Raw genomic sequence first — 72,089 nt, 5'->3', positions numbered from 1 at the left:
CTAATCTAGATGTGTGGTGAGCACTTTGAACCTCCAAGTGCTTCACAGAAGTTTATAATGTGGAGCCGTAAAAAAAATTAATATTAATTTTCACAAAAAATGATCTTTTTGCCCCAAATTTTTTATTTTCCCAAGGGTAGCAGGATCAATTGGACCCCAAAAGTTGTTGTGCAATTTGTCCTGAGTACGCTGATACTTCATATATGGGGATAAACCACTGTTTGGGCGCATGGCAGAGCTCGGAAGGGAAGGAGCGCCATTTGACTTTTCAATGCAAAATTGGCTGGAATTGAGATCGGAACCCATGTCGTGTTTGGAGAGCCCCTGACGTGCCTAAACAGTGGAAACCCCCAGAAGTGACACCATTTTGGAAAGTAGACCCTCTAAGGAACTAATCTAGATGTGTGGTGAGCACTTTGAACCTCCAAGTGCTTCACAGAAGTTTCTAATGTAGAGCCGTAAAAAAAAATTAATATTAATTTTCACAAAAAATGATATTTTTGCCCCAAATTTTTTATTTTCCCAAGGGTAGCAGGATAAATTGGACCCCAAAAGTTGTTGTGCAATTTGTCCTGAGTACGCTGATACTTCATATATGGGGATAAACCACTGTTTGGGCGCATGGCAGAGCTCGGAAGGGAAGGAGCGCCATTTGACTTTTCAATGCAAAATTGGCTGGAATTGAGATCGGAACCCATGTCGTGTTTGGAGAGCCCCTGACGTGCCTAAACAGTGGAAACCCCCAGAAGTGACACCATTTTGGAAAGTAGACCCTCTAAGGAACTAATCTAGATGTGTGGTGAGCACTTTGAACCTCCAAGTGCTTCACAGAAGTTTCTAATGTAGAGCCGTAAAAAAAAATTAATATTAATTTTCACAAAAAATGATATTTTTGCCCCAAATTTTTTATTTTCCCAAGGGTAGCAGGATAAATTGGACCCCAAAAGTTGTTGTGCAATTTGTCCTGAGTACGCTGATACTTCATATATGGGGATAAACCACTGTTTGGGCGCATGGCAGAGCTCGGAAGGGAAGGAGCGCCATTTGACTTTTCAATGCAAAATTGGCTGGAATTGAGATTGGAACCCATGTCGTGTTTGGAGAGCCCCTGACGTGCCTAAACAGTGGAAACCCCCACAAGTGACACCATTTTGGAAAGAAGACCCCCTAAGGAACTTATTTAGATGTGTGGTGAGCACTTTTAACCCCCATTTGTTTCACTAAAGTTTAGAATGTAGCGCTGTGAAAATCAAAAAATCATTTTTTCTTTCCACAAAATAATGTTTTAGCCCGCAATTTTTTTTCCCCCAAGGGTAACAGGAGAAATTGGACCACAAAAGTTATTGTCCAATTTGTCCTGAGTACGCTGATACCCCATACATTGGGGGGAACCACTGTTTGGGCGCACGGCAGAGCTCGGAAGGGAAGGAGCGCCGTTTGAAATGCAGACTTAGATGGATTGGTCTGCAGGTGTCATGTTGCATTTGCAGAGCCCCTGATGTACCTAAACAGTAGAAACCCCCCACAAGTGACCGCATATTGGAAACTAGACCCCCCACGGAACTTATCTAGATGTGTTGTGAGAACTTTGAACCCCCAAGTGCTTCACTACAGTTTATAACGCAGAGCCGCGAAAATAAAAAATATATTTTTTTCCACGAAAATTATATTTTAGCCCCCATGTTTTTATTTTCCCAAGGGTAAGGCTGGTTTCACACTTGCGTTTTTATCTGCATGCATTTTTTAAAAAAACGCATGTGTGAAAAAACGCATGTAATCGCGGTAAAACGCATGCGTTTTTTTAGACGCATGCGTTTTTATAGAAAAACACAAGAAAACAAGAAAAAACCAAAAAACCCTAACCCTACCCCTAACCCTACCCCTAACCCTAACCTGAAATACGTGGCACTGAAATACGTGGCACTGAAATACGTTTATATACGTATATACGTATATAAGTGCCACGATATTTCAGTGGCCACGTATATAAGTGCCACGTATATAAGTGCCACGTATATAAGTGCCACGTATATAACACGTATATAAGTGCCACGTATATAAGTGCCACGTATTTCATGTACATGCCACGATATTTAAGTGCCACGTATATAAGTGCCACGTATATAAGTGCCACGTATTTAAGTGCCACGTATTTAAGTGCCACGTATTTAAGTGCCACGTATTTAAGTGCCACGTATTTCACGTAAATGCCACGATATTTCAGTGCCACGTATTTCACTGAAATACCGTGGCACTTAAATACGTGGCACTGAAATATCGTGGCACTGAAATACGTGGCACTGAAATACGTGGCACTGAAATACGTGGCACTGAAATACGTGGCACTGAAATACGTGGCACTATGACTGTCAGAAAATGTTCATTAAACGGTTAGGGATGAGTTTAGGGGTAGGGTTAGGGTTAGGGTTTGGATCCCTTTATCACCTTGATGGTGGTGGGTGACTTTTCAGTGTGTGTTCTGTTTTTTTTCTATAAAAACGCATGCGTTTTTAACGCAAACAAACGCGTTGAGATCGGACGCCATGTCGCGTTTGGAGAGCCCCTGATGTGCCTAAACAGTGAAAACTCCCCAATTCTAACTGAAACCCTAACCCCAACCCTAACCCTAGTCCTAACCCTAGCGCTACTTTCACACTAGCGTTTTTTTGCATACGTCGCAATGCGTCGTTTTGGCGAAAAAACGCATCCTGCAAAGTCATCTGCAGGATGCGTTTTTTCCCCATAGACTAACATTAGCGACGTATTGACACACGTCGCAAGCGTCGTGCGACGGTTGCGTCGTGTTGTGGCGGACCGCCGGCAGCAAAAAACGTTACATGTAACTTTTTTTGTGCTGACGGTCCACCATTTCCGACCGCGCATGCGCGGCTGGAACTCCGCCCCCACCTCCCCGCACCTCACAATGGGGCAGCGGATGCGTGGAAAAACAGCATCCGCTGCCCCCGTTGTGCGGCGCTTGCACAGTATGCGTCGGTATGTCGGGCCGACGCAGCGCGACGGCCCCGTACCGACGCTAGTGTGAAAGTAGCGGGAAAATGGAAATAAATATATTTTTTAAAATTTTATTATTTTTCCCTAACTAAGGGGGTGATGAAGGGGGATTTGATTTACTTATATAGCGTTTTTTGGGCGGATTTTTATGGTTGGCAGCCATCACACACTAAAAGACGCTTTTTATTGCAAACAATAGTTTTTGCATCACCACATTTTGAGAGCTATAATTTTTCCATATTTTGGTCCACAGAGTCATGTGAGATCTTGTTTTTTGCGGGACGAGTTGACGTTTTTGCTGGTACCATTTTCGGGTACATGACATTTTTTGATCGCTTTTTATTCCGATTTTTGGGAGGCGGAATGAACAAAAACCAGCAATTCCTGAAATTCTTTTAGGGGGTGCGTTTATACCGTTCCGCGTTTGGTAAAAAGGATAAAGCAGTTTTATTCTTCGGGTCAGTACGATTACAGCGATAACTCATTTATATAATTTTTATTTTTCTGCTGATGATGCTGTATGGCGGCTTTTTTTTTGCGGGACAAGATGACGTTTTCAGCGGTACCATGGTTATTTATATCCGTCTTTTTGATCGCGTGTTATTCCACTTTTTGTTTGGCGGTATGAGAATAAAGCGTTGTTTTTTGCCTCGGTTTTTTTTTTTTTTTTTTACGGTGTTCACTGAAGGGGTTAACTAGTGATATAGTTTTATAGGTGGGGTTGTTACGGACGCGGCGATACTAAATATGTGTACTTTTATTGTGTGGTGTTTTTTTTATTTAGATAAAGAAATGTATTTATGGGAATATATATTTTTTTTTTTCTTTATTTAGGAATTTTTTTTTTTTTTTTTACACATGTGGAAAATTTTTTTTTTTACTTTTTTACTTTGTCCCAGGAGGGGACATCACAGATCGGTGATCAGACCGTGTGCATAGCACTCGGTCTGATCACCGATGTGACAGGCACGTTCCACAGGCTTGCCGGCGCCTGCTATGAGGATTCTCAGCAGACGCCGGCAAGCAGGGTCATCTTATGACCCGGAAGGAGTCCCGCGGCCATCTTGGATCCGGGGACTCCTTCCAGGTCACCGGAGCAGCGCGATCTCATCGCGCTGCTCCGGTGGGAGAGCGCAGGGAGCCCCCGTCCCTGCGCGATCCCCCTCTATGCCGCTGTCACTATTGACAGCGGCATCAGAGGGGTTAAATGCCCGCGATCGGCGACAGCGCCGATCGTGGGCATTGCTGCGGGGTGTCAGCTGTCATATACAGCTGACACCCGCACCCGATCACCGCGGCGCTCAGCGTGAGACCGCGGTGATCGGGGCGCCGTACTAGTACTGCGGCTGGCACTAATGCAGTGCCGGCAGCGCCGTACTAGTACGGCGCATGGCACGAAGGGGTTAAAGAAAAAATGCGAACACTTCTCATTCTTCTCCAAATTCTCTAATTTGGCCCTATACACAATACTCCTCCCTCTTTCTAACAAAAAATCATTCACTTCTTTTTTCACTTTCACTAAATCTTCACTCACATCCATCCCTCCCACCCCCAACTTATACAACACACTCAATCTTGCATTTAAAAAAACAAACCTTTCTCTCTTTGCAGCCGCACACTTGTACCCAAGTTTTTTAAAAAAAACTCTTGGTTTTCCATTTAACCCAATCCCACCATTCACACACATTTCTGAAATCACTCCTGCACCCACACCACTCTGCATAATGTCTTTCAGGCCATGTGCACACGTCAGGATTTCTTGCAGAAATTTCCTGAAGAAAACCGGACATTTTCTGCAAGAAATCCGCATTTTTTTTTTGCGTTTTTTTCACGTTTTTTTCACGTTTTTTTTAGCATTTTGCAAGCGTAATTAGCTTGCAGAATGCTAAAGTTTTCCAAGCGATCTGTAGCATCGCTTGGAAAACTGATTGACAGGTTGGTCACACTTGTCAAACATAGTGTTTGACAAGTGTGACCAACTTTTTACTATAGATGCTGCCTATGCAGCATCAATAGTAAAAGATAAAATGTTTAAAAATAATAAAAAAAAAAAAAAAAGATGGTTATACTCACCTGCAGGCGTCCGTTCCTATAGATGCTGTGTGTGTTCAGGACCTTCGATGACGTCGCGGCTTGTGATTGGTCGCTGAGCGGTCACATGAGCGGTCACGCGACCAATCACAAGGCCGTGACATCATCGCAGGTCCTTCACACAGACCATTTAAAGGAACAGAAGCGGCAGCATGCCTCCGGGGCCATCGAAGGTGAGTATATGACTATTTTTTATTTTAATTCTTTTTTTTTACCAATTATATGGTGCCCAGTCCGTGGAGGAGAGTCTCCTCTCCTCCACCCTGGGTACCAACCGCACATAATCTGCTTACTTCCCGCATGGTGTGCACAGCCCCGTGCGGGAAGTAAGCAGATCAATGCACTCCTAGGTGTGCGGAATCCCCGCAATTCCGCATTTTTAATGAACATGTTCCTTTTTTTTCCGCGATGCGATTTTTTAGCGGAAAAAAATGCAACATTTGCACAAGAAATGCGAAATACACTGTAAATAATAGGAGGCATATGTTAGCGTTTTGTTCGCGTACGAAAAACGTGTGCACATGGCCTCCTACTCCTCTCTCACCCCCCCTCCTTCCAGCAAACTCACATTCAACTTCCACACACCTTTCCCAGCCACCTCATTAACATGCAAATCCAATTCACACTTCATACACACATGATCCGAAAAAAACACCCTCTCCTGTGCATAACTAACAGGAATCAGATTTTTGGAAACAAAACAATAGTCCAATCTAGACTCCACCCTCCCACTGTCAGAAAAAAATGTATTTAACAACGGAGTTATCTTGCATGCCCGCTGCATATCTTTTAAACCAAAATCACTCACCATATCCATTAACACTTTCCCTGATGCATCGACATTCACACTTCCCACATCACAGTTCATATCACCCACTATCACAACAGGTACTCTTCCTGGAATAAAAAACTTAATTTTTTCAAATAAAACTCTACGCTCCTGTTTATCCACAGGCGCATATACATTAATAACGCAAAAACGAACATTTCTAAACTCAAAATTAGCCAACACACACCTTCCAACCTCAATCACCATATAGTCACACAAACTCACATCATTTCCCTTCACCAAAAAACCCACACCATCATTTTTATTACAGGCACTCCCTGACCACACAGACGCACCATGAGTAGTGTTGAGCATTCCGATGCTGCAAGTATCGGGTATCGGCCGATACTTGCTGTATCGGAATTCCGATACCGGGATTCCGATACTCTTGTGGTATCGGATATCGGGTATCGCAACAACATTAATGTTAAAATGTGTAAAAGAGAGAATTAAAATAAAAAATATCGCTATACTCACCTGTCCGACGCAGCCGGGACTTCAGCGAGGGAACCGGCAGCGTTGTTTGTTTAAAATTCGCGCTATTACTTGGTTACGTGAATTCCCGGCTTGTGATTGGTCAGGTCGGCCATGTTGCCGGGACGCGGACCAATCACAGCAAGCCGTGACGAAATTACGTCACGGCTTGCTGTGATTGGTCCGCGTCCCGGCAATATGGCCGCCCTGACCAATCACAAGCCGTGACGTCACGGGAGGCTGGACACGCGCCCATTTTAAAATGAGCGCGTCCAGCCTCCCGGCTTGTGATTGGTTGACCGCGGCGCAACCAATCACAAGCCGTGACGTCACGGGAGGCTGGACACGCGCCCATTTTAAAATGAGCGCGTGTCCAGCCTCCCGTGACGTCACGGCTTGTGATTGGTCAGGGCGGCCATATTGCCGGGACGCGGACCAATCACAGCAAGCCGTGACGTAATTTCGTCACGGCTTGCTGTGATTGGTCCGCGTCCCGGCAACATGGCCGACCTGACCAATCACAAGCCGGGAATTCACGTAACCAAGTAATAGCGCGAATTTTAAACAAACAACGCTGCCGGTTCCCTCGCTGAAGTCCCGGCTGCGTCGGACAGGTGAGTATAGCGATATTTTTTATTTTAATTCTTTCTTTTACACATTTATATGGATCCCAGGGCCTGAAGGAGAGTTTCCTCTCCTTCAGACCCTGGGAACCATCAGGAATACCATCCGATACTTGAGTCCCATTGACTTGTATTGGTATCGGGTATCGGTATCGGATTAGATCCGATACTTTGCCGGTATCGGCCGATACTTTCCGATACCGATACTTTCAAGTATCGGACGGTATCGCTCAACACTAACCATGAGGCCATTCACTCCCCTTCACACCATCCACAATCCCACACTCCTGCAGACAAAAAATTCCTGCATTCTGGGTTGCAAAAAAATCCAAAATGGCTGCCCGCCGCAACCTGCTTTTTAAAGACCCTCACATTTTGTGATATGATTACAAAACCCATCACATACACAAAAAAATACTAAAAAAAACCAACCTACAAACATGACATTACTCAACTTACATGAAAAACACAAAAAACAAAAAAACATTTTTAAAGGCAAATGCTATATACAAAACCACCTAGCTACTGAAATAATAGCACATAACTACACAGCACCGCCACTGTCCTCCTCCACCATCTGCGCTGAGCATCTTTCAGAGCCGCTGACCTCCATACACTCCTCCACACGCATCTTCTTCTGCCCAGCCTTCCTCTGGGGCCCTCCACCTTCACGAACCTCAGAGTCATAGATTTCCCCACCACCCTCCCTGGGACACCTTCGACCTCCAGGCTCCTCTTCTGAGGAAAAAACGCCAATGCTTTCTGGATCAGAATCAAGAATCAACGACGCAGCCATCTCCTCTGCCCCAGAAGTGTCAAATCCATCAAAACACCCAACTCCTCATCTTTGGTAACTGGGGCTTCCTTTTTTTTCTTTTTCTTTTTAACCATAGCACGCTCTTCTTGCTTTGCGGCTCTCCAGAATAACTTGTCCTCCAGCTCCTCCTTCCTCCTTTCAGCCTCCTTGTCCTCCTGCTGTCTATCTCACCGTCTCTCAACCATGGAGGGCGGAATTACCTCAGCGCTTTGCTGCACAGATGACTCGCTTTCCTCCCGCTTCCTCTCCTACTCCCGTTTCTTGACCTCCTCCTCTCTCTTTTCATCCTCCTGCCTCCGCTCCTCCTTACATTTCTTTTCTTCCTCCTCCCGCCTCTCCTCCTCTCTAGTTGGCCTCCTTGGCCCACCATATGGACAGTCCTTATACAGGTGCCCTGTATTCCCACACTGGTCACATTCACGTGGCATCGGACACTGAGCCGCCGCATGGCCTTCTTGCTTGCAGTTACGACAAACCATGCTCTTCTCACACGTGTTCTGTAAGTGCCCAAATTGGAAACACTTCCTGCAGTATAGAGGCTGCCCTGCATACGACAGAAAGCCCCTATTACCCACCACTGAAAAGTTCGCCGGGTTGATGGGTAAAACCTCCCAAACAGCTTGGGTCTTTCCTCAGTTTCACACGAAACACATATTTACAATTAAAAATGCCCAAACAATTTCTCTGTTTCTCTCCACTTTTCACATATTCGCAGTACCGAGCCAGGAACTGCTCCAGCAGCCTTACTTCTGTGTAAGGATTGTACACGGTTACAGTCACTACTTTCTCCATGAGCCCAAACAGAGGCTCCACCCGCACATCCCCCAGGCAGGGGTCACCATCATGGCTTCTTAACCACTCGAAGACAGTTAGACAGCAAGGCTCACTCACAAAGGTAACTTCATATATACCTTGGTTGTGAAATTCATTCACACTGAAAATGTCAGTCCGATGAGCTCCAGCCTTTCCCTCCAGCAGGTCACGAACCACATACACCACGTTATTTTTGGCACCATCCTCCACGACCACATGAATCGTAGTCTTAATGACTGTCTTCAGTCTTCACTGCCGATACGAATACCGCAGATGAAAATTAGCAGCACGCTGCCAAGAAATACTCGCACCCTCTGACTGCGATACAAGATCGCAGCCAAAAGGCCGAGAGGCACTCACACCCACAGACAGCTGATTCAGGGTATTTACCCCTCATCAGTGTGGAGTAGGAAACTGGCTATTAGGAGCAGTGCCTGGTAAAAAGACTATAAACATAAGGGTGAATGACCTCGGGGAGATCAAAACATCCAACACCGCGGAGACACCATCACGTGTTTCTCAACGCAGTGATCCAGAACACTTCCCCATCCCTAATGGGAAATATGTAAATGCATGTAGAAAAGCCGCAGAGACACCATCACGTGTCATTCACCCTTATGTTTATAGTCTTTTTACCAGGCACTGCTCCTAATAGCCAGTTTCCTACTCCACACTGATGAGGGGCAAACACCCCGAAACAGCTGTCTGTGGATGGATACCATGTTTTGGCATAGGTGGTTATCCTTTATTGGATGCTGCCCTTCCTGTGGTTGTTCCTTCCCGGTGAAAGACCTGGCTATTCATTGCTTGCGTTGAGAAACACGTGATGGTGTCTCCGTGGCTTTTCTACATAAATTATAGTGAAACATACCTTATAGACTAGAGTGTAAACCAAGCTGAAAGTGCCCCTCTCGGCTTATACTCGAGTCATTGTCCCAGGGGGTCGGCGGGGGGAGAGGGAGCGGCAGCTGTCCATCATACTCACCTGCTCCCGGCGCATCTCTGCATGTCCCTGCTTCTCTTGTGCCCGCAGCTCTTCCTGTGTTCAGCGGTCACGTGGTACCACTCATTAAAGTAATGAATATTGACGCGACTCCACTCCCATAGGAGCAGTACCAGTGACCGCTGAACACCGGAACAAGCTGCTGGCATCAGAGACCATAGCGGAGAAGCAGGGAGGGCGCCAGGAGGGTGAGTATAACTGGGGAGGTGAGCCATGTGATATTCACCTGTCCCCGTTCCACCGCTGTGTGCCGCTCCATCTTCCGCGTCCTCTGCCTGTGACGTTCAGGTCAGAGGGTGCGATGACGTGTTTAGTATGCGCACCACCCTCTGCCTGAACAGTCACTGCCAGAGGACCCGGAAGACACAGTGGCGGGAGGCGGTGGAACGGGGACAGGTGACTATTGCAAGTGCCTGTGTCCCCACCTGCTCAGGACAAGAAGCGAGCATGTCATTTTTTTTAATTGCAGCAACAGCATATTGGGCAAATGTTTCTGTGGAGCATCTTATGGGGCCATAATCAACCTTTATGCAGCATTATATGGGGCAAATGTTTCTGTGGAGCATCTTATGGGGCCATAATCAACCTTTATGCAGCATTATATAGGGCACATTTTCTATGGAGCATCTTATGGTGCCATAATCAACCTTTATGCAGCATTATATGGGGCACATTTTCTATGGAGCATCTTATGAGGCCATAATCAACCTTAATGCAGCATTATATGAGGCAAATGTTTCTATGGAACATCTTATGGGGCCATAATCAACCTTTGTTCAGCATTATATGGGGCAAATTTTTCTATGGAGCATCTTATGGGGTCATAATCAACCTTAATGCAGCATTATATGAGGCAAATGTTTCTATGGAACATCTTATGGGGCCATAATCAACCTTTGTTCAGCATTATATGGGGCAAATTTTCTATGGAGTATCTAACGGGGCCATAATCAACCTTTATGAAGCATTATATGGGGCATATTTTTGTATGAAGCATATTATGGGGCCCATCATAAACTTTATGGAGCATTATATTGGGCATATTTTATTATTGAGCATCTTATAGGGCCCATCATGAACTTTATGGAACTTTATAAGTGGCTCCTGATTCAATATGGATATTCAAAAACACTTAACCTACTGATGTCTCAATTAATTTTACTTTTATTGGTATCTATTTTTATTTTTGAAATTCACCAGTAGCTGCTGCATTTCCCACCCTAGGCTTATATTTGTGTCATTAAGTTTTCCCAGTTTTTTGTGGCAAAATTTGGGGTCTCGACTTATACTCGGGTCGGCTTATACTCGAGTATATATGGTAATTCCATCGTTACTAGAAGACTAAATACAAGACCAATGCAATTAACCTTTAGAAAATCAATACTCATTAAGTATAGTTATGAGATTGGACAAAAATATATACCATAGTAATAATTCATGTTCTTAAACCTCAAATTAATTTACCATATCTACTGTTTTGTAATCTAAAAGTAATTCTAAAAATATATATTTCCAATACTGAAAACAACATTTTTTTATTTTATTAGTGGCCAAGTGGAGTCATCACAGCTGGATACGTCAAGTACCAGTTAATGAAAGAAATGTCCAAGAATCTGATCCAGACCTGAAAAAGTATGACATAGTTACAAGAAAATATATAAATACAGAAGAGACAGACAACCAACCACAATATGTAGAAAAGTATACTATTACAATATCATGCAAAAATAAAACACTGTTCAAAGCAGAAAAAAAACAAGGACATAAAAATATAAATTCATACAAAAATAACCACTCTGATTTTTTAACTGTATTTGGAGATGAGGGACCTAGAGATGAAAAATTATCATTTACGCACGACGGATCTGGAGACACGAAAACAACTCCAATTAATGTGACTGAAATATCTACAATATTCAAAGGGTCTGGAGACACAGAAACATCAACCACAACTGAAGGATCAGGAGACACTGAAACAACAACAAACGACGTATCTCTAATATCCACAACACTCGAGGGGTCTGAAGAAATAGAAATACCAACCACAACTGAAGGATCTGCAGCCACTGAAACAACTCCAGCTAATGTTCCTGAAATATCGACAACACTGGAGGGGTCCGGAGACATAGAAACATCAACCACTCCCGAAGGAACTGGAGACATTGAAATAAATCCAACTAATTTGCCTGAAATATCCACAACACTCGAGGGGTCAGGAGACATGGAAACACCAACCACACCCAAAGAATCTGGAGACACTGAAGCAAATCCAACTGACATCCCTCTAATCTATACAACACTCGAAGGGTCTGGAGACATAGAAACCGCAAATACAATCGAAGAATCTGGAGAAATTGAATCAACTCCAACTGATGTTCCTGAACTATACACAACAATCGAAGGGTGTGTAGACATAGAAACCACAACCAAAGGATCTGGAAACACTGAAACAACTCCAAATGATTTGCCTGAATTATCCACAACACTAGAAGGCTCTGGAGACATAGAAACACCAACCACACCTAAAGAATCTGGAGACACAGAAAAAACGCCAGCTGACGTTCCTCTAATGTCCACAACGCAGGAAGGGTCTGGAGAGTTAGAAGTACCAACAACACCTGAAGGATCTGGAGACTTTGAAACAACTCCAACTGATTTGCCTCAAATACTAACAACACTGGATGGGTCAGGAGACATAGAAACACCAACCACTCCCAAAGGAAATGGAGACACTGAAACAAATCCAACTAATTTGCCTGAAATATCCACAACATTCGAGGGGTCAGGAGACATAGAAAAACCAACCACCCCCGAAGGATCTTCATACACTGAAACAGCTACAACTGATGTCCCTCTTATATCCACAACACTCGAAGGGTCTGGAGACATAGAAACACCAACCACACCTGAAGGATCTGGAGACACTGAAGCAACTCCAACTGACATCCCTCTAAAATATGCAACACTCGAGGAGACCGATAATATGGAAACAACAATCACACCTGAAGGATCTGGAAACACTGAAACAAATCCTACTGATTTGCCTGAAATATCCACAACACTCGAAGGGTCTGGAGACATAGAAACATCAACCACACCCGAAGGATCTGGAGACACTGAAGCAACCTCAACTGACTTCCCTATAATACACACAACACTCAAAGGGACCGAAGACATAGAAACACCAAATGCACCTGAAGGATCTGGAAACACTGAAACAAATCCTACTGATTTGCCTGAAATATCCACAACATTAGAAGGGTCTGGAGACATAGAAACACCAACCACAACTGAAGGATCTGGAAACACTGAAACAACTCCAAATGATTTGCCTGAATTATCCACAACACTAGAAGGCTCTGGAGACATAGAAACACCAACCACACCTAAAGAATCTGGAGACACAGAAAAAACGCCAGCTGACGTTCCTCTAATGTCCACAACGCAGGAAGGGTCTGGAGAGTTAGAAGTACCAACAACACCTGAAGGATCTGGAGACTTTGAAACAACTCCAACTGATTTGCCTCAAATACTAACAACACTGGATGGGTCAGGAGACATAGAAACACCAACCACTCCCAAAGGAAATGGAGACACTGAAACAAATCCAACTAATTTGCCTGAAATATCCACAACATTCGAGGGGTCAGGAGACATAGAAAAACCAACCACCCCCGAAGGATCTTCATACACTGAAACAGCTACAACTGATGTCCCTCTTATATCCACAACACTCGAAGGGTCTGGAGACATAGAAACACCAACCACACCTGAAGGATCTGGAGACACTGAAGCAACTCCAACTGACATCCCTCTAAAATATGCAACACTTGAGGAGACCGATAATATGGAAACAACAATCACACCTGAAGGATCTGGAAACACTGAAACAAATCCTACTGATTTGCCTGAAATATCCATAACACTCGAAGGGTCTGGAGACATAGAAACATCAACCACACCCGAAGGATCTGGAGACACTGAAGCAACCTCAACTGACTTCCCTCTAATACACACAACACTCAAAGGGACCGAAGACATAGAAACACCAAATGCACCTGAAGGATCTGGAAACACTGAAACAAATCCTACTGATTTGCCTGAAATATCCACAACATTAGAAGGGTCTGGAGACATAGAAACACCAACCACAACCGAAGGATCTGGAAACACTGAAACAACTCCAACTGATTTGCCTGAAATATCTACAACACTAGAAGGGTCTGGAGACATCGAAACACCAACCACACCTAAAGAATCTGGAGACACAGAAAAAACGCCAACTGAGGTACCTCTAATGTCCACAACACTGGAAGGGTCTGGAGAGATAGAAGTACCAACAACACCTGAAGGATCGGGAGACTTTCAAACAACTTCATCTGATTTACCTCAAATACTAACAACACTGGAAGGGTCAGGAGACATAGAAACACCAACCACACCCAAAGGAAATGGAGAAACTGAAACAAATCCAACTAATTTGCCTGAAATATCCACAACATTCGAGGGGTCAGGAGACATAGAAAAACCAACCACACCCGAAGGATCTGGAGACATTGAAACAGCTACAACTGACGTCCCTCTAATATCCACAACACTTGAAGGGTCTGGAGACATAGAAACACCATCCACAACAGAAGAATCTGGAGACACTGAATCAACTCCAACTGATGTTCCTGAAATATACACAACACTCGAAGGGTCTGGAGACATAGAAACATCAACCACACCCGAAGGATCTGGAGACACTGAAGCAACTTCTACTTACTTCCCCCTAATCTATACAACACTCGAAGGGTCTGGAGACATAGAAACCCCAAACGCAACCGAAGGATCTGGAAACACTGAAACAACTCCAACTGATTTGCCTAAAATATCCACAACATTCGAAGGGTCTGGAGACCTAGAAACACCAACTACAACTGATGGATCTGGAGACACAGAAACAAATCCAACTGATTTGCCTGAAATATCCACAACATTAGAAGGTTCTGGAGAAATGGAAACACCAACCACACCTAAAGGATCTGGAGACACTGAAGCAACTCCAACTGACATCCCTCTAATCTATACAACACTCGAAGGGTCTGGAGACATAGAAACCGTAACTACAACCGAAGGATCTGGAGAAACTGAATCAATGCAAACTGATGTTCCTGAAATATACACAACACTCGAAAGGTCTGGAAACATAGAAACATCAACCACAACCGAAGGATCTGGAAACACGGACACAACTCCAACTGATTTGCCTGAAATATCTACAACACTAGAAGGGTCTGGAGACATCGAAACACCAACCACACCTAAAGAATCTGGAGACACAGAAAAAATGCCAACTGAGGTACCTCTAATGTCCACAACACTGGAAGGGTCTGGAGAGATAGAAGTACCAACAACACCTGAAGGATCGGGAGACTTTCAAACAACTTCATCTGATTTACCTCAAATACTAACAACACTGGAAGGGTCAGGAGACATAGAAACACCAACCACACCCAAAGGAAATGGAGAAACTGAAACAAATCCAACTAATTTGCCTGAAATATCCACAACATTCGAGGGGTCAGGAGACATAGAAAAACCAACCACACCCGAAGGATCTGGAGACACTGAAACAGCTACAACTGACGTGCCTCTAATATCCACAACACTTGAAGAGTCTGGAGACATAGAAACACCATCCACAACAGAAGAATCTGGAGACACTGAATCAACTCCAACTGATGTTCCTGAAATATACACAACACTCGAAGTGTCTGGAGACATAGAAACATCAACCACACCCGAAGGATCTGGAGACACTGAAGCAACCTCAACTGACTTCCCTCTAATCTATACAACACTCGAAGGGTCTGGAGACATAGAAACCCCAACCGCAACCGAAGGATCTGGAAACACTGAAACAACTCCAACTGATTTGCCTGAAATATCCACAACATTCGAAGGGTCTGGAGACCTAGAAACACCAACTACAACTGATGGATCTGGAGACACAGAAACAAATCCAACTGATTTGCCTGAAATATCCACAACATTAGAAGGTTCTGGAGAAATGGAAACACCAACCACACCTAAAGGATCTGGAGACACTGAAGCAACTCCAACTGACATCCCTCTAATCTATACAACACTCAAAGGGTCTGGAGACATAGAAACCTCAACTACAACCGAAGGATCTGGAGAAACTGAATCAATGCCAACTGATGTTCCTGAAATAAACACAACACTCGAAGGGTCTGGAGACATAGAAACATCAACCACAACCGAAGGATCTGGAAACACGGACACAACTCCAACTGATTTGCCTGAAATATCTACAACACTAGAAGGGTCTGGAGACATCGAAACACCAACCACACCTAAAGAATCTGGAGACACAGAAAAAATGCCAACTGAGGTACCTCTAATGTCCACAACACTGGAAGGGTCTGGAGAGATAGAAGTACCAACAACACCTGAAGGATCGGGAGACTTTCAAACAACTTCATCTGATTTACCTCAAATACTAACAACACTGGAAGGGTCAGGAGACATAGAAACACCAACCACACCCAAAGGAAATGGAGAAACTGAAACAAATCCAACTAATTTGCCTGAAATATCCACAACATTCGAGGGGTCAGGAGACATAGAAAAACCAACCACACCCGAAGGATCTGGAGACACTGAAACAGCTACAACTGAAGTCCCTCTAATATCCACAACACTTGAAGGGTCTGGAGACATAGAAACATCATCCACAACCGAAGGATCTGGAAACATTGAAACAACTCCAACTGATTTGCCTGAAATATCCACAACACTAGATGGGTCTGGAGACATTGAAACAACAACCACACCTAAAGAATCTGGATACACAGAAGAAACGACAACTGACATCCTTCTAATGTCCACAACACTGGAAGGGTCTGGAGATATAGAAGTACCAACAGCATCTGAAGGATCGGGAGACTTTGAAACAACTCCAACTGATTTGCCTCAGATACTAACAACACTGGAAGGGTCAGGAGACATAGAAACACCAACCACTCCCAAAGGAAATGGAGACACTGAAACAAATCCAACTAATTTGCCTGAAATATCCACAACATTTGAGGGGTCAGGAGACATAGAAATACAAACCACACCCGAAGGATCTTCATACACTGAAACAGCTACAACTGACGTCCCTCTTATATCCACAACACTCGAAGGGTCTGGTGACATAGAAACACCAACCACACCTGAAGGATCTGGAGACACTGAAGCAACTCCAACTGACATCCCTCTAATATCCTCAACACTCGAAGGGTCTGGAGACATAGAAACACCAAACACACCTGAAGGATCTGGAGACACTGAAACAGCTACAACTGACGTGCCTCTAATATCCACAACACTTGAAGAGTCTGGAGACATAGAAACACCATCCACAACAGAAGAATCTGGAGACACTGAATCAACTCCAACTGATGTTCCTGAAATATACACAACACTCGAAGTGTCTGGAGACATAGAAACATCAACCACACGCGAAGGATCTGGAGACACTGAAGCAACCTCAACTGACTTCCCTCTAATCTATACAACACTCGAAGGGTCTGGAGACATAGAAACCCCAACCGCAACCGAAGGATCTGGAAACACTGAAACAACTCCAACTGATTTGCCTCAAATACTAACAACACTGGAAGGGTCAGGAGACATAGAAACACCAACCACACCCAAAGGAAATGGAGACACTGAAACAAATCCAACTAATTTGCCTGAAATATCCACAACATTCGAGGGGTCAGGAGACATAGAAAAACCAACCACACCCGAAGGATCTGGAGACACTGAAACAACTCCAACTGATTTGCCTGAAATATCCACAACATTCGAAGGGTCTGGAGACCTAGAAACACCAACTACAACTGATGGATCTGGAGACACAGAAACAAATCCAACTGATTTGCCTGAAATATCCACAACATTAGAAGGTTCTGGAGAAATGGAAACACCAACCACAGCTAAAGGATCTGGAGACACTGAAGCAACTCCAACTGACATCCCTCTAATCTATACAACACTCGAAGGGTCTGGAGACATAGAAACCTCAACTACAACTGAAGGATCTGGAGAAACTGAATCAATGCCAACTGATGTTCCTGAAATAAACACAACACTCGAAGGGTCTGGAGACATAGAAACACCAACCACAACCGAAGGATCTGGAAACACTGAAACAACTCCAACTGATTTGCCTGAAATATCTACAACACTAGAAGGGTCTGGAGACATCGAAACACCAACCACACCTAAAGAATCTGGAGACACAGAAAAAATGCCAACTGACGTCCCACTAATGTCCACAACACTGGAAGGGTCTGGAGAGATAGAAGTACCAACAACACCTGAAGGATCGGGAGACTTTGAAACAACGCGAACTGATTTGCCTCAAATACTAACAACACTGGAAGGGTCAGGAGACATAGAAACACCAACCACTCCCAAAGGAAATGGAGAAACTGAAACAAATCCAACTAATTTGCCTGAAATATCCACAACATTAGAAGGTTCTGGAGAAATGGAAACACCAACCACAGCTAAAGGATCTGGAGACACTGAAGCAACTCCAACTGACATCCCTCTAATCTATACAACACTCGAAGGGTCTGGAGACATAGAAACCTCAACTACAACTGAAGGATCTGGAGAAACTGAATCAATGCCAACTGATGTTCCTGAAATAAACACAACACTCGAAGGGTCTGGAGACATAGAAACACCAACCACAACCGAAGGATCTGGAAACACTGAAACAACTCCAACTGATTTGCCTGAAATATCTACAACACTAGAAGGGTCTGGAGACATCGAAACACCAACCACACCTAAAGAATCTGGAGACACAGAAAAAATGCCAACTGACGTCCCACTAATGTCCACAACACTGGAAGGGTCTGGAGAGATAGAAGTACCAACAACACCTGAAGGATCGGGAGACTTTGAAACAACGCGAACTGATTTGCCTCAAATACTAACAACACTGGAAGGGTCAGGAGACATAGAAACACCAACCACTCCCAAAGGAAATGGAGAAACTGAAACAAATCCAACTAATTTGCCTGAAATATCCACAACATTAGAAGGTTCTGGAGAAATGGAAACACCAACCACACCTAAAGGATTTGGAGACACTGAAGCAACTCCAACTGACATCCCTCTAATCTATACAACACTCGAAGGGTCTGGAGACACAGAAACCGCAACGACAACCGAAGGATCTGGAGAAACTGAATCAACGCCAACTGATGTTCCTGAAATATACACAACACTCAAAGGGTCTGGAGACATTGAAACATCAACCACAACCGAAGGATCTGGAAACACTGAAACAACTCCAACTGATTTGCCTGAAATATCTACAACACTAGAAGGGTCTGGAGACATCAAAACAACAACCACACCTAAAGAATCTGGATACACAGAAGAAACGACAACTGACATCCTTCTAATGTCCACAACACTGGAAGGGTCTGGAGATATAGAAGTAACAGCATCTGAAGGATCGGGAGACTTTGAAACAACTCCAACTGATTTGCTTCAAATACTAACAACACTGGAAGGGTCAGGAGACATAGAAACACCAACCACTCCCAAAGGAAATGGAGACACTGAAACAAATCCAACTAATTTGCCTGAAATATCCACAACATTCGAGGGGTCAGGAGACATAGAAATACAAACCACACCCGAAGGATCTTCATACACTGAAACAGCTACAACTGACGTCCCTCTTATATCCACAACACTCGAAGGGTCTGGTGACATAGAAACACCAACCACACCTGAAGGATCTGGAGACACTGAAGCAACTCCAACTGACATCCCTCTAATATCCTCAACACTCGAAGGGTCTGGAGACATAGAAACACCAAACACACCTGAAGGATCTGGAAACACTGAAACAAATCCTACTGATTTGCCTGAAATATCCACAACATTCGAAGGGTCTGGAGACCTAGAAACACCAACTACAACTGATGGATCTGGAGACACAGAAACAAATCCAACTGATTTGCCTGAAATATCCACAACATTAGAAGGTTCTGGAGAAATGGAAACACCAACCACACCTAAAGGATCTGGAGACACTGAAGCAACTCCAACTGATATCCCTCTAATCTATACAACACTCGAAGGGTCTGGAGACATAGAAACACCATCCATAACAGAAGGATCTGGAGACACTGAATCAACTCCAACTGATGTTCCTGAAATATACACAACACTCGAAGTGTCTGGAGACATAGAAACCCCAACCGCAACCGAAGGATCTGGAAACACTGAAACAACTCCAACTGATTTGCCTCAAATACTAACAACACTGGAAGGGTCAGGAGACATAGAAACACCAACCACACCCAAAGGAAATGGAGACACTGAAACAAATCCAACTAATTTGCCTGAAATATCCACAACATTCGAGGGGTCAGGAGACATAGAAAAACCAACCACACCCGAAGGATCTGGAGACACTGAAACAACTCCAACTGATTTGCCTGAAATATCCACAACATTCGAAGGGTCTGGAGACCTAGAAACACCAACTACAACTGATGGATCTGGAGACACAGAAACAAATCCAACTGATTTGCCTGAAATATCCACAACATTAGAAGGTTCTGGAGAAATGGAAACACCAACCACAGCTAAAGGATCTGGAGACACTGAAGCAACTCCAACTGACATCCCTCTAATCTATACAACACTCGAAGGGTCTGGAGACATAGAAACCTCAACTACAACCGAAGGATCTGGAGAAACTGAATCAATGCCAACTGATGTTCCTGAAATAAACACAACACTCGAAGGGTCTGGAGACATAGAAACACCAACCACAACCGAAGGATCTGGAAACACTGAAACAACTCCAACTGATTTGCCTGAAATATCTACAACACTAGAAGGGTCTGGAGACATCGAAACACCAACCACACCTAAAGAATCTGGAGACACAGAAAAAATGCCAACTGACGTCCCACTAATGTCCACAACACTGGAAGGGTCTGGAGAGATAGAAGTACCAACAACACCTGAAGGTTCGGGAGACTTTGAAACAACGCGAACTGATTTGCCTCAAATACTAACAACACTGGAAGGGTCAGGAGACATAGAAACACCAACCACTCCCAAAGGAAATGGAGAAACTGAAACAAATCCAACTAATTTGCCTGAAATATCCACAACATTAGAAGGTTCTGGAGAAATGGAAACACCAACCACACCTAAAGGATTTGGAGACACTGAAGCAACTCCAAGTGACATCCCTCTAATCTATACAACACTCGAAGGGTCTGGAGACATAGAAACCGCAACGACAACCGAAGGATCTGGAGAAACTGAATCAACGCCAACTGATGTTCCTGAAATATACACAACACTCAAAGGGTCTGGAGACATTGAAACATCAACCACAACCGAAGGATCTGGAAACACTGACACAACTCCAACTGATTTGCCTGAAATATCTACAACACTAGAAGGGTCTGGAGACATCGAAACAGCAACCACACCTAAAGAATCTGGAGACACAGAAAAAACGCCAACTGAGGTACCTCTAATGTCCACAACACTGGAAGGGTCTGGAGACATAGAAACACCATCCACAACAGAAGAATCTGGAGACACTGAATCAACTCCAACTGATGTTCCTGAAATATACACAACACTCGAAGTGTCTGGAGACATAGAAACATCAACCACACCCGAAGGATCTGGAGACACTGAAGCAACCTCAACTGACTTCCCTCTAATCTATACAACACTCGAAGGGTCTGGAGACATAGAAACCCCAACCGCAACCGAAGGATCTGGAAACACTGAAACAACTCCAACTGATTTGCCTGAAATATCCACAACATTCGAAGGGTCTGGAGACCTAGAAACACCAACTACAACTGATGGATCTGGAGACACAGAAACAAATCCAACTGATTTGCCTGAAATATCCACAACATTAGAAGATTCTGGAGAAATGGAAACACCAACCACACCTAAAGGATCTGGAGACACTGAAGCAACTCCAACTGACATCCCTCTAATCTATACAACACTCAAAGGGTCTGGAGACATAGAAACCTCAACTACAACCGAAGGATCTGGAGAAACTGAATCAATGCCAACTGATGTTCCTGAAATAAACACAACACTCGAAGGGTCTGGAGACATAGAAACATCAACCACAACCGAAGGATCTGGAAACACGGACACAACTCCAACTGATTTGCCTGAAATATCTACAACACTAGAAGGGTCTGGAGACATCGAAACACCAACCACACCTAAAGAATCTGGAGACACAGAAAAAATGCCAACTGAGGTACCTCTAATGTCCACAACACTGGAAGGGTCTGGAGAGATAGAAGTACCAACAACACCTGAAGGATCGGGAGACTTTCAAACAACTTCATCTGATTTACCTCAAATACTAACAACACTGGAAGGGTCAGGAGACATAGAAACACCAACCACACCCAAAGGAAATGGAGAAACTGAAACAAATCCAACTAATTTGCCTGAAATATCCACAACATTCGAGGGGTCAGGAGACATAGAAAAACCAACCACACCCGAAGGATCTGGAGACACTGAAACAGCTACAACTGAAGTCCCTCTAATATCCACAACACTTGAAGGGTCTGGAGACATAGAAACATCATCCACAACCGAAGGATCTGGAAACATTGAAACAACTCCAACTGATTTGCCTGAAATATCCACAACACTAGATGGGTCTGGAGACATTGAAACAACAACCACACCTAAAGAATCTGGATACACAGAAGAAACGACAACTGACATCCTTCTAATGTCCACAACACTGGAAGGGTCTGGAGATATAGAAGTACCAACAGCATCTGAAGGATCGGGAGACTTTGAAACAACTCCAACTGATTTGCCTCAGATACTAACAACACTGGAAGGGTCAGGAGACATAGAAACACCAACCACTCCCAAAGGAAATGGAGACACTGAAACAAATCCAACTAATTTGCCTGAAATATCCACAACATTTGAGGGGTCAGGAGACATAGAAATACAAACCACACCCGAAGGATCTTCATACACTGAAACAGCTACAACTGACGTCCCTCTTATATCCACAACACTCGAAGGGTCTGGTGACATAGAAACACCAACCACACCTGAAGGATCTGGAGACACTGAAGCAACTCCAACTGACATCCCTCTAATATCCTCAACACTCGAAGGGTCTGGAGACATAGAAACACCAAACACACCCGAAGGATCTGGAGACATTGAAACAGCTACAACTGACGTGCCTCTAATATCCACAACACTTGAAGAGTCTGGAGACATAGAAACACCATCCACAACAGAAGAATCTGGAGACACTGAATCAACTCCAACTGATGTTCCTGAAATATACACAACACTCGAAGTGTCTGGAGACATAGAAACATCAACCACACCCGAAGGATCTGGAGACACTGAAGCAACCTCAACTGACTTCCCTCTAATCTATACAACACTCGAAGGGTCTGGAGACATAGAAACCCCAACCGCAACCGAAGGATCTGGAAACACTGAAACAACTCCAACTGATTTGCCTCAAATACTAACAACACTGGAAGGGTCAGGAGACATAGAAACACCAACCACACACAAAGGAAATGGAGACACTGAAACAAATCCAACTAATTTGCCTGAAATATCCACAACATTCGAGGGGTCAGGAGACATAGAAAAACCAACCACACCCGAAGGATCTGGAGACACTGAAACAGCTACAACTGAAGTCCCTCTAATATCCACAACACTTGAAGGGTCTGGAGACATAGAAACATCATCCACAACCGAAGGATCTGGAAACATTGAAACAACTCCAACTGATTTGCCTGAAATATCCACAACACTAGATGGGTCTGGAGACATTGAAACAACAACCACACCTAAAGAATCTGGATACACAGAAGAAACGACAACTGACATCCTTCTAATGTCCACAACACTGGAAGGGTCTGGAGATATAGAAGTACCAACAGCATCTGAAGGATCGGGAGACTTTGAAACAACTCCAACTGATTTGCCTCAGATACTAACAACACTGGAAGGGTCAGGAGACATAGAAACACCAACCACTCCCAAAGGAAATGGAGACACTGAAACAAATCCAACTAATTTGCCTGAAATATCCACAACATTTGAGGGGTCAGGAGACATAGAAATACAAACCACACCCGAAGGATCTTCATACACTGAAACAGCTACAACTGACATCCCTCTTATATCCACAACACTCGAAGGGTCTGGTGACATAGAAACACCAACCACACCTGAAGGATCTGGAGACACTGAAGCAACTCCAACTGACATCCCTCTAATATCCTCAACACTCGAAGGGTCTGGAGACATAGAAACACCAAACACACCCGAAGGATCTGGAGACACTGAAACAGCTACAACTGACGTGCCTCTAATATCCACAACACTTGAAGAGTCTGGAGACATAGAAACACCATCCACAACAGAAGAATCTGGAGACACTGAATCAACTCCAACTGATGTTCCTGAAATATACACAACACTCGAAGTGTCTGGAGACATAGAAACATCAACCACACCCGAAGGATCTGGAGACACTGAAGCAACCTCAACTGACTTCCCTCTAATCTATACAACACTCGAAGGGTCTGGAGACATAGAAACCCCAACCGCAACCGAAGGATCTGGAAACACTGAAACAACTCCAACTGATTTGCCTCAAATACTAACAACACTGGAAGGGTCAGGAGACATAGAAACACCAACCACACACAAAGGAAATGGAGACACTGAAACAAATCCAACTAATTTGCCTGAAATATCCACAACATTCGAGGGGTCAGGAGACATAGAAAAACCAACCACACCCGAAGGATCTGGAGACACTGAAACAACTCCAACTGATTTGCCTGAAATATCCACAACATTCGAAGGGTCTGGAGACCTAGAAACACCAACTACAACTGATGGATCTGGAGACACAGAAACAAATCCAACTGATTTGCCTGAAATATCCACAACATTAGAAGGTTCTGGAGAAATGGAAACACCAACCACAGCTAAAGGATCTGGAGACACTGAAGCAACTCCAACTGACATCCCTCTAATCTATACAACACTCGAAGGGTCTGGAGACATAGAAACCTCAACTACAACCGAAGGATCTGGAGAAACTGAATCAATGCCAACTGATGTTCCTGAAATAAACACAACACTCGAAGGGTCTGGAGACATAGAAACACCAACCACAACCGAAGGATCTGGAAACACTGAAACAACTCCAACTGATTTGCCTGAAATATCTACAACACTAGAAGGGTCTGGAGACATCGAAACACCAACCACACCTAAAGAATCTGGAGACACAGAAAAAATGCCAACTGACGTCCCACTAATGTCCACAACACTGGAAGGGTCTGGAGAGATAGAAGTACCAACAACACCTGAAGGATCGGGAGACTTTGAAACAACGCGAACTGATTTGCCTCAAATACTAACAACACTGGAAGGGTCAGGAGACATAGAAACACCAACCACTCCCAAAGGAAATGGAGAAACTGAAACAAATCCAACTAATTTGCCTGAAATATCCACAACATTAGAAGGTTCTGGAGAAATGGAAACACCAACCACACCTAAAGGATTTGGAGACACTGAAGCAACTCCAACTGACATCCCTCTAATCTATACAACACTCGAAGGGTCTGGAGACACAGAAACCGCAACGACAACCGAAGGATCTGGAGAAACTGAATCAACGCCAACTGATGTTCCTGAAATATACACAACACTAAAAGGGTCTGGAGACATTGAAACATCAACCACAACCGAAGGATCTGGAAACACTGAAACAACTCCAACTGATTTGCCTGAAATATCTACAACACTAGAAGGGTCTGGAGACATCAAAACAACAACCACACCTAAAGAATCTGGATACACAGAAGAAACGACAACTGACATCCTTCTAATGTCCACAACACTGGAAGGGTCTGGAGATATAGAAGTAACAGCATCTGAAGGATCGGGAGACTTTGAAACAACTCCAACTGATTTGCCTCAAATACTAACAACACTGGAAGGGTCAGGAGACATAGAAACACCAACCACTCCCAAAGGAAATGGAGACACTGAAACAAATCCAACTAATTTGCCTGAAATATCCACAACATTCGAGGGGTCAGGAGACATAGAAATACAAACCACACCCGAAGGATCTTCATACACTGAAACAGCTACAACTGATGTCCCTCTTATATCCACAACACTCGAAGGGTCTGGTGACATAGAAACACCAACCGCACCTGAAGGATCTGGAGACACTGAAGCAACTCCAACTGACATCCCTCTAATATCCTCAACACTCGAAGGGTCTGGAGACATAGAAACACCAAACACACCTGAAGGATCTGGAAACACTGAAACAAATCCTACTGATTTGCCTGAAATATCCACAACATTCGAAGGGTCTGGAGACCTAGAAACACCAACTACAACTGATGGATCTGGAGACACAGAAACAAATCCAACTGATTTGCCTGAAATATCCACAACATTAGAAGGTTCTGGAGAAATGGAAACACCAACCACACCTAAAGGATCTGGAGACACTGAAGCAACTCCAACTGATATCCCTCTAATCTATACAACACTCGAAGGGTCTGGAGACATAGAAACACCATCCACAACAGAAGGATCTGGAGACACTGAATCAACTCCAACTGATGTTCCTGAAATATACACAACACTCGAAGTGTCTGGAGACATAGAAACCCCAACCGCAACCGAAGGATCTGGAAACACTGAAACAACTCCAACTGATTTGCCTCAAATACTAACAACACTGGAAGGGTCAGGAGACATAGAAACACCAACCACACCCAAAGGAAATGGAGACACTGAAACAAATCCAACTAATTTGCCTGAAATATCCACAACATTCGAGGGGTCAGGAGACATAGAAAAACCAACCACACCCGAAGGATCTGGAGACACTGAAACAACTCCAACTGATTTGCCTGAAATATCCACAACATTCGAAGGGTCTGGAGACCTAGAAACACCAACTACAACTGATGGATCTGGAGACACAGAAACAAATCCAACTGATTTGCCTGAAATATCCACAACATTAGAAGGTTCTGGAGAAATGGAAACACCAACCACAGCTAAAGGATCTGGAGACACTGAAGCAACTCCAACTGACATCCCTCTAATCTATACAACACTCGAAGGGTCTGGAGACATAGAAACCTCAACTACAACCGAAGGATCTGGAGAAACTGAATCAATGCCAACTGATGTTCCTGAAATAAACACAACACTCGAAGGGTCTGGAGACATAGAAACACCAACCACAACCGAAGGATCTGGAAACACTGAAACAACTCCAACTGATTTGCCTGAAATATCTACAACACTAGAAGGGTCTGGAGACATCGAAACACCAACCACACCTAAAGAATCTGGAGACACAGAAAAAATGCCAACTGACGTCCCACTAATGTCCACAACACTGGAAGGGTCTGGAGAGATAGAAGTACCAACAACACCTGAAGGATCGGGAGACTTTGAAACAACGCGAACTGATTTGCCTCAAATACTAACAACACTGGAAGGGTCAGGAGACATAGAAACACCAACCACTCCCAAAGGAAATGGAGAAACTGAAACAAATCCAACTAATTTGCCTGAAATATCCACAACATTAGAAGGTTCTGGAGAAATGGAAACACCAACCACACCTAAAGGATTTGGAGACACTGAAGCAACTCCAACTGACATCCCTCTAATCTATACAACACTCGAAGGGTCTGGAGACATAGAAACCGCAACGACAACCGAAGGATCTGGAGAAACTGAATCAACGCCAACTGATGTTCCTGAAATATACACAACACTCAAAGGGTCTGGAGACATTGAAACATCAACCACAACCGAAGGATCTGGAAACACTGACACAACTCCAACTGATTTGCCTGAAATATCTACAACACTAGAAGGGTCTGGAGACATCGAAACAGCAACCACACCTAAAGAATCTGGAGACACAGAAAAAACGCCAACTGAGGTACCTCTAATGTCCACAACACTGGAAGGGTCTGGAGAGATAGAAGTACCAACAACACCTGAAGGATCGGGAGACTTTCAAACAACTTCATCTGATTTACCTCAAATACTAACAACACTGGAAGGGTCAGGAGACATAGAAACACCAACCACACCCAAAGGAAATGGAGAAACTGAAACAAATCCAACTAATTTGCCTGAAATATCCACAACATTCGAGGGGTCAGGAGACATAGAAAAACCAACCACACCCGAAGGATCTGGAGACACTGAAACAGCTACAACTGACGTCCCTCTAATATCCACAACACTTGAAAGGTCTGGAGACATAGAAACATCATCCACAACCGAAGGATCTGGAAACATTGAAACAACTCCAACTGATTTGCCTGAAATATCCACAACACTAGAAGGGTCTGGAGACATTGAAACAACAACCACACCTAAAGAATCTGGATACACAGAAGAAACGACAACTGACATCCTTCTAATGTCCACAACACTGGAAGGGTCTGGAGATATAGAAGTACCAACAGCATCTGAAGGATCGGGAGACTTTGAGACAACTCCAACTGATTTGCCTCAAATACTAACAACACTGGAAGGGTCAGGAGACATAGAAACACCAACCACACCCAAAGGAAATGGAGAAACTGAAACAAATCCAACTAATTTGCCTGAAATATCCACAACATTCGAGGGGTCAGGAGACATAGAAATACAAACCACACCCGAAGGATCTTCATACACTGAAACAGCTACAACTGACGTCCCTCTTATATCCACAACACTCGAAGGGTCTGGTGACATAGAAACACCAACCACACCTGAAGGATCTGGAGACACTGAAGCAACTCCAACTGACATCCCTCTAATATCCTCAACACTCAAAGGGTCTGGAGACATAGAAACACCAAACACACCTGAAGGATCTGGAAACACTGAAACAAATCCTACTGATTTGCCTGAAATATCCTCAACATTTGAAGGGTCTGGAGACCTAGAAACACCAACTACAACTGATGGATCTGGAGACACAGAAACAAATCCAACTGATTTGCCTGAAATATCCACAACATTAGAAGGTTCTGGAGAAATGGAAACACCAACCACACCTAAAGGATCTGGAGACACTGAAGCAACTCCAACTGATATCCCTCTAATCTATACAACACTCGAAGGGTCTGGAGACATAGAAACCGCAACTACAACCGAAGGATCTGGAGAAACTGAATCAATGCCAACTGATGTTCCTGAAATATACACAACACTCGAAGGGTCTGGAGACATAGAAACACCAACCACAACCGAAGGATCTGGAAACACTGAAACAACTCCAACTGATTTGCCTGAAATATTCACAACACTAGAAGGGTCTGGAGACATAGAAACAACAACCACACCTAAAGAATCTGGATACACAGAAGAAACGACAACTGATATCCTTCTAATGTCCACAACACTGGAAGGGTCTGGAGATATAGAAGTACCAACAGCACCTGAAGGATCGGGAGACTTTGAAACAACTCGAACTGATTTGCCTCAAATAATAACAACACTGGAAGGGTCAGGAGACATAGAAACACCAACCACTCCCAAAGGAAATGGAGAAACTGAAACAAATCCAACTAATTTGCCTGAAATATCCACAACATTCGAGGGGTCAGGAGACATAGAAAAACCAACCACACCCGAAGGATCTGGAGACACTGAAACAGCTACAACTGACGTGCCTCTAATATCCACAACACTTGAAGAGTCTGGAGACATAGAAACACCATCCACAACAGAAGAATCTGGAGACACCGAATCAACTCCAACTGATGTTCCTGAAATATACACAACACTCGAAGTGTCTGGAGACATAGAAACATCAACCACACCCGAAGGATCTGGAGACACTGAAGCAACCTCAACTGACTTCCCTCTAATCTATACAACACTCGAAGGGTCTGGAGACATAGAAACCCCAATCGCAACCGAAGGATCTGGAAACACTGAAACAACTCCAACTGATTTGCCTCAAATACTAACAACACTGGAAGGGTCAGGAGACATAGAAACACCAACCACGCCCAAAGGAAATGGAGACACTGAAACAAATCCAACTAATTTGCCTGAAATATCCACAACATTCGAGGGGTCAGGAGACATAGAAATACCAACCACACCCGAAGGATCTTCATACACTGAAACAGCTACAACTGACATCCCTCTAATATCCACAACACTCGAAGGGTCTGGTGACATAGAAACACCAACCACACCTGAAGGATCTGGAGACACTGAAGCAACTCCAACTGACATCCCTCTAAAATATACAACACTCGAGGAGACCGAAGATATGGAAACAACAATCACACCTGAAGGATCTGGAAACACTGAAACAAATCCTACTGATTTGCCTGAAATATCCACAACATTCGAAGGGTCTGGAGACCTAGAAACACCAACTACAACTGATGGATCTGAAGACACAGAAACAAATCCAACTGATTTGCCTGAAATATCCACAACATTAGAAGGTTCTGGAGAAATGGAAACACCAACCACACCTAAAGGATCTGGAGACACTGAAGCAACTCCAACTGATATCCCTCTAATCTATACAACACTCGAAGGGTCTGGAGACATAGAAACCGCAACTACAACCGAAGGATCTGGAGAAACTGAATCAACGCCAACTGATGTTCCTGAAATATACACAACACTCGAAGGGTCTGGAGACATAGAAACACCAACCACAACCGAAGGATCTGGAAACACTGAAACAACTCCAACTGATTTGCCTGAAATATCTACAACACTAGAAGGGTCTGGAGACATCGAAACACCAACCACACCTAAAGAATCTGGAGTCACAGAAAAAATGCCAACTGACGTCCCTCTAATGTCCACAACACTGGAAGAGTCTGGAGAGATAGAAGTACCAACAACACCTGAAGGATCGGGAGAATTTGAAACAACTCCAACTGATTTGCCTCAAATACTAACAACACTGGAAGGGTCAGGAGACATAGAAACACCAACCACTCCCAAAGGAAATGGAGAAACTGAAACAAATCCAACTAATTTGCCTGAAATATCCACAACATTAGAAGGTTCTGGAGAAATGGAAACACCAACCACACCTAAAGGATATGGAGGCACTGAAACAGCTACAACTGACGTCCCTCTAATATCCACAACACTTGAAGGGTCTGGAGACATAGAAACACCATCCACAACTGAAGAATCTGGAGACACTGAATCAACTCCAACTGATGTTCCTGAAATATACACAACACTCAAAGGGTTTGGAGACATAGAAACATCAACCACACCCGAAGGATCTGGAGACACTGAAGCAACCTCAACTGACTTCCCTCTTATACATACAACACTCGAAGGGACCAAAGATATAGAAACACAAACCGCACCTGAAGGATCTGGAAACACTGAAACAAATCCTACTGATTTGCCTGAAATATCCACAACACTAGAAGGGTCTGGAGACATCGAAACACCAACCATAGCTAAAGAATCTGGAGACACAGAAAAAAATACAACTGACGTCCCTCTAATGTCCACAACACTGAAAGCGTCTGGAGATATAGAAGTACCAACAACACCTGAAGGATCGGGAGACTTTGAAACAACTCCAACTGATTTGCCTCAAATATCCACAACACTGGAATGGGTAGGAGATGTAGAAGCACCAACAACTCCAGAAGGAAATGGAGACACTAATCCAACTATTTTGCCTGAAATATCCACAACACTCGAGGGGTCAGGAGACATAGAAAAACCAACCACACCCAAAGGATCTGGAGACACTGAGGCAACTTCAACTGACATCCCTCTAATATATACAACACTCGAGGGAACTGAAGATATAGAAACAACAATCACACCTGAAGGATCTGGAAAGACTGAAACAAATCCTACTGATTTGCCTGAAATATCCACTACACTCAAAGGGTCTGGAGACCTGGAAACACCAACCACAACTGATGGATCTGGAAACACTGAAACAAATCCAACTGATTTGCCTGATATATCCACAACATTAGAAGGTTCTGGAGACATAGAAACACCAACCACACCTGAAGGATTTGGAGACACTGAAGCAGCTCCAACTGACATCCCTCTAATCTATACAACACTCGAAGGGTCTGGAGACATAGAAACCCCAACCACAACCGAAGGATCTGGAAACACTGAAACAACTCCAACTGATTTGCCTGAAATATCCACAACACTAGAAGGGTCTGGAGACATAGAAACAACAACCACACCTAAAGAATCTGGATACACAGAAAAAACGACAACTGACATCCTTCTAATGTCCACAACACTGGAAGGGTCTGGAGATATAGAAGTACCAACAACACCTGAAGGATCAGGAGACTTTGAAACAACTCCAACTGATTTGCCTCAAATACTAACAACACTGCAAATGGCAGGAGACATAGAAACACCAACCACTCCCAAAGGAAATGGAGACACTGAAACAAATCCAACTAATTTGCCTGAAATATCCACAACATTTGAGGGGTCAGGAGACATAGAAAAACCAACTACACCCGAAGGATCTGGAGACACTGAAACAGCTACATCTGACGTCCTTCTAATATCCACAACACTTGAAGAGTCTGGAGACATAGAAACACCATCCACAACTGAAGAATCTGGAGACACTGAATCAACTCCAACTGATGCTCCTGAAATATACACAACACTTGAAGGGTCTGGAAATTCTGAAACAACTCTAGTTGATCTGCCTAAAATATCCACAACAGTCATATGGGGTGTGTATACTAAAATGTCACCCACATCTTTAAGTGTAGTAACTACAACACCTGAAGGATCTGGAGATAGAAAAACAAGTACAAGAGTTTTACCTATAATTTCCACAACATCTGTGGGTTATGGAGACTTGGACGCAACATCCAAAAGTGTATCTGAAATGTCCAGAGCACCTGAAGTATCGAGAGACATTGAAACAAGTCCAAATACTGTACCTGAAAAACCAACATCAGTAGACAGGGAAACAACACACCGATCTGTAACTGAAACTGTCATGATTCCAGAGGGATCTGGAGAACCAGAAACCAAACCCACAAATATACCTGAAATATCCACAATATCTGATGGATACCTTGAAACATCTCGCACATCTGTGACTGAGATTTTAACAAGTGCTGGATCTGAATATACTGAAATAGCTCAAACTAATGTACCAGAAATATATACAACACCTGAGGGATCTGGAAAAATAGAAACAACAAATATACCTGAAATATCTCCAACCCTTGAGGGGTCTGTGGACGCTAAAACAACTCCTAATTATTTAACTAAAACGTCCACTTTATCTGAGGCAACTGGAGATATTGAAAAAACATCAACTTCTGCAATTGAATTTATCACACCTGAATGTTCAGGAGATATGGAAACATGTCAAACTGCTGAGCCTGATATTTCCACACGATTTACTGATATTTCTACAACAGCAGAAGTTTCTGTGGGTGTAGAAACAGTATCATCTGGTCTGCCTGAAAGATACACAACATCTGAAGGTTCCGAAGACACCACTAAAACAACACCAACTAATGATAGTCCTCCACAACCTGGGACCACATCACCTATCAGTACTGAATTTGTCATAACAGGGGCCTCTAAAGGTTCTAAATCAACTCATCAAATAGTTTCAACGCCAGCAGTAAGAGTCTCTTCATCAGGAATAGTCACAATAAATCGCAATTCTGTTGTCAGCAATGACATTAGTCCTACTGAAGGTTTAACTTATGCTTCTACTGGCAAAAGATCTACATCTCTGGTTACGACTCTCGGTGTTTCTGGAAAAAGTTCAACCATTGAGTTAGCTTCTTCAGTAAATGTAAATACAACAAAAATAACACATTTTCACACATCTGGTGATTTTTCAACACTGTATGTCACGTCGATAGCGGCTGAAGGCTCAATCCTAACTTCCTCTGCAGAATCATCAAAAGTGAACACTGTGGAATCTAAGTCTTCCACCACTACAATAATGCCAACAGAAAAAACAACAGTTGGATCTCGAGAAAATTGCACAATTGAGTCACTATTGACAACGAGAGGTGCTGGAAAAACTTTATCTACATCAACACTACTTTCAGAGCCTCAAAAAACGTCATCCTCATTCTCCGCATCATCAATTATATCTAAACTGTCTTCACCTTTGACCAAGGCACAGCCTCTGTCTTCAGAGCCTTCAAGCACAACAATTTTTGAGTCTTCAAAACCCTCAACCTTAGTACCAGTAACCACAATTTTTCCCTCTGCAGTAGCCATAACTACAACCAGAATTCCAATTCCAACTACAACCAAAATTACAGCAAACCCAAATATACCTACAATAAGTGAGTAAAATGTTGACATTTTTGAGGATTTTATTGTGATAATGTTTGTCTCACCAAGACAATCTATTTACATATGCCCTCACATGATGACATTGAGGGGGATTCCTGTTCATTACAATGGCATAATAACCAAGAATGACCAGGTCCATCTGTGCATTACATGTTCTGTGATTTATATATGGTTGCCAGGGGCGTAACTACCGCGGTCGCAGAGGTCGCCATTGCGACCGGGCCCAGCAGGTCAGGGGCCCAGGCAGTGGCGTATCCAGGGGGGGCAGCCGGCAGGGGGGCGCAGTCGGGCCGCCTAATTCGGCGGTCCGCAGTGTCTCCCCCGGCGGCTGCATTCTGCCGCCCCCAGTCTAGGAGTCGGCTGTTCTCTGTGCCGACTGTCAAGCTGACAGCCGGCACAGAGAAGCTGCAGAGCGCCGGCTCACAAAATGTGTGGACGTACCGCATATGGGCCCGGAGGTGGAGGGGGGCCCCTGCATGGTGGCTGCGGCTGGCAGGAAGAAATCCCTGCAGATCCGCTGCCTACAAGAGAAAATAGCTGCGGAGCTGCAGCGATCTGTATTCCTGCTTCCTGCCCGCGCTTCCTCTCACACAGACAGCGCCGCTGGATGACGTCATCATTCAGCGTCCGGCTGTGTCAGAGGAAGATGCTGCAGCAGAGCGCGAGGAGAGGTGAGAGGGCTGGTGTGTGTGTGTGTGTGTGTGTGTTTGTGTGTGTGTGTGTGTGTGTGTGTGTGTGTGTGTGTGTGTTATCTGTAGTATGTGTGTGTGTGTGTGATATCTGCAGTATGTATGTGTGTGTGTGTGTGTGATATCTTTAGTATGTGTGTGTGTGTGATATCTGTAGTGTGTGTGTGTGTGATATCTGTAGTGTGTGTGTGATATCTGTAGTATGTGTGTGTGTGTGTGTGATATCTGTAGTATGTGTGTGTGTGTGTGTGTGTGTGATATCTGTAGTGTGTGTGTGTGCGTGTGCGTGCGTGTGTGCGTGTGCGTGTGTGTGTGTGTGTGTGTGTGAGGCAGGGGCGTAATTACCACAGTCGTATGTAGCCAAGATATGCAATTCTGTTCATGCTGATCTTAATGAACATGAAAAAATACTAGTTATAATCATTTACTTGGACAGGAGAGATTTTGGTAGGGGGTAAATAAAATAAATGTACACATTTCGTGGCGATCCCAAAAACTAAAAGACAGATAATGCTACAGCAGTTCTCCTGCACAGTGGCGCTCCTAACCATCCTGTGTGTGTGTGTGCCCTGCACATCAGGTGGCCGAAACATTGATGCGTACAATAAATTTATAAAGTGGCCGGAATGTTAAAGGGGAGGTTAATGTCTGGTGACTAGGGGCACCACTACTGGCTCCGACCGATCACTAGAATGGGGATCATGAGCTCCTTATTCCTCATCACTGCACAATTGCAGTGCTCTTCCCTCTCAGGGGACGCTTAATTTCTTGACTGTCTCTGAGGCCGCTTCAGTCCTCATCCGTCTCTGTGGATGCTTCCTTCCTTGTCCCTGTCTGGGGATGCTTCCTTCCTTGTCCCTCTCTGGAGGCTCTTCCTTTCTTGTCCCTCTCTGGGGGTGCTTCCATCATTGTCCCTCTCTGGGGGTGCTTCCATCATTGTCCCTCTCTGGGGGTGCTTCCATCCTTGTCCCTCTCTGGGGGCCCTTCCTTCCTTGTCCCTCTCTGGGGGCCCTTCCTTCTTTGTCCCTCTCTGGGGGCCCTTCCTTCCTTGTCCCTCTCTATATGTGTGTGTGTGATATCGTAGTGTGTGTGAGGCAGGGGCGTAATTACCACAGTCGCAGCAGTCGCCGCTGCGAGCGGCTCTGGCAGGTCAGGGGCCCGTGTGTCCCCTTGAGCCTGTCTCCCTTGTCCCCTTATGCTTGTGTCCCTTGTCCCCATGTGCCAGTCTCCCTTGCCCATTAGTCCCTGTGTGTCCCCATGTGCCTGTCTCCTTTGTCCCCTTGTACCAGTCTCTCTTGCCCACTAGTCCCTGTGTGTCAGTCTCACTTTCCCACTTGTCCCTGTGTCCCCTTGTGCTTGTATCCCTTGTCCACTAGTCCCCGTGTGCCCCTTGTGTCAGTCGCCTTTGCCCACTTGTCCCTGTGTGCCCCTTGTGTCAGGCTCCCTTGCCCCTAGTCCCCTTGTGTCAGTCTCTCTTGTTCCCTTGTGTCAGTCTCCCTTGCCCACTAGTCCCCTTGTAACCTTCTCCCCTGCCTCCTAGCCCCCATGTGTCCCCTTGTGCCTGTCTTCATTGCTCCCTAGCCCCCCTATGTTACCCTTGTGCCTGTCTCCCCTAGCCCCCTTGTGCCCTCTCCCCTGCCCCCTCGTCACCATTTGCTCGTGTCTTTCTCACTGCCCGCCCCTGTATGGAGGGGCTGCATTATACTATGAGGGGGGCTGCGTTGTATTCTATGGGGGTTGCATTGAGTTGTATGGCAGGGCTGCAGGGGGGGGCCCCATTTGGAAGTTCGCACCGGGGCCCATAACTTTGTAGTTACGCCACTGATGGTTGCATTAGAGGTGAGAGAATGTATTCTTGTATAATGGAGTTCTCCTGGAATAAGTATAAGAATTCATGTGCTGCAGAATATGATTTTTTGACTAGCTCATCATGAATTCAACAAAATAGTGGTCAGCTGTGGCCCAATTTTACTTAGCCATACAGATCATAGCAACTGGTTAAAAAAAATTAATACTCAAGACTCAGCCGTCTCCACATCCCGCTGTTCTCTTCAGCTCCTAGTTTCCCCTTCCCTGACATTCCCTTAGGTAATCTTCACTTCGGCTCCACTGCACATGTGTACTACGTTATCATGATCATAATGGTGTGATGTCATGATGCTACAAAGCGGTTCGGAAGAATAACGTCACCACTTACAGTGACGTCCCAGGCCTAGTAGAGGCAGAAGTCCTGTCCTGAAGTGAAGATTACCAAAAATGAGGGAAGGGGTAAAGAAAAGGACCCAAAGACTGGACGGTGGGCTGCAGGGATGGCGGGACTGGTGAGCATTAATTTTTTTTACATCCTATACTTATGATACTCTAAGGTCTGACAGCTAGGTATTAATCATCAAATAGATAGGAAGACTAAGGTGGTCACACACAGGTGGTCATATTTCAAGAGAGTCTCATTTATTATAACATGGGCTCATCTTTTATAGGGGCCTGGTTACATAAAATATTACTTAATTATTGACATGAATATTGGTAAAAAAATTTATTGGCAGAGACAATGAGAACATAACATGATGGATTGTCTTTATCATGACTTATGATGCCTGGATCACATCTCAAAAACCACCATAAACAAGTTTCTGCTTGCCCAAAATAGAAGTTTGTACTTTCCCACCATTTTATAGAAAAAGGGGATTTTCATGTCCACTCGTACAGCCAAACTTGCATTCGGTCAAGGCCAAATTTTGCTCAACCTTGCAAAAACAAGGATGTCATGGAGACAGAGATCATAGCCATGAAAATATATTCTGAATTGTATTTAAAACTTAAGAATGAAACTATTTCTTTCAGAATACTAAGAAAAGACCTTTATCCAATGATCCATGCTCATTGGTAGAATAACTCGCTATACTAGAGGCCGTGCCCGAAAGGTGGCCATGACCTCTGGCGGCCATGACCTCTGGCGGCTGACTCAACATCTGATTCCTACAAAAAAAAGTTATATATATATATATATATATATATATATATATATATATATATATATGTGCACAGATACCTGATCATGAGTATGTTGTAGCCTTATATCTCTATCCTACAGAGCCATGTCACAATGGAGGCTTTTACGATGGAATAAAGTGCATATGTCTTGAAAATTTCTATGGAGCACTTTGTGAACACATCATAGACAGAGTTAGGATTGGTAAGAAACTCATCTTGGACTACATATAGAGTGTATGTGTTTTTAGAAATATATATGACGGGGAAAGGGGGTCAGTTTTAAAAAGAGGATGGGATTGGTCTTTGCTGATGCCTCTTGTTATTTTTAGAGATATTTAGAGTGGCTTGTACTTTGAAAGTAGTAGCAGAGAAGAGGGGATATTTTTTTCCAGATATTTGCTCTGCACCAATATTGAAGCCATCATTCTCTCTACACAGGAAGAAGTGTCACCACGACTATAGGAGGGTTTCTACGATTCATTCACTTGGATTTTCAAAATAATTTGAAGGACAGTAAATCCGATGAGTATAAAAAGTTTGACACAGATTTTAAAAAAGATGTAAGTATCAGCGGCCATGATTTCGATAATTTTTTGGAACTTGGCATACCTCTGCCAGGCTACCCTTACCGAGGTGTATAATAATTGAATGGTATGAGCATCCTTTTTGCTTTTTAGTATCTGTTTTTTCTGGTGTTTTCTGTTTTTGTGGGTTAAGGGTATAAATACTTTTGAGATTGTGTGTGGGAATATTGCTTGTATGTATTACCAAGATGGACACAGTGAAGCTCAGAAGCAATAAGTTTAGTAATAGAAAATATAAAAAACTAAGTACAATCTAGGCATCCATTGTTTTCCTTATCTTTGATCTTGGCTTCACAAATATAGAGATGTGGGGTGTGAAATGACCAGCATTCAAAAAAATATGATTTTGAGATACTCTGTCAGGAGATGTCTATGGTCTTTGAGTCAGTGTCTTGACACCCGGAGGCTGTCATGTGGATTACAGCCTGCTAGCGTGCGACAGTAGTGCATTACATTTTTTGTGAGGAATTAGTTTCCTTATCCTAATTGCATAAAAGGTAAGTTTAGACTCATCTGTGTTACTATTGGTCTTAGGTGACTGTGACATGGTCCAAGTTTTCTATTAATGACCTTAGTTGGAGCATACATTTGAGAAATATGCTAGTCAGCCATCATTAGTGACTTAGACTCCAAAATAGCAGAGGTTTTTTCTATGATCCTATAGGGAATTTTTAAGGACCCCCTCTACCTAAGTAGCAATTATAGTGGAGATACTCACTATTCTCAGAGGTGGGACCAGATACAATGAGAATGGGATTAAGATAGTCAACATCAAAAAGTTCCAGTGTGGGAAAAGCGATGTGCCAGGAAGGCAAAGTCTAACAGGACAATTGTGAGTCACTGAGATCAGGCAAAGCCTAAATGTAGTATGGTAGCAGAGGTAAGGAGGTAAGGAGTAGTCAAGCAAATAGTCAGGTAACTAGGTTCAATAAGGATCAGTTGGGAATCCAAAGCGTTGTCAGGTTTCACCGGGGCTCACTGGAGATCAGAGTGTAACATTGCTCTCTTCCTTTCCACCATAAACAGATGAAAGTTGTCTACAAAGATGTTCCAGGTTACCAGGGTGTGCAAATTCTGTCCATCAGGTAAATAGTTCCATGATTGTTATGAAGTTTCTAAAACAATGGTTCAACTCATATTTTTTGAGGTTGGAGGAAGTTGCAATAATTGTAACTAGAGATGAGCGAGCACTAAAATGCTCGGGGGCTCGTTGCTCGAACCGAGCAATTCCTAATACTCGCATGCTGGTTTCAAATTTCGAGTATAATGGGTGTACATGGAAAAGCCAAGCTTCTTTCTGGCAGACCCTACAAAGAGGTCTGGGGGGCAGTGATAATGTTCAAATGGATGGTAATGGTGCTGATTGGAAGGAAGAAGACTCCTGGAAGCATCTATGGCCACCAGATAGCTGCTGGAACAATGGTGTCACACTTTTACTCCACTTTAAGGACTGACAATAAAACATTCCAAATCAATGAGAAATTGCATTTTACAGGAAAAAAATGTTAAGAAACACATTGAATATTACAAATACTTTATGGCTTTCATCTGGTGGTGTGGAAAAGTATGGGCTAATCCAGACTTTGTTCATCTTCATGAGAATGAGTCTGTCTGCATTTTCTGTTGACAACTGTTATGACCTCCCCCCCCCATGGCGCTAAAAACCAGCTCAGACAAGACGCCAGTGGCAGCACAACACCTCCAAGGCATGGAGGGACAGCTCATGCCAGGTGTCCAGCTTTGAAGCCCAATAGTTGAAAGTCGCAGAAGAATTAGGGAGTATGCTGGTTTGGTCGGCCAGGTATTGCTCTTTAAAAATGTTTCCTTCCTTGTCCTTGTCATGAAATTTTCCCACACCTCTAACAGTGTACCCCTGCCTATGCTGTGTGTTTCCCTGGCCTTTCTTCCTTGGTTGGCAAGGACACTTCACCTCTGCAGCTAGCATTTTCTAACGGGATTTTTTTAACATATTTTTCACCAAGACCTTCTGGTATAGCACCATGTTAGAAGACCTCTCCACCTTAGGAAGATGAGATGCAAAGTTCTACTTGTAGCGTGGGTCTAGCGCAGGGTGAACAACCAGTACTCTTTTTTAGCCAAGATAAATGTAACACGACAATCACAGGAAAAGCAGCCGTACATAAAATTGGCCATATGTGCCAAGCTTCATACAGCCAACATTTCCCTGTCTCTAACATGATGACGACTTTCCATCTCCTCTTCCTCCCCATTTCTATCCACAGCCCATCCAAAAGGAGAGACAGGACGAAGGTTGTGTGGTTACTGGCCTCTGTTGTGCTAGTTACCAGCTCCTGTTCCTCCTGTTCCCCCTACTCCTCAGCATCCATCTCCTCATTGTTACCAAATCCGCGCTGAGCAGAAGAGATGAGGCTGGGCTGGCTACAATCAATCTGTGTTATTTCTTCCTCCATCCCCTCCTGGTCCGCATGCAAAGCTTCATATTTAATTAAGAGGAGCGACTGTTTTAGTAGGCACAGAAGCGGAATCGTTGAGTTGACTATGGCGTTATTGCCGTTCACCATCTTTGTGGCGTCCTCAAAGTCTTGGAGAACCGCACAAATATCAGCCTTCCATGCCCAATCTTCAGTTGTTATTTGCGGAGGTTGACCAGAATACCTGAGCTGGTACTCATCGACTGGCCTCCTTTGCTCACAAAGCCTTGCCAGCAGTGCAGTGTAAAGTTCCAGCATGTGGTCACATCGTACACTAGTCGGTGAGCTTGCAATTGTATTAACTGCTCCAGCACTGCCAGAGCAGCTGCAAATGTAGCCCACTTGTGGAAATGGGCACTGACTTCACGTACCTTGACCAGAAGCTCTGAAGCTCTGGCAAATCTAGAAATATTTTCAAAAAACACTGAACTATTAAGTTGCGCACATGTACTAAGCATGGTAAGTGTATGAGCATGCCAAGCTTCGGAGCCAAAACGAGGTTACAGCCATTATCATACACAACTATTCATGGTTGAAGGTTCAGTGGTAAAAAACACAGATCTTGATGATATATCTCATCATTAACGGTGCTTATCCATATTGTAAGTTGATGTCCCCCAGGGCCTGGCACAATCCCGAAGCGAGTTTCACGGTAGCTTTTCACAGGGAGGCAGTGTTGCAGAGCTTCCAGCTTTTGACTGATGTGGACGTGCTCTAGATGCCACGGATACGGAGAAGCCAGGCAGTGCCTGTTCTTTTATTATCCCTGATGAAGCCAATCACAATAATGACACAACCAAGATGGCTACGGCATTACTGTGACTCACAGGCAATCCTCACATGCTTATTGGTTATGTAACAGGTGCCAAAGATACCGGATGGGGATTCGAGTTTTACATCGAGCACCACCCAATGCTCACAAGTAACGAGCACATTCGTGCTCCATGATACTCGAGTGACAATCAAGCACGTTTGTTCATCCCTAATTATAACCCAACAAAATATTACACTGATGGTAAGATTAGCTCTATAGGAAATATATGGATTTCCATTTAGCCATCAACCATAAAATATGGGGCACAGGAGCTCCTTTGTAAGCAGTGATGGAATTGTATGTTGGGTAAACATTTATGACAAATATGACTATATTGGGGATGGTTGTATTTAGTATCATGGAGCTGTGGAGCTCTACGCACAATGAACTCTTTAGAGTTGTAGTTCTTCACTTCTCCTGAAAATTAACAGTCTAGACGGGATGAAATTTATGAGTCTAGAAGTTGTTTCCTGGTGTGTTAACATGCTATATTTCTCATTCACAGTAGTGGAAGTGTCGTGGTGGATTATAATATTATCATCGAGATAGTATACAAGTCCAACATTAGTGTAAGTCAGCAGTATAAAGACGCCATCAAAGATGTAAAAGAAGCGTTGAGCAAGATTGTATGTAGCAATCCTGGTAAGTAAGATGTGTCCCTCGGACATATACATATCGACCATGTGCCACTCCTTCGTGTATAGAGTACTATGCAAATGTTTTAGACAGGTGTGTACAAATTACTGCAATGTCTGAAAGCTTTCAACAATAAAAGAGTTAGTAGTTCATTTCTTATCAATTAATTAAATGCAAAGTAACAAAAAAGAAATGTAATTCTCACATACATTTGGTGACTTCTCTTTGTCTTCATCAGACTTGCTCACAGGTTTTGAAGGAACTTGAAAGGGTGATTATTCCAAATGTCTTGGAGAACTAACAGAGATCTTATGTGGGTGTAGGATTATGCAAATCCATCAGTCTCTTCATGTAATCACAGACAGACTGTTGTGAATTCCGTTCTCGGACTCCCTCCTGTGGTCATGAATGATACTTTGGTTAGTTCTGCTCTTGGGCTCCCTCTGGTGGCTTCGAGCGGAACTGCTGGTCACTAGGTTGACTTTATCAGCTGCTCTCGTTATGTTGCTATGCTGCTTCCCTATTTAACTCCACTCAGATCGTTACCTGATGCCAGCTGTCAATGTATCAGAATTGGTTCGGATCTCTCTTGGACTTCTCTGAGGACCTGTCTACTCCAGCAGAAGCTAAGTCCCTGCTGGTTCATTTGTTGTTACTGCTGCCTGAATATATTTCTTAGCTCTGCTAAATTCTTGTCCAGCTTGCTATCATGATGTTTCCTTGCTAGCTGGAAGCTCTGGGGTGCAGTGTTGCACCTCCACACCGTGAGTCGGTGCAGGGGTCTTTTTGCATACGCTGCGTGGTTTTGTAGTTTTTTTATGCTGACCGCATAGTATTCTTTTCTATCCTCTGACTATTTAGTAAGTCTGGCCTCCTATGCTAAAACCTGTTTCATTCCTGTGTTTGTGACTTTCCTCTTAACTCACAGTCAATATATGTGGGGGGCTGTCTTTACCTTTTGGGAAATTTCTCTGAGGCAAGATTAGGCTTATATTTCTATCTTTAGGGGTAGTTAGCTCTTAGGCTGTGAAGAGGTGTCTAGGGAGAGTTAGGTATGCTCCACGGCTATTTCTAGTGTGTGCGATAGGAGTAGAGTTTGCGGTCAGCAGAGTTCCCACTTCCCCAGAGCTAGTTCCGTTTTTTGAGTTTACTCATCAGGTCATTCCAGGTGCTCCTAACCACCAGGTCCATAACAGTACAGCTGGCCAGAAAGTGTTAATGCATCTCAAAAGAGGGATAAGAGAAGTTCTGAACCCATTTTTTTTTCTTTGCAGTGTGTTTTGTCTCTCTTTTCCCCTTAATCTCTGCGTGGTTCAGGACACAGGTGTAGATATGGATATTCAAGGTCTGTCCTCTTGTGTGGATCATCTCACTGCAAGGGTACAAAGCATTCAAGATTATGTAGTTCAGAATCCGATGTTAGAACCTAGAATTCCAATTCCTGAGTTGTTTTCTGGGGATAGATCTAAGTTTCTGAATTTCAAAAATAATTGTAAACTGTTTCTTGCTTTGAAACCCCGCTCCTCTGGTGACCCCATTCAGCAAGTAAGAATTATTATTTCTTTGTTGCGTGGTGACCCTCAAGACTGGGTGTTCCCCTTGCGCCAGGAGATCCTGCATTGCTTAATGTAGATGCGTTTTTTCTGGCGCTTGGATTGCTTTATGACGAACCGAATTCAGTGGATCAGGCAGAGAAAATTTTGCTAGCTTTGTGTCAGGGTCAGGTTGAAGCGGAGATATATTGTCAGAAGTTTAGAAAATGGTCTGTGCTTACTCAGTGGAATGAGTGTGCCCTGGCAGCAATTTTTAGAAAGGGTCTTTCTGAAGCCTTAAGGATGTTATGGTGGGATTCCCCACGCCTGCTGGTCTGAATGAGTCAATGTCCTTGGCCATCCAAATTGATCGGCGTTTGCGCGAGCGCAAAATTGTGCACAGTTTGGCGGTGTCCTCTGAGCAGAGGCCTGAGCTTATGCAATGTGATAGAACTTTGACCAGAACTGAACGGCAAGAACACAGATGTCAGAATAGGCTGTGTTTTTACTGTGGTGACCCCACTCATGCTATCTCTGATTGTCCTAAGCGCACTAAGCGGTTCGCTAGGGCTGTCACCATTGGTACTGTACAGCCTAAATTTCTTTTGTCTGTTACTCTGATTTGCTCTTTGTCATCCTACTCGGTTATGGCATTTGTGGATTCAGGCGCTGCCCTGAATTTGATGGACTTGGAGTTTGCCAGGCGCTGTGTTTTTTTCTTGGAGCCTTTGCAGTATCCTATTCCATTAAGGGGAATTGATGCCATGCCGTTGGCCAAGAATAAACCTCAGTACTGGACTCAGTTGACCATGTGCATGGCTCCTGCACATCGGGAAGATGTTCGCTTTTTGGTGTTGCATAATCTGCATGATGTGGTCGTGTTGGGTTTGCCATGGCTACAGGTTCATAATCCAGTATTGGATTGGAAATCAATGTCTGTGTCTAGTTGGGGTTGTCAAGGGGTACATGGCGATGTTCCATTGGTGTCAATTTCTGCTTCCACTCCTTCTGAAGTCCCTGAGTTTCTGTCGGATTACCAGGATGTATTTGATGAGCCCAAATCCAGTGTCCTACCTCCTCATAGGGACTGTGATTGCGCTATTAATTTGATTCCTGGTAGTAAGTTTCCTAAGGGCCGACTTTTCAATTTATCCGTGCCAGAGCACGCCGCTATGCGGACTTATGTGAAGGAGTCCTTGGAGAAAGGGCATATTCGCCCGTCTTCATCACCGTTGGGAGCAGGGTTCTTTTTTGTGGCCAAGAAGGATGGTTCTCTGAGACCCTGTATAGATTACCGCCTTCTCAATAAAATCACGGTCAAATTTCAGTACCCTTTGCCTCTGCTGTCTGATTTGTTTGCTCGGATTAAGGGGGCTAGTTGGTTCACCAAGATAGATCTTCGAGGGGCGTATAACCTTGTACGTATAAAACAGGGCGATGAATGGAAAACAGCATTTAATACGCCCGAGGGCCATTTTGAGTACCTGGTAATGCCATTCGGGCTTTCAAATGCTCCATCTGTGTTTCAGTCCTTTATGCATGACATCTTCCGAAAGTATCTGGATAGATTCATGATTGTATATTTGGATGATATTTTGGTCTTTTCGGATGATTGGGAGTCTCATGTGAAACAGGTCAGAATGGTATTCCAGGTCCTTTGCGCTAATTCCTTGTTTGTGAAGGGGTCTAAATGTCTCTTTGGAGTTCAGAAGGTTTCCTTTTTGGGCTTTATTTTTTCCCCTTCTACTATCGAGATGGATCCTGTTAAAGTTCAGGCCATTTATGATTGGACTCAACCTACATCTGTGAAGAGCCTCCAGAAATTCCTGGGCTTTGCTAATTTTTACCGTCGCTTCATCGCTAATTTTTCTAGTGTGGTTAAACCTTTGACTGATTTGACAAAGAAAGGTGCTGATGTGGTGAATTGGTCCTCTGCGGCCGTTGAGGCTTTTCAGGAGCTGAAACGTCGTTTTTCTTTGGCCCCTGTGTTGCGTCAGCCAGATGTTTCGCTCCCTTTTCAGGTCGAGGTTGATGCTTCTGAGATTGGAGCAGGGGCTGTTTTGTCTCAAAGAAGTTCTGATGGCTCTGTGATGAAGCCATGTGCCTTCTTTTCTAGAAAGTTTTGCCTGCTGAGCGTAATTATGATGTTGGCAATCGGGAGCTGCTGGCTATGAAGTGGGCATTCGAGGAGTGGCGACATTGGCTTGAGGGAGCCAAGCAACGCGTGGTGGTCTTGACGGATCACAAAAATCTGACTTATCTCAAGTCTGCCAAGCGGTTGAATCCTAGACAAGCTCGATGGTCGCTGTTTTTCTCCCGTTTCGATTTTGTGGTCTCATACCTTCCAGGTTCTAAGAATGTGAAGGCGGATGCCCTTTCTAGGAGTTTTGTGCCTGATTCTCCGGGAGTCCCTGAGTCGGCTGGTATTCTCAAAGAGGGGGTAATTCTGTCTGCCATCTCCCCTGATTTGCGGCGGGTGCTGCAGGAGTTTCAGGCTGATAGACCTGACCGTTGTCCAGCGGAGAAATTGTTCATCCCTGATAGATGGACTAGCAGAGTTATTTCTGAGGTTCATTGCTCAGTGTTGGCTGGTCATCCTGGGATTTTTGGTACCAGAGATTTGGTGGCTAGGTCCTTTTGGTGGCCTTCCTTGTCACGGGATGTGCGTTCTTTTGTGCAGTCCTGTGGGACTTGTGCTCGGGCTAAGCCCTGCTGTTCTCATGCCAGTGGGTTGCTTTTGCCCTTGCCAGTCCCAAAAAGGCCTTGGACGCATGTTTCAATGGATTTTATTTCAGATCTTCCTATCTCTCAAAGGATGTCTGTCATCTGGGTGGTTTGTGATCGCATTTCTAAGATGGTCCATTTGGTACCCTTGCCTAAATTACTGTCTTCCTCTGATTTGGTGCCATTATTTTTTCAACATGTGGTTCGTTTGCATGGCATTCCGGAGAACATTGTGTCGGACAGAGGTTCCCAGTTTGTCTCTAGGTTTTGGCGGTCCTTTTGTGCTAAGATGGGCATTGATTTGTCTTTTTCTTCGGCTTTCCATCCTCAAACAAATGGCCAAACCGAACGAACCAACCAGACTTTGGAAACCTATCTGAGATGCTTTGTTTCTGCTGATCAGGATGATTGGGTGACCTTCTTGCCATTGGCTGAGTTCGCCCTTAATAATCGGGTAGTTCGGCTACTTTGGTTTGGCCTTTTTTTTTTGCAATTCTGGCTTTCATCCTCGTTTTTCTTCGGGGCAGGTTGAGCCTTCTGACTGTCCTGGTGTGGATTCTGTGGTGGACAGGTTGCAGCAAATTTGGACTCATGTAGTGGACAATCTGACGTTGTCCCAGGAGAAGGCTCAACGTTTCGCTAACCGCCGTCGTTGTGTTGGTCCCCGACTTCGTGTAGGGGATTTGGTTTGGTTGTCTTCTCGTTATGTTCCTATGAAGGTTTCTTCTCCTAAGTTTAAGCCTCGTTTTATTGGTCCTTATAAGATTTCTGAAATTCTCAACCCTGTGTCATTTCGTTTGGTCCTTTCAGCTTCTTTTGCCATCCATAATGTGTTCCATAGGTCGTTGTTGCAGAGGTACGTGGCGCCTATGGTTCCCTCCGTTGATCCTCCTGCTCCGGTGTTGGTTGAGGGGGAGTTGGAGTATGTGGTGGAAAAGATTTTGGATTCTCGTATTTCGAGACGGAAGCTTCAGTACCTGGTTAAGTGGAAGGGCTATGGTCAGGAGGATAATTCCTGGGTTGTTGCCTCCGATGTCCATGCTGCCGATTTAGTTCGTGCCTTTCATTTGGCTCGTCCTGATCGGCCTGGGGTCCCTGGTGAGGGTTCGGTGACCCCTCCTCAAGGGGGGGGGTACTGTTGTGAATTCCGTTCTCGGACTCCCTCCTGTGGTCATGAATGGTACTTTGGTTAGTTCTGCTCTTGGGCTCCCTCTGGTGGCTTCGAGCGGAACTGCTGGTCACTAGGTTGACTTTATCAGCTGCTCTCGTTATGTTGTTATGCTGCTTCCCTATTTAACTCCACTCAGATCGTTACCTGATGCCAGCTGTCAATGTATCAGAATTGGTTCGGATCTCTCTTGGACTTCTCTGAGGACCTGTCTACTCCAGCAGAAGCTAAGTCCCTGCTGGTTCATTTGTTGTTACTGCTGCCTGAATATATTTCTTAGCTCTGCTAAATTCTTGTCCAGCTTGCTATCATGATGTTTCCTTGCTAGCTGGAAGCTCTGGGGTGCAGTGTTGCACCTCCACACCGTGAGTCGGTGCAGGGGTCTTTTTGCATACTCTGCGTGGTTTTGTAGTTTTTTTATGCTGACCGCATAGTATTCTTTTCTATCCTCTGACTATTTAGTAAGTCTGGCCTCCTATGCTAAAACCTGTTTCATTCCTGTGTTTGTGACTTTCCTCTTAACTCACAGTCAATATATGTGGGGGGCTGTCTTTACCTTTTGGGAAATTTCTCTGAGGCAAGGTTAGGCTTATATTTCTATCTTTAGGGGTAGTTAGCTCTTAGGCTGTGAAGAGGCGTCTAGGGAGAGTTAGGTACGCTCCACGGCTATTTCTAGTGTGTGCGATAGGAGTAGAGTTTGCGGTCAGCAGAGTTCCCACTTCCCCAGAGCTAGTTCCGTTTTTTGAGTTTACTCATCAGGTCATTCCAGGTGCTCCTAACCACCAGGTCCATAACAGTACAACTGGCCAGAAAGTGTTAATGCATCTCAAAAGAGGGATAAGAGAAGTTCTGAACCCATTTTTTTTTCTTTGCAGTGTGTTTTGTCTCTCTTTTCCCCTTAATCTCTGGGTGGTTCAGGACACAGGTGTAGATATGGATATTCAAGGTCTGTCCTCTTGTGTGGATCACCTCACTGCAAGGGTACAAAGCATTCAAGATTATGTAGTTCAGAATCCGATGTTAGAACCTAGAATTCCAATTCCTGAGTTGTTTTCTGGGGATAGATCTAAGTTTCTGAATTTCAAAAATAATTGTAGACTGTTTCTTGCTTTGAAACCCCGCTCCTCTGGTGACCCCATTCAGCAAATAAGAATTATTATTTCTTTGTTGCGTGGTGACCCTCAAGACTGGGTGTCCTCCCTTGCGCCAGGAGATCCTGCATTGCTTAATGTAGATGCGTTTTTTCTGGTGCTTGGATTGCTTTATGACGAACCGAATTCAGTGGATCAGGCAGAGAAAATTTTGCTAGCTTTGTGTCAGGGTCAGGATGAAGCGGAGATATATTGTCAGAAGTTTAGAAAATGGTCTGTGCTTACTCAATGGAATAAGTGTGCCCTGGCAGCAATTTTTAGAAAGGGTCTTTCTGAAGGCTTAAGGATGTTATGGTGGGATTCCCCACGCCTGCTGGTCTGAATGAGTCAATGTCCTTGGCCATCCAAATTGATCGGCGTTTGCGCGAGCGCAAAATTGTGCACAGTTTGGCGGTGTCCTCTGAGCAGAGGCCTGAGCTTATGCAATGTGATAGAACTTTGACCAGAACTGAACGGCAAGAACACAGATGTCAGAATAGGCTGTGTTTTTACTGTGGTGACCCCACTCATGCTATCTCTGATTGTCCTAAGCGCACTAAGCGGTTCGCTAGGGCTTTCACCATTGGTACTGTACAGCCTAAATTTCTTTTGTCTGTTACTCTGATTTGCTCTTTGTCATCCTACTCGGTTATGGCATTTGTGGATTCAGGCGCTGCCCTGAATTTGATGGACTTGGAGTTTGCCAGGCGCTGTGGTTTTTTCTTGGAGCCTTTGCAGTATCCTATTCCATTAAGGGGAATTGATGCCACGCCGTTGGCCAAGAATAAACCTCAGTACTGGACTCAGTTGACCATGTGCATGGCTCCTGCACATCGGGAAGATGTTCGCTTTTTGGTGTTGCATAATTTGCATGATGTGGTCGTGTTGGGTTTGCCATGGCTACAGGTTTATAATCCAGTATTGGATTGGAAATCAATGTCTGTGTCTAGTTGGGGTTGTCAAGGGGTACATGGCGATGTTCCATTGGTGTCAATTTCTGCTTCCACTCCTTCTGAAGTCCCTGAGTTTCTGTCGGATTACCAGGATGTATTTGATGAGCCCAAATCCAGTGTCCTACCTCCTCATAGGGACTGTGATTGTGCTATTAATTTGATTCCTGGTAGTAAGTTTCCTAAGGGCCGACTTTTCAATTTATCCGTGCCAGAGCACGCCGCTATGCGGACTTATGTGAAGGAGTCCTTGGAGAAAGGGCATATTCGCCCGTCTTCATCACCGTTGGGAGCAGGGTTCTTTTTTGTGGCCAAGAAGGATGGTTCTCTGAGACCCTGTATAGATTACCGCCTTCTCAATAAAATCACGGTCAAATTTCAGTACCCTTTGCCTCTGCTGTCTGATTTGTTTGCTCGGATTAAGGGGGCTAGTTGGTTCACCAAGATAGATCTTCGAGGGGCGTATAACCTTGTACGTATAAAACAGGGCGATGAATGGAAAACAGCATTTAATACGCCCGAGGGCCATTTTGAGTACCTGGTAATGCCATTCGGGCTTTCAAATGCTCCATCTGTGTTTCAGTCCTTTATGCATGACATCTTCCGAAAGTATCTGGATAGATTCATGATTGTATATTTGGATGATATTTTGGTCTTTTCGGATGATTGGGAGTCTCATGTGAAACAGGTCAGAATGGTATTCCAGGTCCTTTGCGCTAATTCCTTGTTTGTGAAGGGGTCTAAATGTCTCTTTGGAGTTCAGAAGGTTTCCTTTTTGGGCTTTATTTTTTCCCCTTCTACTATCGAGATGGATCCTGTTAAAGTTCAGGCCATTTATGATTGGACTCAACCTACATCTGTGAAGAGCCTCCAGAAATTCCTGGGCTTTGCTAATTTTTACCGTCGCTTCATCGCTAATTTTTCTAGTGTGGTTAAACCTTTGACTGATTTGACAAAGAAAGGTGCTGATGTGGTGAATTGGTCCTCTGCGGCCGTTGAGGCTTTTCAGGAGCTGAAATGTCGTTTTTCTTTGGCCCCTGTGTTGCGTCAGCCAGATGTTTCGCTCCCTTTTCAGGTCGAGGTTGATGCTTCTGAGATTGGAGCAGGGGCTGTTTTGTCTCAAAGAAGTTCTGATGGCTCTGTGATGAAGCCATGTGCCTTCTTTTCTAGAAAGTTTTGCCTGCTGAGCGTAATTATGATGTTGGCAATCGGGAGCTGCTGGCTATGAAGTGGGCATTAGAGGAGTGGCGACATTGGCTTGAGGGAGCCAAGCAACGCGTGGTGGTCTTGACGGATCACAAAAATCTGACTTATCTCAAGTCTGCCAAGCGGTTGAATCCTAGACAAGCTCGATGGTCGCTGTTTTTCTCCCGTTTCGATTTTGTGGTCTCATACCTTCCAGGTTCTAAGAATGTGAAGGCGGATGCCCTTTCTAGGAGTTTTGTGCCTGATTCTCCGGGAGTCCCTGAGCCGGCTGGTATTCTCAAAGAGGGGGTAATTCTGTCTGCCATCTCCCCTGATTTGCGGCGGGCGCTGCAGGAGTTTCAGGCTGATAGACCTGACCGTTGTCCAGCGGAGAAATTGTTCATCCCTGATAGATGGACTAGCAGAGTTATTTCTGAGGTTCATTGCTCAGTGTTGGCTGGTCATCCTGGGATTTTTGGTACCAGAGATTTGGTGGCTAGGTCCTTTTGGTGGCCTTCCTTGTCACGGGATGTGCGTTCTTTTGTGCAGTCCTGTGGGACTTGTGCTCGGGCTAAGCCCTGCTGTTCTCATGCCAGTGGGTTGCTTTTGCCCTTGCCAGTCCCAAAAAGGCCTTGGACGCATGTTTCAATGGATTTTATTTCAGATCTTCCTATCTCTCAAAGGATGTCTGTCATCTGGGTGGTTTGTGATCGCATTTCTAAGATGGTCCATTTGGTACCCTTGCCTAAATTACTGTCTTCCTCTGATTTGGTGCCATTATTTTTTCAACATGTGGTTCGTTTGCATGGCATTCCGGAGAACATTGTGTCGGACAGAGGTTCCCAGTTTGTCTCTAGGTTTTGGCGGTCCTTTTGTGCTAAGATGGGCATTGATTTGTCTTTTTCTTCGGCTTTCCATCCTCAAACAAATGGCCAAACCGAACGAACCAACCAGACTTTGGAAACCTATCTGAGATGCTTTGTTTCTGCTGATCAGGATGATTGGGTGACCTTCTTGCCATTGGCTGAGTTCGCCCTTAATAATCGGGTAGTTCGGCTACTTTGGTTTGGCCTTTTTTTTGCAATTCTGGCTTTCATCCTCGTTTTTCTTCGGGGCAGGTTGAGCCTTCTGACTGTCCTGGTGTGGATTCTGTGGTGGACAGGTTGCAGCAAATTTGGACTCATGTAGTGGACAATCTGACGTTGTCCCAGGAGAAGGCTCAACGTTTCGCTAACCGCCGTCGTTGTGTTGGTCCCCGACTTCGTGTAGGGGATTTGGTTTGGTTGTCTTCTCGTTATGTTCCTATGAAGGTTTCTTCTCCTAAGTTTAAGCCTCGTTTTATTGGTCCTTATAAGATTTCTGAAATTCTCAACCCTGTGTCATTTCGTTTGGTCCTGTCAGCTTCTTTTGCCATCCATAATGTGTTCCATAGGTCGTTGTTGCAGAGGTACGTGGCGCCTATGGTTCCCTCCGTTGATCCTCCTGCTCCGGTGTTGGTTGAGGGGGAGTTGGAGTATGTGGTGGAAAAGATTTTGGATTCTCGTATTTCGAGACGGAAGCTTCAGTACCTGGTTAAGTGGAAGGGCTATGGTCAGGAGGATAATTCCTGGGTTGTTGCCTCCGATGTCCATGCTGCCGATTTAGTTCGTGCCTTTCATTTGGCTCGTCCTGATCGGCCTGGGGTCCCTGGTGAGGGTTTGGTGACCCCTCCTCAAGGGGGGGGGTACTGTTGTGAATTCCGTTCTCGGACTCCCTCCTGTGGTCATGAATGGTACTTTGGTTAGTTCTGCTCTTGGGCTCCCTCTGGTGGCTTCGAGCGGAACTGCTGGTCACTAGGTTGACTTTATCAGCTGCTCTCGTTATGTTGTTATGCTGCTTCCCTATTTAACTCCACTCAGATCGTTACCTGATGCCAGCTGTCAATGTATCAGAATTGGTTCGGATCTCTCTTGGACTTCTCTGAGGACCTGTCTACTCCAGCAGAAGCTAAGTCCCTGCTGGTTCATTTGTTGTTACTGCTGCCTGAATATATTTCTTAGCTCTGCTAAATTCTTGTCCAGCTTGCTATCATGATGTTTCCTTGCTAGCTGGAAGCTCTGGGGTGCAGTGTTGCACCTCCACACCGTGAGTCGGTGCAGGGGTCTTTTTGCATACTCTGCGTGGTTTTGTAGTTTTTTTATGCTGACCGCATAGTATTCTTTTCTATCCTCTGACTATTTAGTAAGTCTGGCCTCCTATGCTAAAACCTGTTTCATTCCTGTGTTTGTGACTTTCCTCTTAACTCACAGTCAATATATGTGGGGGGCTGTCTTTACCTTTTGGGAAATTTCTCTGAGGCAAGGTTAGGCTTATATTTCTATCTTTAGGGGTAGTTAGCTCTTAGGCTGTGAAGAGGCGTCTAGGGAGAGTTAGGTACGCTCCACGGCTATTTCTAGTGTGTGCGATAGGAGTAGAGTTTGCGGTCAGCAGAGTTCCCACTTCCCCAGAGCTAGTTCCGTTTTTTGAGTTTACTCATCAGGTCATTCCAGGTGCTCCTAACCACCAGGTCCATAACAGTACAACTGGCCAGAAAGTGTTAATGCATCTCAAAAGAGGGATAAGAGAAGTTCTGAACCCATTTTTTTTTCTTTGCAGTGTGTTTTGTCTCTCTTTTCCCCTTAATCTCTGGGTGGTTCAGGACACAGGTGTAGATATGGATATTCAAGGTCTGTCCTCTTGTGTGGATCACCTCACTGCAAGGGTACAAAGCATTCAAGATTATGTAGTTCAGAATCCGATGTTAGAACCTAGAATTCCAATTCCTGAGTTGTTTTCTGGGGATAGATCTAAGTTTCTGAATTTCAAAAATAATTGTAGACTGTTTCTTGCTTTGAAACCCCGCTCCTCTGATGACCCCATTCAGCAAATAAGAATTATTATTTCTTTGTTGCGTGGTGACCCTCAAGACTGGGTGTCCTCCCTTGCGCCAGGAGATCCTGCATTGCTTAATGTAGATGCGTTTTTTCTGGTGCTTGGATTGCTTTATGACGAACCGAATTCAGTGGATCAGGCAGAGAAAATTTTGCTAGCTTTGTGTCAGGGTCAGGATGAAGCGGAGATATATTGTCAGAAGTTTAGAAAATGGTCTGTGCTTACTCAATGGAATAAGTGTGCCCTGGCAGCAATTTTTAGAAAGGGTCTTTCTGAAGCCTTAAGGATGTTATGGTGGGATTCCCCATGCCTGCTGGTCTGAATGAGTCAATGTCCTTGGCCATCCAAATTGATCGGCGTTTGCGCGAGCGCAAAATTGTGCACAGTTTGGCGGTGTCCTCTGAGCAGAGGCCTGAGCTTATGCAATGTGATAGAACTTTGACCAGAACTGAACGGCAAGAACACAGATGTCAGAATAGGCTGTGTTTTTACTGTGGTGACCCCACTCATGCTATCTCTGATTGTCCTAAGCGCACTAAGTGGTTCGCTAGGGCTTTCACCATTGGTACTGTACAGCCTAAATTTCTTTTGTCTGTTACTCTGATTTGCTCTTTGTCATCCTACTCGGTTATGGCATTTGTGGATTCAGGCGCTGCCCTGAATTTTATGGACTTGGAGTTTGCCAGGCGCTGTGGTTTTTTCTTGGAGCCTTTGCAGTATCCTATTCCATTAAGGGGAATTGATGCCACGCCGTTGGCCAAGAATAAACCTCAGTACTGGACTCAGTTGACCATGTGCATGGCTCCTGCACATCGGGAAGATGTTCGCTTTTTGGTGTTGCATAATTTGCATGATGTGGTCGTGTTGGGTTTGCCATGGCTACAGGTTTATAATCCAGTATTGGATTGGAAATCAATGTCTGTGTCTAGTTGGGGTTGTCAAGGGGTACATGGCGATGTTCCATTGGTGTCAATTTCTGCTTCCACTCCTTCTGAAGTCCCTGAGTTTCTGTCGGATTACCAGGATGTATTTGATGAGCCCAAATCCAGTGTCCTACCTCCTCATAGGGACTGTGATTGTGCTATTAATTTGATTCCTGGTAGTAAGTTTCCTAAGGGCCGACTTTTCAATTTATCCGTGCCAGAGCACGCCGCTATGCGGACTTATGTGAAGGAGTCCTTGGAGAAAGGGCATATTCGCCCGTCTTCATCACCGTTGGGAGCAGGGTTCTTTTTTGTGGCCAAGAAGGATGGTTCTCTGAGACCCTGTATAGATTACCGCCTTCTCAATAAAATCACGGTCAAATTTCAGTACCCTTTGCCTCTGCTGTCTGATTTGTTTGCTCGGATTAAGGGGGCTAGTTGGTTCACCAAGATAGATCTTCGAGGGGCGTATAACCTTGTACGTATAAAACAGGGCGATGAATGGAAAACAGCATTTAATACGCCCGAGGGCCATTTTGAGTACCTGGTAATGCCATTCGGGCTTTCAAATGCTCCATCTGTGTTTCAGTCCTTTATGCATGACATCTTCCGAAAGTATCTGGATAGATTCATGATTGTATATTTGGATGATATTTTGGTCTTTTCGGATGATTGGGAGTCTCATGTGAAACAGGTCAGAATGGTATTCCAGGTCCTTCGCGCTAATTCCTTGATTGTGAAGGGGTCTAAATGTCTCTTTGGAGTTCAGAAGGTTTCCTTTTTGGGCTTCATTTTTTCCCCTTCTACTATCGAGATGGATCCTGTTAAAGTTCAGGCCATTTATGATTGGACTCAACCTACATCTGTGAAGAGCCTCCAGAAATTCCTGGGCTTTGCTAATTTTTACCGTCGCTTCATCGCTAATTTTTCTAGTGTGGTTAAACCTTTGACTGATTTGACAAAGAAAGGTGCTGATGTGGTGAATTGGTCCTCTGCGGCCGTTGAGGCCTTTCAGGAGCTGAAACGTCGTTTTTTTCTTCGGCCCCTGTGTTGCATCAGCCAGATGTTTCGCTCCCTTTTCAGGTCGAGGTTGATGCTTCTGAGATTGGAGCAGGGGCTGTTTTGTCTCAAAGAAGTTCTGATGGCTCTGTGATGAAGCCATGTGCCTTCTTTTCTAGAAAGTTTTTGCCTGCTGAGCGTAATTATGATGTTGGCAATCGGGAGCTGCTGGCTATGAAGTGGGCATTCGAGGAGTGGCGACATTGGCTTGAGGGAGCCAAGCACCGCGTGGTGGTCTTGACGGATCACAAAAATCTGACTTATCTCGAGTCTGCCAAGCGGTTGAATCCTAGACAAGCTCGATGGTCGCTGTTTTTCTCCCGTTTCGATTTTGTGGTCTCATAACTTCCAGGTTCTAAGAATGTGAAGGCGGATGCCCTTTCTAGGAGTTTTGTGCCTGATTCTCCGGGAGTCCCTGAGCCGGCTGGTATTCTCAAAGAGGGGGTAATTCTGTCTGCCATCTCCCCTGATTTGCGGCGGGCGCTGCAGGAGTTTCAGGCTGATAGACCTGACCGTTGTCCAGCGGAGAAATTGTTCATCCCTGATAGATGGAATAGCAGAGTTATTTATGAGGTTCATTGCTCAGTGTTGGCTGGTCATCCTGGGATTTTTGGTTCCAGAGATTTGGTGGCTAGGTCCTTTTGGTGGCCTTCCTTGTCACGGGATGTGCGTTCTTTTGTGCAGTCCTGTGGGACTTGTGCTCGGGCTAAGCCCTGCTGTTCTCGTGCCTGTGGGTTGCTTTTGCCCTTGCCAGTCCCGAAAAGGCCTTGGATGCATGTTTCAATGGATTTTATTTCAGATCTTCCTATCTCTCAAAGGATGTATGTCATCTGGGTGGTTTGTGATCGCATTTCTAAGATGGTCCATTTGGTACCCTTGCCTAAATTACCGTCTTCCTCTGATTTGGTGCCATTATTTTTTCAACATGTGGTTCGTTTGCATGGCATTCCAGAGAACATTGTGTCGGACAGAGGTTCCCAGTTTGTCTCTAGGTTTTGGCGGTCCTTTTGTGCTAAGATGGGCATTGATTTGTCTTTTTCTTCGGCTTTCCATCCTCAAACAAATGGCCAAACCGAACGAACCAACCAGACTTTGGAAACCTATCTGAGATGCTTTGTTTCTGCTGATCAGGATGATTGGGTGACCTTCTTGCCATTGGCTGAGTTCGCCCTTAATAATCGGGCTAGTTCGGCTACTTTGGTTTCGCCTTTTTTTTGCAATTCTGGTTTTCATCCTCGTTTTTCTTCAGGGCAGGTTGAGCCTTCTGACTGTCCTGGTGTGGATTCTGTGGTGGACAGGTTGCAGCAAATTTGGACTCATGTAGTGGACAATCTGACGTTGTCCCAGGAGAAGGCTCAACGTTTCGCTAACCGCCGTCGTTGTGTTGGTCCCCGACTTCGTGTTGGGGATTTGGTTTGGTTGTCTTCTCGTTATGTTCCTATGAAGGTTTCTTCTCCTAAGTTTAAGCCTCGTTTTATTGGTCCTTATAAGATTTCTGAAATTCTCAACCCTGTGTCATTTCGTTTGGTCCTTCCAGCTTCTTTTGCCATCCATAATGTGTTCCATAGGTCGTTGTTGCAGAGGTACGTGGCGCCTATGGTTCCCTCCGTTGATCCTCCTGCTCCGGTGTTGGTTGAGGGGGAGTTGGAGTATGTGGTGGAAAAGATTTTGGATTCTCGTATTTCGAGACGGAAGCTTCAGTACCTGGTTAAGTGGAAGGGCTATGGTCAGGAGGATAATTCCTGGGTTGTTGCCTCCGATGTCCATGCTGCCGATTTAGTTTGTGCCTTTCATTTGGCTCATCCTGATCGGCCTGGGGTCCCTGGTGAGTGTTCGGTGACCCCTCCTCAAGGGGGGGGTTACTGTTGTGAATTCCGTTCTCGGACTCCCTCCTGTGGTCATGAATGGTACTTTGGTTAGTTCTGCTCTTGGGCTCCCTCTGGTGGCTTCGAGCGGAACTGCTGGTCACTAGGTTGACTTTATCAGCTGCTCTCGTTATGTTGCTATGCTGCTTCCCTATTTAACTCCACTCAGATCGTTACCTGATGCCAGCTGTCAATGTATCAGAATTGGTTCGGATCTCTCTTGGACTTCTCTGAGGACCTGTCTACTCCAGCAGAAGCTAAGTCCCTGCTGGTTCATTTGTTGTTACTGCTGCCTGAATATATTTCTTAGCTCTGCTAAATTCTTGTCCAGCTTGCTATCATGATGTTTCCTTGCTAGCTGGAAGCTCTGGGGTGCAGTGTTGCACCTCCACACTGTGAGTTGGTGCGGGGGTCTTTTTGCATACTCTGCGTGGTTTTGTAGTTTTTTTATGCTGACCGCGTGGTATTCTTTTCTATCCTCTGACTATTTAGTAAGTCTGGCCTCCTATGCTAAAACCTGTTTCATTCCTGTGTTTGTGACTTTCCTCTTAACTCACAGTCAATATATGTGGGGGGTTGTCTTTACCTTTTGGGAAATTTCTCTGAGGCAAGGTTAGGCTTATATTTCTATCTTTAGGGGTAGTTAGCTCTTAGGCTGTGAAGAGGCGTCTAGGGAGAGTTAGGTACGCTCCACGGCTATTTCTAGTGTGTGCGATAGGAGTAGAGTTTGCGGTCAGCAGAGTTCCCACTTCCCCAGAGCTAGTTCCGTTTTTTGAGTTTACTCATCAGGTCATTCCAGGTGCTCCTAACCACCAGGTCCATAACACAGACTGGATGAGTCTGGTTCTGATGAGTTCTGAGCTGATGGCACTGATGAGCATCTTCCGATTTTGAAGGGAAGTCATCACGCTGTGTCTTTCATCCGCTGCATTAAGTTTCCTTGATCCACCACTGGGTCTATGGTCCTCAACGTTACCATTTCTTGGTGTGCTCAATGGTGAGAAATAAAGCCAATATAAAAGCCCAAGATGGAGGTGTCTGATTAGCTGCAAGTTTTTTCTGTAGCAAGAAAGTGACTTCAAACTATGTAATTAATAACTATCTAAAGTGTAAAGAAGAGCAAGGAGTCCTGGAACTGATGATACGGCCCCACAGAACCCTCATCTCACATCATCAAGCCTGTCTGGGATCACATAAGGAGACAGAGAGATCTGCACAAACTCATACACAGAAGATCTAGGGACATTCCTGCAAGATGTTTGGAACAACCTCCTGCTGAGGACCTTCAAAAACTGTGCACAAGTTCCTAGAAGAAGTGATGTAGGAAAAGGTCCCAAACATTGATTGAATTTAGATTCCTCTTTTGTTCCTTCAGTTTGCATTTTGTTAATTGCTAAAAGTAAATTAGTAATGTTTCTATTCTTGTAACAATTCTTACATTATATATTTTTTACTTTTGTACAGTAGTGTATAAAGATTAAATACTTTGACTAAATAGTCAAAATGTTCCTTCTCCATATACTAATAGGTTGTGTGCTTTTTCTACTTGACTAATTTAGGTTGAATAACCTAAAATCATGTTTCAAAATTGGACATAGACATATTAGTAAGTTCAGATGACATTGACCACTTCCTGTTCCCAAAAACTTTAGCTCAAAAGTTATGTTGTTGTTACTTTAGTTTATGTAACTGTTATGGGTCCTCTAGAGGGGAGAAAAATCATCTTCGAGTTAGTCTCATTATTTTTTCTAATGACCCCCTCCATCTTTAGCAAAGATGGACCTAAAGTGGCATGCTAATGTGATGCTATGAGCTCCAGTACTTCAGAAATACAGGAATATGTCAAGAGCATACTGAAAAGGTTGTTTTGATTTTATTGGGTTGTATTTTTGTCCAGCCACTTCACCAGTACTGCCACCTTGTGCCAGTCATTGCACTGGTTACCTATCCATTACAGAATACAATACAAACTTATCTCTTTCACCCACAAAGCTCTCCACAGTTTTGCACCACTCTACATCTTCTTCCTCATCTCTATCAAACTACTCATGCTCTCCACACCACAACTGATCTAAGACTAGCATCCTCCATAATCCGAACCTCTCAATTCCATCTCTAAGACTTCCCTCGAGGTGCGCCAGATTTCTGGAATGAACTAACTCGGACAATCCAACTGCCAACTATTACCCACGCTTTTAAGCATGCTTTAAAAACATACATCTTTAGACAGGCCTATCATCTCACTTCTCTAATCTCTTCCCTGTTCCCACTTTATAAATGTTCTAGTCATCTGTCTCCACATCCTCCATGCACCCAATAGCACTTGGTCACTGCACTTAGACAGATATTGGCTGATGACTGGATCATACAGCTTAAATTAAATGTCCCTTCTATTACAATGATGGCCGTACATGACAGCATGTTCTACCTGTCGTGTCCCCTCCATTTCCTTACAAATTGTAACCTTGTGAGCAGCTGGACCCTCACTCCTCCTGTAACTGGTGAACTACAGTATGTGTTATTCCATAATGTCTTTATTGCCTGTACATGTCCTCGCTTAATTACTGAAGTGCTGAAGAATATGTTGGCGGTATACAAATATTTTTTTATTATTATTATTATTAATATTATTATTATTATTCTGTAGGTGGACAGTTGTTTTAATTTTGTTTTTAATTTACTGCAGATGTGCCAAATAGGAATTGCATTTCTGATGAATTCAATGTTACAGAGACTGATAATCTGGAAAGTGAAGAAGGTAACTGATGTGTTTGAGGAGAGATGACTTTTGAAGAAAAACTCTGGCCAAAATTGACCCACTAAATCCACTACAGTTTTAGTTCCTCAGGGGCGGGGCATGGCACAGAGTTACTCACTTTGTTGCATTTTTAATCCCTTTGTCATATATTACTTTCTAAGTCCAGTTAGCATTTTATCACCCACACAGACACCTTGGCATGGGCTTTAGATCAGGCTAAAGCGCAACAGGTTATACTTGAAAATTTTCCCTCACCACATTTAAAAAACAGCTCCCACTCAGGGATTTAAAGAGGTTGCCTGATCTCAGGACTCCAATATTATATATGTGTATATATATATATATATATGCCATCCATATGTACGTATGTGACATCTGTGTGAAATTCTTGTATCCGTGTGCTGTCCATGTGGCCGAGTGAAATGTTTCAGCACCTAGGAAAAGCAATACAGTTAGCTGTTCCCAGGCGCCAGTTGCTGAAGGCAGCTCTCATCATTGTCACCTGGTCACCCTGAGATTAACGCAACCAGGCGACAATGATAGGAGTTGTATTATTCAGCATCCACATCATGTGTAAAATTAGGAATTAAAATCAACAAATGGCTTGTAATTTTCATAACCAGCTTGTAGTGGATTGTATTTTTCATAACCAGCAGAGGGAAAGCCCACAGCTGGGGACTGATGTTAATAATCTCAGAAAGGGGACAATATTCTAGGGATGCCAGGAATATTGCCGCTCTCCCAGGCTACCAACATCAGTCCTTAGCCAACCTAGAATTCACGCATCCATAAGATGTGCCAAATCTGGCTCTCAGCCTCGCTCTTCCCACTTGCCCTGTGGTGGTGGCAAGTGGGATAATAGGGTTGGAGTTGTCAGATTAGTATTGGCTGCTGACATCAAGCCCAGCGGTTAGTAATGGAGAGGCGTCTATAAGACAAACCCATTACTAACCCCATAGTCAAACTGTAAAAAAAAACAAAGTCTGAATAAAGTCCTTTATTTGAAATAAACACACCCCACCTTTTTTTATCCATTTATTTGAAAAAATGAAAAATAACAAAGCAAATTTATACTCATCTGTCTGGCAAGAAGATAATCAACGGAAGCCCATGTCTCATGTTCAGCCTGGCATCCAGCAGAGACACTGAGCTGCACGTGATAAAATTCTCACGCTGGCAGTGACGTCAGTGAGGTGAACAGAGTTCATCAGCTATGAACTTCGCTCAACATATTCACGTCACAGCAAGACACTGATGCTGCGCTATCATGTATCATGCACAGCTCAGTGTCTTTGCTTTCTGCCAGGCTGAACGCTCACATCATGCCAATGTTCAATATGGCATCTAGATGTAGCAGAGCTAGACTCTTTAAGGAACAAATGGATTATCTTCTTGTTGGACAGGTGGGGAATATAATTATATTATTATTATTTTTTGACTTTTACAGGGGACATGGGCATAGGTGGATTATCTTTTAATCGGACAGGTAAGTATAAATTTGCTTTGGTAAAAGGTGTGGGGAGTGTTTATTTCAAATACAATTTTTTATTCAGGATGTTTTTTTTTACAATTTGACTATGGGGTTAGTAATGGGGGCGTCATATAGACGCCTCTCCATTACTAACCCCTGGATTGATGTCAGATACCAATACAAAGCTGACACCAACCCCATTACCCCATTTGCCACCACCACAGGGCAAGTGGGAAGAGCAAGGCTAAGCATCAGATTTGGCGCATCTTCTGAACACGCCATTTCTTGCATGGCTAAGGGCTGATTTTGGTAGCCTGGCAGGGGGAGTCAATATCCTTGGCCCCTTCCCAGGCTATTAATATCAACCCACAGCTGTCTGTTTAGCCTTTGCTGGTTTGAATTTATAGGGAGACCCTATGTTATTCTTTTTGGGGTCCCCCGGTAAACTAGTCAGTAAAGGCTAAGCAATCAGCTGTGAGTGGTTATTCATAGCCTGGGAAGCTTTTGGGATATTGTCCCCTTTCCGTGATTATTATTATCAGCCCCCAACGGTGGGCATTCACTGTGGTGTTTATGAAATTTATGCGGGAGCCCACGACAGTTTTCAATTTAATTCTTAATTTTACACACAATGTACACAGCAGGTGCTAAAAACAACTCCCATCATTTCACCTGGTTGTGCTAATCTTAGGAAGACCCATCGACAATGATGAGCGCTGTCTTCAGCACACGGATCCTGGGAACAGCTAACAATATTGCTTTTCTCAGCTGCAAGTACGAGTCACATGTACACACAGATGACACATGGATGTGTTGGACGGCAAACAGATGTGACAGATGAACACACGGATGTGACACACGGACAGCAAACAGATACACGGATGTCACATGGATATCACATATGTACATACGAATGGCACATAGAAATGGACCCCGGATCTCACTAGTACTGTTTTTTACAGTACAGGAATCACCAGAACATGTGAAAGAGACCTTCCACAGTGCAATGGCAGCAAGAGAAAGGCTCACTGTGCAGGTGCTGGAATCATTTTTGGCACTTGTGCAGTAGAAGCAGCATGAAGGAAGGAGGGCCTGCTGCAGACTGAGCATAATTTCCTCCAGACAGGAAAACAATAGTTAGGTTGTGACCAGCTCCTCCAAAATCAGGAGTGAGACTGGTCACATACCGACGTTTGGTATCTAGGCAACAGTGCAGGATGCTGACAGTGAGTATATTGCAAACTGTCAGCATTCTGTAGCCTAGGTACACACATAAAGGATAATGAAATCCCGGACAACCTCTTCTCATTTTTCATGTTTCGCACCATTAACACAACAGCTATACTCACCTCCACTGCCTGCACTGTGCCAACACTCGTGATTCCTAAGCTTACATGGTTGCTATGTCATGTGAGCCCTGTGCCCAATCAGTGCCAGGGTCACTGTCCCCAGAAGTCAGGGCTGCAGCTGAACTCTGACTACTCCTTGATCCTCGATTGTTGCTGGAACGACGCCGGCACTGCTGGTGAATATAAGTGGTTTTATTTTAATGGGGCCAAACATGAGGAATTATAAGGAGTTGTCCAAGTAGTGGACAATCCCTTTCTCTACATTACCAGGACATGGCCATTTGTCCAAATAGCCACCATCTAGTACTGTAATTTCCATGTGGTGGCAACTGCAGGGGAAATATCTGCCTAGACAAGGGGACGTTATGGAAAAATTAGCCTTTTGCTGTGGGCACAGAGATGTTGATTTGTGGCAATGTGTTAATAGCAAGGAGCTGATCCTAAGGACCTTTTCTCTATGGTGCTGTCATTCCGGAAGGAGGTTATCTCAGTAGATAAATTCCCTCTTAACTACGCTTTCAGCTGTGGAAAAATCAAGTACTTTTTCGTATTACCAAATTTAGGAGACCAGAACATTTGAAAATATTAAGTGACACAGCACATAATGAGGCACACAAGGTTTGTTTTTATATTGCCTAAAACGTTTCACCTCATCTACAGAATTGTGCTTCAGCAAAGTCCCAAATGGTTTTCAAGAATTTTTCAATTCAGTGGTTGATGAGACAGGACTGGTTTGCGTTTCTCAGTGCGACCCAATGTCATGGAAATACACAAATTGTCAAGATGGAAGTTGCCAAATCCTGAACAATACTGGCCCACATTGCCTGTAAGTAACTGTTTAAAGGGATTGCTCAATCTCACTAGGCTTTAAATTGTGATTTAGTACCTGACTTTCATTTTCTACATGGGACAGAACACTATGAACTATATAATATTTACAATTTTCATTTTCATGTACAGCAATGAGAACATATACGCCCTTGGTTCTTCTTCTCTAATGATGGACATGACGGTTGTAAATCAGGTTAAAATCATAAGAGGTAGATTTCATAGACACTGGTACTATCACACTTCATAGTTAGGAAAAGTTGTCCTTGTGGTCTTCAAGTAGTTTGTCATGAAGTGCTCACCGATGTTAATATTGCCCAATAATACTAACCATGACCTCACCAATGATTGGCTGCTTTCTGCCTATCTTACTTTTTAGCATCTCTTCTGATGTCCCCCCCCCAGTGATTATCTGCAATCCATAGAGAAACCTGGCAATAAGTGCTCAATTTCACTTCAGTTCCATCAGAGGGACAACAAGGCATTACACAATGTATTGTCCGATCCTATCAATGGGTTGCTTGTGCAATGCAAGACAGGACAGGTCCTCCCAAATGTTCTTCAGAATTGTTCTCCACTTGGCAGCAAAAGATGAGATTCCTGAAGAGGGAACACGCTAATTATCAGAAGACAGAATTCATTTCAATGGTTATGAAAATGGGTTTTCTGATTTGGACAATTGTAGACTGTAGTTTATCTTGGCAGGAGAGTCTTCTCCAAGGTGTCTCCAATGTGTTACTTTGATCTTTCGAATGTTGTAGACCACCATTCAAGAATTCCTTCCTTTAAGAAAAAGAACCTCTGATATCAAACAACTTAAAGGGACTCTGTCAGCACTGAAAGACTGTTGAAACCAAGTACAGAAGGTCAGTTCTCCATGGCGGGGATAATAACTTAAATTCACCTTCCCACCTGCTTTGTTTCCATCTATCTCCACCCTTCTCTAGCCCTCTGAAGCTAGAGTTGTCTATCAAAGAAGAGGGTAGTTGTGGTCGATGCAAAATAAGCTGGTGGGAAGGTATATTTAAATAATTGGCCTCGCTGTGAAGCACGGAGCGTTGGGACTTAGTTGGAACAGTCATTCTGTGCTGACAGAGTCCCTTTAAAGAGTGGAAAGAGATTCATTTTACTGTTGGTTCGAGGTAGCACATTACACTTTTCCAAGGAACAGTAGATGATTATTTTTAGGATTTTAATTTAGATGTATCTAGAACTTCCATGTGTAGATACCTACAGATTTTTTCATCTTTCCACATCTTTGTTATATTATTCCCATTTGCTTTTATATATTTTATCTTCTGGTGGCAACTCTCTCTAGATGCCCGAGAACTGATCTATACATCTACACGTCACCCAACTGCAATGGAAGAATGTTAAAGTCTGGAGTCTATGGAGGTATTGGAGCAGCTATCGGAGTCCTGTTGATTATAATTTGTGTTGCTCTCGTCTTTGTCACCAGAAAGGAAAAAGACAAAAAATGGTGAGTATAGCATCCAGAAGGAAATGTTATAATTCACAAATTAATTAAAAAATAAACTGGATGGATGGTAACCAGTGGGATCTTGTTGGTTTGGAGAAGGATCGTGACTACTCAAGTCCTTCCTGACTTCTGGATCATTGTGATCGTGGTGGAATTTCCTATTGTCACCTCGTGGTCAGGATCTTGTGATGCCCAGGTTTGGAATTAACCAGATGGAACAAGTTGCCTATAACATTCCCCTTAATCTAGAACTTTGAGGAGAGTCCAGGTACTTAGGTGGCTCCTAGACCTAGGCAGTCTGCCCATTGACTACCTGGATAGGGTCTCTAGGAAGTGGAACAAGATCTAATCTGGATTCACGTCATACAGATTTTCCAATTATTTATATAGGAGTTGACAGTTGGTTCTTTTGGAATTCTATGGAGAGGGGAGGAGACAGACACAGACATTCTGCTGAAAATTCTCTTGAAATGTCACTTACAGAACTTTATGATCACCAAATGTCATCCCATATATAAATAATGTGTTTTTACTGAAGACAGATTTTAGCCGTTAATTGAGAATTTTGGAAATGAAAGATCAGTCTTGGGGGAGAAAGAAAGAAGCGGATTTTTCTGTTAAGATAAATGACAAAGTTTCTTATTCTTAATGTGTGCTATTAATTTATTGAATACAAAGTAAAAGGATGGATACTCTTTAAACATGACAGTAGACAGATCAGTCAGGCCAGGTGATAAGATTATTCATTTTAAAGGGAAACGTTAGTAAAAAGTTTCCCAATGTAGTGAGAATTAGTGCCGGTAACCCATATTTGTAAGAACCACTAGCATAAAAAGGAAGAAGAAGCCTGACCATTTCTGCCAATAATATTGTGGGTGGGTTCGTGTTCCACTGTTGAGATGAGATGTCTGGAGGAGATCTCCACTTTGGACAAACATGGCTTGTTAGAAGAGGCCCTTAATAATAAGCTGATCACAAATTGTTGCGATCAACAGTAATCTTTTTGGCAATAAGTGTTTAATTTCCCTACAGTGCCTCCACAGGTGATATGAAGCACTACATGGTGTCTATTCAAATCGCTGTTTTATGTGAAATTCTGGACACGACAGGGCCTCTAGTGTAGAAGACCCTTTTTGTAACCATCCATGACTGGTGTTTTATTTAGAATTCCCCAATAGAGTATATGAAAAAAGAGATGACCTTAACTATTCAGTAATATTTTTTGTTTATTTTTGGGATTTGTGACATAATTTTAGGGATCTGTTTGCAAATGATGATAAAATAAACTGGTTTGATAACATGGAAGAAGACGGGCATGTCGGTATCACCAATCTGGGCTCAGATATAGATAACGAAGATCAAGGTAAAGTTACCTCATTATTTATCTAAAATGGGTATTTTAATTTTTGTAGGGGAGGATGTAAATCTTTTCTGTTTGGAATGCCATATTCTTGTCAAAAATATCATCTGGTCTGACAGGAACAAGACCATTTTGGTTAGGCTTTAGATAGAGGTGGGCAAATTAGATTGATGTGAATTAAATACACCTCGAATGTTGCAAAAAAATAGGATTCACCCAAATCTAAATTTTATGTGATTTACTTTGCACCAATTCAGTGAAAAGGCGGCTGTCACAATTTTCTGTGGATTGGAGAGACAGAGAAAGAGGTTCAAAAGTAAAAAAAAGTATACTCACCTCACCACTCACCATCTCCACTACCGTAGTTCTCTGTCCAGTGCTCCTCTGGCTTTCTACAGCTCTGGACTCTCTGGTCTTCATTGCACTCTGTGTCAGCTAAGTAGGCCTCATGTATCATATGTCGTGACGCAGTAACGTCAAGATACGACAACATTCTTCACCCCTGACCCCGATTAGGCTTTGGGCATTGTGCGTTGTGAAGTCAAGAAGGGCATTGCCCAAGGTCTACTGAGAACATTGAGTGCCATGAAGTCCAGAAAAAAACAGAGTGAGAGGGACCCAGTGGAAGACAGAGCAGGGAGCTCTAAAGTCGAGACAAGTCAGTCGCAAGGCGAGTGTACTATTCTCTTATTTGTTAACCCCCTTTGTTTACAATAATTTGAGGTCTAAAGAGATCTCATGACATAGTTATTAAATATATTTGCTGTAAATTTAATTTCATGATCTGATTCAAGTAAACGGCTGAATTCAATTTTTGACAAAATTGCACATCGCTAGCTTCAAATGCTTTATTAGCGGCAAAAATATTTTTTAACTACTGACAATCATTTCAGTCCCATAAATGGTTAGACATGGTTTGTCGAGTTTGCTTTTGGGTGGTCTTAGTTTACTTTTAGATATTTTGATTTTATATGATCTAAAAATGAACAATAAAACTTACTTCAAGGTTTATCATAAAAACAGAAAAGCATTCATGATTTCATTATTTATAACGCCACCTGAAACTTTTCTTCATCTTATCTTCTCTGCAGATTCTGCCAAAAACAGCTTTTCATCCAAGAAAGAGAAGTTCAAGCCCAACATGGAAAGTATAGATAGCACATTCGAGGTGAGTTCATTGGTCAAATTCCTTGCTTTATCTCATGTTCAGCAAGTCGTTTGGTGGTCTTCTTAACTATTTATACTTTAAGATTGTTTTAGAGAAACAACATGTTGGTCTTTAAGGAAATGTAGAATTACCCAGCAGACTTCAAGTAAAGAGACGCACATACAGTCAATGATCTCAAAACCTGGCCTTCTGTGACCTACATACTGTATGGCTTAATATGACATATACAGTAAAAAGAGGCTCGTCTTTTGAAATGTAGTCAGTATATAAATATTTATTATTTCAACTTTTTATTGAAACATTTTTGGTTGATCTTTTCTCAAAAGCTTACCTTAATTTGTTCTGTTTTGTTTTTTTTTTCTAGTTCAAGATTGAAAGACCACAAGTCTCTGTTGGCTTAAAGTGACCTTCAAAATAATATGGGAATGGGGTCCCAAATTACTAGTTATTTACAACATTCCTTAGTAATGAACAATATTACATTTCAATAACCAGTATTGGACTGGTCTACTAGGCTATTGAAGAATGATCAGGCTCTAAAACATTGTCCAATGGTCCACTAGATAACAATCTCATGTGGAGTTGACTTTGGAACCAACCATTTGCCATTAGGATCTCTTTGTTATGGATAGATCAACACAAAGATTAAAATGCTACTGAGGTGATGGTCAGCTACATGTTTTTCTTCTGGATCGCCTCTGGAAAGCCCAAAGAACAGCAAAACCAATATTGGAAATATCCATAAGAGTGAAGACTCCATAATCATTACTTAGCTGTTGAATGGGAAGGTCAATTCTTCAACGTTATTGTCTTCATCTTAAATGAAATCTTACATGATCATTTGTTAGGGATCAATCCATGAATGTCTTGAATTATGTTGAATATGATGTCTAATGTCATCAAAAGTGAAATGGTTTCCTCTTTGAAGAACATCATATAAATCCATATAATGTGCAAACAGCCTTGAATGAATAAAATATTACATTTTAAGCCAACGTCTGCACCATAAGACAACATAATAGTCTTAGAACTAAGTTTTCATAGTCACCAGAACTGAGGTCTAATGCACTGTGGCCAAACAATTTTAAGTAATTTCAACTGACTCTTTCATTTCATCTCATCATTGATGACATCTTCCCTCCATCATATGTTCTACCTCTATCTGGAGTATACTCTTGGGTGTACTTTTCAATTCATGGACCCTCCTCTGACATGCCAATTTTCCATCCTGTCCTGTCTGTAATGATCTCTTCTGCTGCCGTCACTTTACACCCTTTTTATTTATACCTTATTATTTTGGCTTTTAATTTATTTTATTTTGAATATTCTTTACATTAAAGAAATGTATACAAATGTTTTGACTGTGAACTACTGTAACACAACCCAAAAATCTAAAATCCGTCCAAATCTTAAAAATTTGTATATAAGATTCTAAATGCCTCCAGAATATTTTACTTACCGTATTTTGCAGAATCTAGTTTTTTGTTGGACCTGTATAATGTGGTATAGATGTTTAGATGCATCTGAACACGGTAGGTGTGATTTCCTCGAATGCCCAGTGTAGACCATACCATTCCAGACCTTTAAATATTCTGAACAGGTAATGGAACTTGTTACCAATAAAAAGCATGTTATAACATGCAAAATAATTGGCGGCTCTTTTACCGAGCTCAGTATTCAGCTTTTACAATCCAAAATGTAGACTTTTTGCAGCACTGGCATCCCTGTGTGATTCCCTATCCTCCTCTCCTTAGAAGGAATGCTGACTTAATAATCACCCTGGCCCACGGCTCGCATTTTGTCCTGCTGCTGCAATCTTCTGGGGTTTGAGCACATCTGGCAGATCCCCGAGCACTGCACTTAGTGCCTGCATGCTCCTGGTCTCTAAAAGAGACAGCATGCACCATCGTAAAGTGTCCCCAGCCAACAGCTGGAAAACACTATTTAAGGCATCTCCACCTGTTGGGAGGTGTCTGAGCAATATGTTCACTCTGATTGTCTGCATGCTTGCTAATTCTCAAGTCCCCTGTTCTTGTAAACTAGCCATATCTGCCTGCACCTGCATACAGCCTATATACCAGCCATACCTGCTAGCATCTGCCGTACCTGCATGCTTATCAGTCATACCTGTCAACACCTGCATATTGCCTGTATACCAGCCGTACCTGCTAGCATCTGCCGTGCCTGTCAGCATACCAGCCATTCCTGCCAGCTCCTGCTGTTTTATCCTGTATACCAGCCGAACGGGGGTCCCGTTGGACTGAATCCCACCCGGTATACGCCACCTCCATACTCTGTCGGTAAGCACCTGTTTGGTTGCCAATATTTTTGGTGTAGAGGGATGGATCTGCGTCCCCCAGGGTTTACCTTATGTATATGGGTGGCTGCCCTTCTATTAACAATTTAATTATATTTCTCAGGTGGTGGACTATACTGGTGGGGACTCACTCTATTCTTACCATCCGTTTTACACTGCTATTATACTTGTTTGTATTAACTTTTGTATGATTAAATAAAAGCATTTGTAGTACTTGTTTTCTCCGTTTTACTCCTTTTTTCTGTCATTCTTATGGAGTTTCTTTGTCCTTGGGACTTTGGGTTACTCTGGCACGACTCTGTGTTTTAGATTTCCCAGATAATATGTTGCCTAGTTCTGTTCTACTGCATGCTTATCAGTCATACCTGTCAACACCTGCATATTGCCTGTATACCAGCCGTACCTGCTAGCATCTGCCGTGCCTGTCAGCATACCAGCCATTCCTGCCAGCTCCTGCTGTTCTATCCTGTATACCAGCCGAACTTGTCTTCATTTGCCGTACATGCCTGTATATCAGCCTTACCTGCTGTGCCTGTCTGTATATCAGCTGTACCTACCAGCATCTGCCATTCCTGTATACCTGCCATGCCTGCCTGTACATCAGCCGAGCCTGCCACCACCTGCCATGCCTGTATACCTGCAATGCCTGCCTGTACATCAGCCGTGCCTGCCACCACCTGCCATTCCTGTATACCTGCAATGCCCGCATGTACATCAGCCGTGCCTGCCACCACCTGCCATTCCTGTATACCTGCAATGCCTGCCTGTACATCATCCGTGCCTGCCACCACCTGCCATTCCTGTATACCTGCCATGCCTGCCTGTACCAGCTGAACCTTCCCATTCCTGGCCTTTCCAGCTTCCTGTCCCTTTGAAGGTCAGCTACCATGTTTCCAAGGTCCTTCCTGGAAAAGCACCTGGTGTCCATCTGAAGCCAAGTCTAACCACAACATCAGGGGCTCTAGTGAAGAGTCAGGTGTTTGCCTAGTCACACCTTTCCAGCCTCTCCTCGGTCCACGGCACAGTGGTTCCACTACCACTTCTTTTATCTCAATTGTTTAAGAATGATTCAAAATCACAATTAAATGAGCAATGAAGGAATAAAATCCATATAATGCAATGACCGTTGTGTGCTTGTGTTGTGATATTAAGGCGAATATTCAATATATAAGGTGAAGTATGAACATTGTTAATCCTTAATATTAACCACCTCCCCCATAATCTGAGGAGGGCAAGTGTGTTGGAAAATGAAGGCCTAAAACTGTACCCGGAACTTAAAAATAACCTTTTTAGAGGAAAGTTGTCATCACAAATTAACCTGTCCCAAATGTTCTGAAAATATAATTTATTATAAAATAGTGAATTGAGCAGCAATTTCTCTGTTGGTAACTCTGAGTCTACGTGCTGTGAGTGGGAAAATGGAGGAGGGGTATGCAACTGTAGTTTCTTTTTCGGTGGCTATGAGACTGCACTTTGTGAGAGGTGAGGGCGGCGAAGGGGTATGCCACTGTAGTTTCCTTTCTTTGAGGTTGAAAAGCTGAATGAACAAAACGTGGCCTGGTGGCAACACATCTAGTATTAG

The 72,089-nt window shown here is 43.7% G+C and overlaps 1 protein-coding gene across 2 annotated transcripts; it reads left to right on the top strand.

Moving 5' to 3' along the window:
* The first annotated feature begins 32,414 nt into the window (after nt 1–32,414).
* Nucleotides 32,415–70,429, top strand: LOC143774308 (uncharacterized). Of its 2 annotated transcripts, XM_077261755.1 has the most exons (11): nt 32,415–34,150; nt 37,944–38,045; nt 38,282–38,403; nt 39,454–39,512; nt 42,200–42,336; nt 60,463–60,534; nt 64,015–64,180; nt 65,501–65,662; nt 66,919–67,025; nt 68,114–68,190; nt 68,555–70,429. In XM_077261755.1, the coding sequence occupies exons 1-11, from the start codon at nt 32,572–32,574 to the stop codon at nt 68,594–68,596; spliced, it is 2,625 nt and encodes an 874-aa protein (XP_077117870.1). In that variant the 5' UTR covers nt 32,415–32,571; the 3' UTR covers nt 68,597–70,429. The 2 variants fall into 2 exon arrangements, 1 of the variants encoding a protein (XP_077117870.1); XR_013215512.1 differs by lacking the exon at nt 66,919–67,025 and having other exon boundaries at nt 68,555–68,599.
* The last annotated feature ends 1,660 nt before the right edge of the window (nt 70,430–72,089 follow it).

The sequence above is a fragment of the Ranitomeya variabilis genome, chromosome 5, assembly GCF_051348905.1.
Source record: "Ranitomeya variabilis isolate aRanVar5 chromosome 5, aRanVar5.hap1, whole genome shotgun sequence".
In the NCBI taxonomy this organism is placed as follows: domain Eukaryota; kingdom Metazoa; phylum Chordata; class Amphibia; order Anura; family Dendrobatidae; genus Ranitomeya; species Ranitomeya variabilis.
Note: the sequence above shows the minus strand (reverse complement) of the source record. Positions and strands in the feature narration are given on the sequence as shown.

Excerpts from the sequence above, each read along its gene's own strand:
- LOC143774308 (XM_077261755.1), top strand. The coding sequence starts at position 32,572 with ATGTCACCCACATCTTTAAGTGTAGTAACTACAACACCTGAAGGATCT. Across the intron at positions 60,535-64,014 it reads TAATCTGGAAAGTGAAGAAG|AATTGTGCTTCAGCAAAGTC; the intron begins GTAACTGATGTG and ends CCTCATCTACAG. Across the intron at positions 65,663-66,918 it reads AAGGAAAAAGACAAAAAATG|GGATCTGTTTGCAAATGATG; the intron begins GTGAGTATAGCA and ends ACATAATTTTAG.